The sequence below is a fragment of the Cervus canadensis genome, chromosome 8 (genome assembly GCF_019320065.1).
Source record: "Cervus canadensis isolate Bull #8, Minnesota chromosome 8, ASM1932006v1, whole genome shotgun sequence".
Lineage (NCBI taxonomy): Eukaryota > Metazoa > Chordata > Mammalia > Artiodactyla > Cervidae > Cervus > Cervus canadensis.
Genome location: NC_057393.1, coordinates 6,845,342 through 6,917,430, shown reverse-complemented (window position 1 = coordinate 6,917,430; position 72,089 = coordinate 6,845,342). Strand labels below are relative to the sequence as shown.

The following is a 72,089-nucleotide window of genomic DNA, read 5'->3' as shown; positions in this document are numbered from 1 at the left end:
TGGCTAAAAATGAGAACTGCAATTTTAAAGTGGCCCACCGTTTCTTCCTTAGCCACAGGTGGGGTCTGACCTTGTCCCTGGGAAAACACTGGGTGTCTGGTCGTTTGGGGGTGGGAAGGACATGTCAGTCTCCCCGTGGTCACACATCATGGAGCCCCAAGCCTGCTCTGGGCTGGGGAGACTGATGCCCCAACATGATCAGACTCCATGAGCTATTGTGCCAGGACGTCTCTGCCAGGCAGGGAGCTGCATCTTGTCACGGAAATCAATCGGGGCATGGGTTTCTTTCCTTCTCTGGGTGGAGAGGAAGCACATAACCTTGAATCGAATGTCATTAGAGGAAGATGACGAAAGCCATCTCTCACTTCTGGGAGGAGCCGGCTGCCTCTGCCCAGCATGGCCATCAGCAAAGGACATGTAAGGGGAGAGAGAACCAAAGGGGGCCCCCGCCAAGGGCATGTCTGTAGAGTCTAGGAGATTATTAGTTCTGGGGCCTATTTAAAAGTTTCCTTCCTCTACACTGTGGCCCTGAGGTTACCTCCAGCCCTCCACGGCCACGTAGACACAAGGCAGGAGCCTGTACTGGGTGGAGAATGAGTGCTCCAGCAGACTGGGCAATGAGAATGACCAGGGGGTGGCTGTGGCCAGCCAAGACGGCAAACTAATTCAGTCAGATCTGTGGGAGGAGAGGGCTGGATGAAAACAGGACCTGCTAGCTGGGCACTGATGGAGAATTGGTTCTGTGGACTCTGGCTGGTGAGCTGTGTCCTTACTCAAGGTCATAAGCTCCTTGAGAGCAGGACGCATGCCTCATTCCTTCCTTGGGTCATCCTCATGGCCTAGTAGGGTGTTTGCACATGGTAGGACCTTCAAAGACATTCGTATTTGGATTCTCAAGCAATCTTCCATTACAGAGAGCATAGTGATGCTGCCCATCCAGGGTCCCAGAGCGAGTGAGTGGCAGAGCCTGAGCTGGAACTTGGATCTCCAGATCCCTGGGTCTGGGTTCTTTCCATCTGGCCATCCTTTATTGCTTGGGAACTATGAGTGCCCCGAGCAGAACTAGATTCAGCTTCAATCTCCTGGAAGAAAATAGTGGGTTCACCAGCACTAAGGATGCATGGCTGAGCACCCAAGGGCCAGCAGTCCCAGCCCATGACCTGTGATGGGCAGAATTCTGAGATAACCCTTCCTCTCAGGTTCCCTCCCTGTGTATATGAAGTGTAAATGATGAGCTACAGCACCTAAGATCATGGTATGTGATGTGGCAGAGGGATTTTGCAGTTGTAATTAAGGTTGCTGATCAGTTGATCTTACGATGGGAGAGTATCCATTTGCACCTAAATATAATCTGAGACTTTTCTCTGGCTGGTGGCAGATAGTGAAATCAGAGAGATTCAAAGCGCAAAAAAAAGATTCAGTGCATCATTGTTGACTTTGAAGGTGGAGAGGGCCACATGCAAGGACTGGAGAGTAGCCTGTATGAGCTAAAAGTAACCCCAGCCAACAGTCAGCAAGGGCATGAGGACCTCAGTCCTACAACCACAAGGAACGGAATTCTGTCAACAACCTGAATAACAGATTCTTCTTTAGAGAAGAGCCCAGCCAACCGACACCTCGGTTTCTGTCTTGTCAGACCCTACACCAAGTCCAGCTGAGCCCAGGGGACTTCTGCTTTGAAACCATGAGAGAGTGGGTGTTTTTCTAAGTCACTGCATTTGTTGGAGACTCTTTACAGAGCAACTGAAGACTGAGAGGGTCTTCTTTGAAAGCTCTTTGCAGTAGATTTTCAAGCATGATAGACTATGGATGAATTCCTGTTCTCAGCTGTACAACCTCTGAGCCTCGGGTTTCTCATCTAAGTGATGGAAATAACACTGGCCTTTCTGAGTGGCCCCATTAACTGGAGTCTGAGGTGGGTGGCTGCTCTTTGGAGAGCCCTTAACAATTCAGCATCTCAGCTGTCTCCTGGTAAAATAAAAAGTGAAGTCACTCAGTCGTGTCCGACTCTTTGCGACTCCATGGACTGTAGCCTACCAGGCTCCTCCGTCCATGGGATTTTCCAGGCAAGAGTAATGGAGTGGGTTGCCATTTCCTTCTCCAGGGGATCTTCCTGACCCAGGGATTAAAGCCAGGTCTCCCGCATTGCAGGCAGACGCTTTACCATCTGAGCCACCAGGGAAGTCAAATAGGCCCTGATAAAATAGGGCCCCACTAATGCTCATCTTACCATTGCTCTAAAGATCATATCTCATGAGACAATTGACAGAGGGCACAACACCTAGGTTCTCTATTTACACCACCAGCCTGAGCTCAAGCCAGACATCACCCACCCAGCAACAGGCCATAAAGGACCATTTCTCGCTAGCATATTATCAAACATCATCACTATTGTGTATTTTTTGTTGTTTAGTTGCTAAGTCCAGTCCAACTGTTGCAACCTGAGGGACTATAGCCTATCAGGCTCCTCTGTCCCTGGGATTTTCCAAGCAAGCATATTGGAGTGAGTTGCCATTTCCTTTTCCAGGAGATCTTCCTGACCCAGGGGTTGAACCTGTGTCTCTTGCATAAGCAGGAGAACTCTTTATTACTGAACCACCAGGGAAGCCCATTATGTAGCTTAGGACCCTCTAATTAAGAAACTTATTGAAAGTTCAAGAAAAATTTTCTAAATATCATATAATCCTCTTGAGTAGGAAAATACCTCAATGCAATGTAATACTTCATTTGCATAAAAAAATTAGACATCAAGAAAGTTCAGAGGAGGTCTTGGGCTTTGAGCCTCTCTCAGCAGTGAGCATAGCTTGTTCTTTTATCAGGAACGCATCTTCTCCAAAGAACCTCCACCACCAAAGAGTTTTTGCTGTAAGAACGTGTCAAATCAGAAACTATGCTGTCATTCATCTTTTCCTTCAGAATCCATCGTCCCACAGGGAAAGCTCCTAACTAAGACACGGGCAGGCAATAAATTAGGAGAAGCAGCTGACACGTCAGCATGAAGAAGCTACCCGACCGGCGGAATCGACTGCTCCGGGTGTAACTGTCTCCCACTCGATGCGCCATATCTGAGTGCCCGTGATTCATGGGTGCCCTGATCATGGGCCCCCTGTTAGCTAATAGATTTCTGAAGTTTTCCACCAAGCATTTTATTTTAAATGACAGTTATTTCTATTAATGGGTGGGCCCTGTCAGTTTCCTGACCCCGGTCGGGAAAGATGTCTTTCTGTTCAAATGGCAGTCATCATTTCTGTGAAGTGATGCATATAAAGGAGGCAGCCGGTGCAAGCACCTCGCACGGGGCTGTCACTCAAGCTGACATCTCCATGTCGGAGCGCTTTCTCCAAGTTTTCTCCATGTGACCTGCAAGTTAAAGATCAGGGGGCTCCCTTCATCCAAGCCATCCATGTGCCAATCATCCTTACCTAAAAATGAAAGTTACAAATAAGCCGGAGCTCCTATTTATACCCCTCTGCCTGGCCCATCTCTCCCCTGTCAATCTCCCGCCTTCATTATGGATCCGTGGCGGCTCTTCCCCCATGCCAGATCACAGATCAGCCGCTCCCCTTCTTCCACTATTTGTTTTCCTTCACCTTCTGTGATGTTTTATAAAATAGGCATGTCCTCCTGGCCTGAACAGGAGAGGAGGAAATTTTCCTCTCCGTCTCTTCCTTCTCTTCTTTCTCTCCTCCCTCCCATCTTTCTTCCCTCTCTCCTTTCTCTCTTCATTCCTTCCCTTCTCCCGTGTCCTCCTCTTCCTCTTTCCTCCCCATTCCTTCTCATTTCTCTTTCTTTTTCTTTGTTCCTCGTTCTTCATACCCTCCTTGTCCTGAAGCCTTCATACCAGGAAGTTCAGGGTCTTTTTTTAATTAATTAGTTTTTCGGTTGCGCTGCGTCTTCATTGCTGTGAACAGGCTTCCTCTAACTGTGGTGAGCAGGGGTTACTCTTCTTTGTGGTGTGTGGGCTTCTCACTGCAGTGGGCAGGCTCAGTCCTTGCAATGTGTGACTCTGGGGAGTGCAGGCTTCGGTCGTGGTGGTCCACCAGCTCAGTAGACGTGGCACAGGGGCTTAGGTGCTCTATGGCAGGTGGAATCTTCCCGAACCAGGGACTGAACCCGTGTCCTCACATTGGCAGATGGACTCTTAACCACTAAGCTACCAGGGAAGTCCCCACAAGTCCGAGTTTGATTCTGCCCAGCTCTGCTCTTTACACCTTCCCACTGCCTCCCCCATGCCCCTGACTCCGCTCCTTCTACCTGCCAGCCTGAACCCTGGCTCAGTTGACTTGGTCCTCTTGTTCCGACTGAACCACCCACTTGTGACTGATTCAGGTCTTCCATGAGGATCTGCCTCAAGCCTCGGACGAGCCTCACCTCTCACTCGGGGGCTTCTGCTTCCCTCCATGGCCACACTGAGGGTCTTTCTCAGCTCCCCCAGTAAAAATGGTCTTCTACTCATTTGTTCAACAAATTTTCATCAGTCACCTTCTATGTGCCAGGTCAACAGACACCAAGCCGATATCTGCCAACACATCTTCATCACTTGGTGACACGTGCCCCAGACGAAGGGTCTGCCTCGGTCCCACACATGGGGTGCCCACTGGGTCAGGACCACCATGGGTGCTGCTCCTGGAAAACCCTGTTCTACTTTTAAGACCCTCCTGCTCCGGAGGACAGAAGGGGGCCGATCCTCAAGGGTGGACATGACTTTCCACTCCTCTCTGCATACCTTCAGGATGCCAGAGACTGGAATGGGGAAAACCATCACCTTGGGGTCCTCCCCCCCGGAGGGAGCTCACCCCTGTCACTACCCTCCTCTAACTGCTCTGTGGACTCAACTGTGTTCTCAGGTGCTCTGTGAACACGTCTCAGTTCCCCAGCCTTCTCACTCCCTCCAGCCATTGCCTCCCAGCATTTCCCATTTGCCTTCACTGGAGCAAAGCTCGACCATGAACCTGAAGACACAAGCGTGAAATCTGAGCTGGGAGAGCCCCAGGTGCCTTGCTACTACAGAACTAAGGGAAAAAAGTGAGAGTCTTAAAAAGCCCCAAAAGAAGGAAGCATCTTAGGTCCCAGCTTCCCATATGTGATGGCGGGGACATGACAGAACAAGAGATATTTACAAAGCGTTGCACACATTGTTTGCCCCTGAAATGTCGACCTCCTTTCCCTGATACTTGCAATTTCAAATTCCCAGTTGAGAATCTGACCCCAATTTAGGAGGTGGAACGGTGGGTTCTGAAGGCGCCACTAGCTGGGAAATGTGCACAAAGATCGCTGGAGTAGGTGGGGTGCATGTGCATGCCTCACACCTCTTTCTATTCCTCCCTCCTCATGGGTGACCACGTGGGAGGAGGTAAACTGAGGGATGTGCCCTGGACCAGCGGTGAGAAATGAGGTGCTTGGTACACCAGCCTTGGGGTCTTCTATACAGATACTGGCAGCTGAGACACAAGACCACTTTATGAACTTTCCATGAGATGCACCTCCTTTCAATTCAGAAATTCACATACCTGAAAAAACTGCATGGAGGCCTGACTGACCAGGGAAATCCAGTGATTTACCTGGACAATAGACTTGAGGATATTCAGTTCAGTTCAGTTGCTCAGTTGTGTCCAACTCTTTGTGACCCCATGGACTGCAGCACGCCAGGCCTCCCTGGTCATCGCCAACTCCCAGAGTTCACTCAAACTCATGTCCATTGAGTCAGTGATGCCATACAATCATCTCATCCTCTGTTGTCCCCTTCTCCTCCTGCCTTCAATCTTTCCCAGTGTCAGGGTCTTTTCCAGTGAGTCGGCTCTTCACATCAGGTGGCCAAAGTATTGGAGCTTCAGCATCAGCCCTTCCGATGAATAGTCAGGGTTGATTTCCTGTAGGATTGACTGATTGGATCTCCTTGCAGTCCAAGGGACTCTCAAGTCTTCTCCAACACCACAGTTCAAAAGCATCAATTCTTTGGCACTCATCTTTCTTTACAGTCCAACTCTCACATCCATACAAAACAATTCTTAACTTTTAAACTAAAATAGCAACCCAAAGTCAGATAATTAAACGGGGAAACCATGCACAAATGTCATACACAGAGGCAGAGATCAAAGCAAATGGTGGACTGTAATAAAGATCAAGAGGGACAATTCAGATTTTTATGGCATATGTGACAAATGGCTGAAGTGGGAAAAAAAAGATACCCCATAACTTGATTTCTCAATATGCTGCAAAGATCAAAGGCTGGCCTCAGAAATGAAATACCACACCAAATGGCATACCCTTTGTTTTTATTATTATTTGGGGGGACAATTTGTATTTCAGACTCATAACTCAAGGGCTAGAAATTCATGAGCCAGTGTCAAGAGAGGTCCGTCAGCTATCGAAACAGGGAGGACTATTGCACTTAGAAATGCTTTCCATGCCTCTCATCCTACCCTCGCCCCAGTGAAGAAGTTGATAAGGGACCAATGTAAATTATATGGATTCAAATTAAATCCTCCACATCCCAGAATCCTGCTTTTTCTAAGTTCACACTATGTGACTGTGTGTGTACATGTCAAATGAAAGTGAAAGTCACTCAGTTGTGTCCGACTCTTTGTGACCACATGGACTATATAGTCCCTGGAATTCTCCAGACCAGAATACTGGAGTGGGTAGCTGTTCCCTTCTCCAGAAGATCTTCCCAACCCAGGGATTGAACTGGGGTCTCCTGCATTACAGGCAGATTCTTTACCAACTGAGCTACCAGGAAAGCCTATACATGTCAAAAATCTCTTCACTATTACTTTCTGGCATTTTATCCTCTCATAATATATTCTTATTTCCTAAACTTGTTTCCCTGTGACTTTCTCTTCAACATCACCTTTATTATCTCCTGAGTCAAGTCTTCTTTCAATTGCCCATGGTTACATCTGTGTCCACATCACCCAAAATAATCCATCTCTCTGTGATCTGTCCAAATGTGTAGACATTTGGCAGCAGGTTAAAAAAAAAAAAATCCAGTTGTGCAATCACTTCCGTTTTCTTCTGGAACTTTGGTATAATGTAGAGATACCCCAGATAAAAGCTCACCTATCCTCTCAATCTTCCATATTTAGTTAGCATTATATTGTTATTTATTGTTCTTCTTATAGAATTCACCAGCTCACCAAGGTAGCATCAACAGGCATAATAACGTGGTTAATATATTACACAAACAATTATCCTTCAAATGTAAGTTACTAAATGGATTACAAATGAATCCAAGAATATTCTGGCAAATATCCCCGGAAGCTGCACTGGGACTAAAGCCATGGTAACAAAGCAACGTATTCAGGCTGGGGGATCAATGGCATGTTTGAAAAGCTTAATAAAACATCAAGACTGTTGATATTGCTGGTTCCAGGCAGGGAGGCAGAGACATTTAATCAGGTAGCAGGTAACATAGAGAATGTAAATAAAATAGATCAGAAATACATGTCCTAGGATCAGTATATTTACATCTCTCTCGCAGAGAATTACAGAGTTAGGGTGATGTGCAGATTATTGTTGTGTGTTAGAGGAACCTGAGAAGTAAAAATGAGCTGCCTGTTGCTGACTAGGTTCCTAACAGTTTGGTCCAGGGTCTGATGGGCAGAGCTGAACTCCCTTCTGTCTCTGTGTGGCTGAAAGTGACCCATGTGCAAACCAGTGTTTCAGTCCAGGCTCACATATTCTCAAACCTCTTGGGTGTTTCAGAAATCCAGATCTCTCAATTATCTTTTTTTTTTTTTTTTACAGAGAATTCAAGCACTCTAAAATTGAGAGAGTGCATATTGAACTTCCATGTACCTAATCACTAAGCTTCACCAATAAGCAACCTTTTACAACCTTAGAGATGATTTCTTTTATTTGGTAAAAAGCTCATACAATTTACCATCTTCACCATTTTAAAGTGTACAGCTCAGGGGGGAGGAGCCAAGATGGCGGAGGAGTAGGAAGGGGAGACCACTTTCTCTCCTACAAATTCATCGAAAGAATAACTAAACGCAGAGCAAACTTCACAGAACAACTTCTGATCGCTAGCTGAGGTCATCAGGCGCCCAGAAAAGCAGCCCATTGTCTTCGAAAGGAGGTAGGACAAAATATAAAAGATAAAAAGTGAGACAAAAGAGCTGAGGACGGAGATTCGTCCCGGGAAGGGAGTCTTGGGCGGCATTGCTTGGGGTAGGGTCCGGGCCTGAGTGCCCTGAGGACAATCGGGGGGAGCTTCTGTGAGGTGCCAACTTGAACTGTGGGAGACCAAAAGAGAGAGAGTACATTAACCGGCGGAACACACTGCCGGCCATTCGCAGAACAAAGAGACCGAGAAAGTCCAGAGAAGAGCTCGCAGGCTGCGGACCGGCCCAGCCCCGCCGGAGGCAGGAGGCAGGGGGGAGGGGAAGGCCGCGGCGAGACACAGGGCGCAGGCACCCAACCGGCGCGGGCGGGGACTGGGGCTGGGGACGGGAGGGCAGAAGGCGCGCGCACCCGACTGGTGCCAGCGGAAACTGAGACTGGGTCCGCGGAAGGGAGTGGGCGCGCCACACCTGGGTAGAGTGCGCCAACCAAGCCCCTGGCTGCCTGGACCGCTCTGACGGGGAAGGCACAGAGAGCAGGCGCAGCTTTTCGCTCCGCGCTTCTGTGGAACACCCGAGGGCTGGAGCCTCGCGCAGCGCGGGCCGCGCTCCATATAGAGCAGCCGGGAGCCTGAGCAGCGCAGACAGAGAAAGCGGCACCAGCCCCTCCCGGCAGCGCCAGCCCATCCCCGCAGCGTCAGCCCCTCCCCGCAGAGCGACGGAACTAGCTATCTGAATAAGAGTCCACCTCCGCCCGCCTGTGTCAGGGCGGAAATGAGGCTCTGAAGAGACCGGCAAACAGAAGCCAAATAAACAAAGGGAACCGCTTCAGAAGGGACTGGTGCAACAGATTAAAATCCCTCGAGAAAACACCGACTACACCGTAAGGGGCCTGTAGATACCGAGAAGTGTAAGCTGGAACGAGGAGCTATCTGAAACTGAGCCGAACCCACACTGACCGCAACAGCTCTAGAGAAACTCCTAGATATAATTTTACTTTTTTCTCTTTTTTTTTCCTTTTTTTTATTTTTTATTTTTTCTCTTTTATCTTCCTTTAAAATCCCCTATTACTCCCCCATTACTCCTTAACTTTCATTTTCATAGATTTTTACGATTTTTTTAATTAGGGGAAAAAAAATTTTTTTTTCTTTTTTTTTCTTTTTCTTTCTTTTTCTTTCCTTTTTCTCTTCTATTTTCTATTTTTCTTTTCCTCTTATTTCTTTTAAAGTCCTCTAGTACTCCTCTACTACTCCTTAATTTTCATTTTCAACACACTATAACCTTACAAAAAAAAAAGAAGAGAAGCCCTATTTTTAAACCGAAGATTATTCTCTCCCAATCTTGACTCTCTGTTTTCTACCTCAGAACACCTCTATTTCCTCCTTTCCCCTTCTCTTCCCAATCCAATTCTGTGAATCTTTGTAGGTGACTGGGCTACGGAGAACACTCTGGGAACAGACAGCTGCATAGATCTGTCTCTCTCCTCTTGAGTCCCCCTTTTTCTCCTCCTGCTCATCTCTATCTCCCTCCTCCCTCTCCTCTTCTTCATGTAACTCTGTGAACCTCTCTGGGTATGCCTAACAGGGGAGAATCTTTTCGCCATTAACCTAGAAGTTTTCTTATCAGTGCTGTATAGCTGGAGAAGTCCTGAGACTACAAGAAGAATAAAACTGAAATCCAGAGGCAGCAGACTTAAGCCCAAAACCTGAGAACACCAGAAAACTCCTGACTACATGGAACTTTAAGTAATAAGTGACCGTCCAAAAGCCTCCATACCTACACTGAAACCAACCACCACCCAAGAGCCAATAAGTTATAGAGCAAGACATACCACGCAAATTCTCCAGCAACGCAGGAACATAGCCCTGAACATCAACATACAGGCTGCCCAAGGTCACACCTAACACATAGACCCATCTCAAAACTCATTACTGGGCACTCCATTGCTCTCCAAAGAGAAGAAATCAAGTTCCACGCACCAGAACACTGACGCAAGCTTCCCTAACCAGGAAACCTTGACAAGCCAATCGTCTAACCCCACCCACTGGGTAAATCTTCCACAATAAAAAGGAACCACAGACCTCCAGAATACAGAAAGCCCACTCCAGACACAGCAATCTAAACAAGATGAAAAGGCAGAGAAATACCCAACAGGTAAAGGAACATGAAAAATGCCCACCAAGTCAAACAAAAGAGGAGGAGATAGGGAATCTACCTGAAAAAGAATTTAGAACAATGATAATAAAAATGATCCAAAATCTTGAAAACAAAATGGAGTTACAGATAAATAGCCTGGAAACAAAAATTGAAAAGATACAAGAAATGTTTAATAAAGACCTAGAAGAAATAAAAAAGACTCAATTAAAAATGAATAATGCAATGAATGAGATCAAAAACACTTTGGAGGGAACCAAGAGTAGAATAACGGAGGCAGAAGATAGGATAAGTGAGGTAGAAGATAAAATGGTGGAAATAAATGAAGCAGAGAGGAAAAAAGAAAAAAGGATCAAAAGAAATGAGGACAACCTCAGGGACCTCTGGGACAATGTGAAACGCCCCAACATTCGAATCACAGGAGTCCCAGAAGAAGAAGACAAAAAGAAAGGCCATGAGAAAATACTCGAGGAGATAATAGCTGAAAATTTCCCTAAAATCGGGAAGGAAATAGCCACCCAAGTCCAAGAAACCCAGAGAGTCCCAAACAGGATAAACCCAAGGCGAAACACCCCAAGACACATATTAATCAAATTAACAAAGATCAAACACAAAGAACAAATATTAAAAGCAGCAAGGGAGAAACAACAAATAACACACAAAGGGATTCCCATAAGGATAACCAGCTGATCTATCAATAGAAACCCTCCAGGCCAGAAGGGAATGGCAGGACGTACTGAAAGTAATGAAAGAGAATAACCTACAACCTAGATTACTGTATCCAGCAAGGATCTCATTCAGATATGAAGGAGAATTCAAAAGCTTTACAGATAAGCAAAAGCTGAGAGAATTCAGCACCACCAAACCAGCTCTTCAACAAATGCTAAAGGATCTTCTCTAGACAGGAAATGCAGAAAGGTTGTATAAACGTGAACCCAAAACAACAAAGTAAATGGCAATGGGACCACACCTATCAATAATTACCCTAAATGTAAATGGGTTGAATGCCCCAACCAAAAGACAAAGATTGGCTGAATGGATACAAAAACAACACCCCTATATATGCTGTCTACAAGAGACCCACCTCAAAACAAGAGACACATACAGACTAAAAGTGAAGGGCTGGAAAAAAATATTTCATGCAAACGGAGACCAAAAGAAAGCAGGAGTCGCAATACTCATATCAGATAAAATAGACTTTCAAATAAAGGATGTGAAAAGAGACAAAGAAGGACACTACATAATGATCAAAGGATCAATCCAAGAAGAAGATATAACAATTATAAATATATATGCACCCAACATAGGAGCACCGCAATATGTACGGCAAACACTAATGAGTATGAAAGAGGAAATTAATAGTAACACAATAATAGTGGGAGACTTTAATACCCCACTCACAACTATGGATAGATCAACTAAACAGAAAATTAACAAGGAAACACAAACCTTAAATGACACAATGGACCAGCTAGACCTAATTGATATCTATAGGACATTTCACCCCAAAACAATCAACTTCACCTTTTTCTCAAGTGCACACGGAACCTTCTCCAGAATAGATCACATCCTGGGCCATAAATCTGGTCTTGGAAAATTCAAAAAAATTGAAATCATTCCAGTCATCTTTTCTGACCACAGTGCAGTAAGATTAGATCTCAATTACAGGAAAAAAATTGTTAAAAATTCAAACATATGGAGGCTAAATAACACGCTTCTGAATAACCAACAAATCATAGAAGAAATCAAAAAAGAAATCAAAATATGTATAGAAATGAATGAAAATGAAAACACAACAACCCAAAACCTATGGGACACTGTAAAAGCAGTGCTTAGGGGAAGGTTCATAGCATTACAGGCTTATATCAAGAAACAAGAAAAAAACCAAATAAATAACCTAACTCTACACCTAAAGCAATTAGAGAAGGAAGAAATGAAGAACCCCAGAGTTAGCAGAAGGAAAGAAATCTTAAAAATCAGGGCAGAAATAAATGCAAAAGAAACTAAAGAGACCATAGCAAAAATCAACAAAGCTAAAAGCTGGTTTTTTGAAAAAATAAACAAAATTGACAAACCATTAGCAAGACTCATTAAGAAACAAAGAGAGAAGAACCAAATTAACAAAATTAGAAATGAAAATGGAGAGATAAACAGACAACACTGAAATACAAAGGATCATAAGAGACTACTACCAGCAGCTCTATGCCAATAAAATGGACAACTTGGATGAAATGGACAAATTCTTAGAAAAGTATAACCTTCCAAAACTGAACCAGGAAGAAATAGAAGATCTTAACAGACCCATCACAAGCAAGGAAATCGAAACTGTCATCAAAAATCTTCCAGCAAACAAAAGCCCAGGACCAGATGGCTTCACAGCTGAATTCTACCAAAAATTTAGAGAAGAGCTAACACCTATCTTACTCAAACTCTTCCAGAAAATTGCAGATGAAGGTAAGCTTCCAAACTCATTCTATGAGGCCACCATCACCCTAATTCCAAAACCAGACAAAGATGCCACAAAAAAAGAAAACTACAGGCCAATATCACTGATGAACATAGATGCAAAAATCCTTAACAAAATTCTAGCAAACAGAATCCAACAACATATTAAAAAATCATACACCACGACCAAGTGGGCTTTATCCCAGGAATGCAAGGATTCTTTAATATCCGCAAATCAATCAATGTAATACACCACATTAACAAATTGAAAGATAAAAACCATATGATTATCTCAATAGATGCAGAGAAAGCCTTTGACAAAATTCAACACTCATTTATGATTAAAACTCTCCAAAAAGCAGGAATAGAAGGAACATACCTCAACATAATAAAAGCTATATATGACAAACCCACAGCAAGCATCACCCTCAATGGTGAAAAATTGAAAGCATTTCCCCTGAAATCAGGAACAAGACAAGGGTGCCCACTCTCACCACTACTATTCAACATAGTGTTGGAAGTTTTGGCCACAGCAATCAGAGCAGAAAAAGAAGTAAAAGGAATCCAGATAGGAAAAGAAGAAGTGAAACTCTCACTGTTTGCAGATGACATGATCCTCTACATAGAAAACCCTAAAGACTCTACCAGAAAATTACTAGAGCTAATCAATGAATATAGTAAAGTTGCAGGATATAAAATTAACACACAGAAATCCCTTGCATTCCTATATACTAACAATGAAAAAACAGAAAGAGAAATTAAGGAAACAATACCATTCACCATTGCAACAAAAAGAATAAAATACTTAGGAGTATATCTACCTAAAGAAACAAAAGACCTATACATAGAAAACTATAAAACACTGATGAAAGAAATCAAAGAGGACACAAACAGATGGAGAAACATACCGTGTTCATGGATTGGAAGAATCAATATTGTCAAAATGGCTATTCTACCCAAAGCAATCTATAGATTCAATGCAATCCCTATCAAGCTACCAACGGTATTTTTCACAGAACTAGAACAAATAATTTCACAATTTGTATGGAAATACAAAAAACCTCGAATAGCCAAAGTAATCTTGAGAAAGAAGAATGGAACTGGAGGAATCAACCTGCCTGACTTCAGACTCTACTACAAAGCCACAGTCATCAAGACAGTATGGTACTGGCACAAAGACAGAAATATAGATCAATGGAACAGAATAGAAAGCCCAGAGATAAATCCACGAACCTATGGACACCTTATCTTTGACAAAGGAGGCAAGGATATACAATGGAAAAAAGACAACCTCTTTAACAAGTGGTGCTGGGAAAACTGGTCAACCACTTGTAAAAGAATGAAACTAGAACACTTTCTAACACCATACACAAAAATAAACTCAAAATGGATTAAAGATCTAAATGTAAGACCAGAAACTATAAAACTCCTAGAGGAGAACATAGGCAAAACACTCTCCGACATAAATCACAGCAAGATCCTCTATGACCCACCTCCCAGAATATTGGAAATAAAAGCAAAACTAAACAAATGGGACCTAATGAAACTTAAAAGCTTTTGCACTACAAAGGAAACTATAAGTAAGGTGAAAAGACAGCCCTCAGATTGGGAGAAAATAATAGCAAATGAAGAAACAGACAAAGGATTAATCTCAAAAATATACAAGCAACTCCTGAAGCTCAATTTCAGAAAAATAAATGACCCAATTCAAAAATGGGCCAAAGAACTAAACAGACATTTCTCTAAAGAAGACATACAGATGGCTAACAAACACATGAAAAGATGCTCAACATCACTCATTATTAGAGAAATGCAAATCAAAACCACAATGAGGTACCGTTACACGCCAGTCAGGATGGCTGCTATCCAAAAGTCTACAAGCAATAAATGCTGGAGAGGGTGTGGAGAAAAGGGAACCCTCTTACACTGTTGGTGGGAATGCAAACTAGTACAGCCGCTATGGAGAACAGTGTGGAGATTTCTTAAAAAACTGGAAATAGAACTGCCATATGACCCAGCAATCCCACTTCTGGGCATACACACTGAGGAAACCAGATCTGAAAGAGACACGTGCACCCCAATGTTCATCGCAGCACTGTTTATAATAGCCAGGACATGGAAGCAACCTAGATGCCCATCAGCAGATGAATGGATAAGGAAGCTGTGGTACATATACACCATGGAATATTACTCAGCCGTTAAAAAGAATTCATTTGAACCAGTCCTAATGAGATGGATGAAACTGGAGCCCCTTATACAGAGTGAAGTAAGCCAGAAAGATAAAGAACATTACAGCATACTAACACATATATATGGAATTTAGAAAGATGGTAACGATAACCCTATATGCAAAACAGAAAAAGAGACACAGAAATACAGAACAGACTATTGAACTCTGTGGGAGAATGTGAGGGTGGGATATTTCAAAAGAACAGCATGTATACTATCTATGGTGAAACAGATCTCCAGCCCAGGTGGGATGCATGAGACAAGTGCTCGGGCCTGGTGCACTGGGAAGACACAGAGGAATCGGGTGGAGAGGGAGGTGGGAGGGGGAATCGGGATGGGGAATACGTGTAAATCTATGGCTGATTCATATCAATGTATGACGAAACCCACTGAAATGTTGTGAAGTAATTAGCCTCCAACTAATAAAAAATTTAAAAAAAAATAAAATAAAGTGTACAGCTCAGTAGTGTTAAGTATTTTCACATTGCTGTAAAAGAGACCTCCAGAATGTTTTCATCTAATGAATCTCTATATCCAGTAAACAACTTCCCTTTTCTCCTGTCCTAGTCCTTGGAAACCACCATTCTGCTTTCTGTTTCTATGAATTTTACCAGTTTAGATATCTCATATAAAGGGAATCATGCATTTTAGATATCTCATATAAATGGAATCATACAGCATTTGTCTTTTCATGACCAGCTTATTTCACCTGGCAGAATGTCCTCAAGGATTATTCCACACTGTAGTATGTGATAGGTTTTCCCTCCTTTTCAAGGTTGAATAATATTCCATTGTATGAATACATCCCATTTTGTTTATCCATTCATCTGTAAATGGACACTTGGGCTGCTTTCATCTTTTCACTACTGTGAATAGTGCTGCTCTGAACATGGGTACCAAAATATCTCTTCAGACTCTGCTTTCAATTCTTTTGGGTAAATACCCAGAAGTGAGATTGCTAGATCATTTGGTAGTTTGTTTTTTTTTTTTTTTTGAGGAGCCGCCATACTATTTTCCATAGTGGTTGCACTATTTTACAATCACACCAATAGAGTACAAGGGTTCTAGTATCTTTACATCCTTGCCAATACTTGTTATTTTCTGAGTTTTTGATAGTAACCATCATGATGGATGAGAGGTGATATCTCATTGTGGATTTGATTTGCATTTTCCTGATGATTAGTGATGTTGAGCATCTTTTTATATGTTTATTAATCATTTGTATATCGTCTTCGGAAAAATGTCTAGTAAAGCCCTTTGTCCATTTTTAAGTTAGGTTACTTGATTTTTTTTTACTGTTAAGTTATGATTTCTTCATAAGTAGAGACATAAAATGGTTTCTATTTTGTTTTTAACCAAAAAAATTGTAAGAGGAAAAAAAACTAGATTCCTGAAATGAAGATCCAGATAATCATACAGAGGTGGTTTCCAATATAAGCCAGAGACAATTAGTAGTTGAATTTGAACTATCCACATGGCTAATGTGAATCATTAATGTGACTAGACAGACAAACGTCCGTCTGGTCAAAGCTATGGTTTTTCTAGTAGTCATGTATGGACATGAGAGTGGGACCATAAAGAAAGCTGAGTACTTTAGAATTGATGCTTTTTTTGAACTGTGGTGTTGCAGAAGACTCTTGAGAGTTCCTTAGACTGCAAGGAGACCAAACCAGTCAATCCTAAAGGAAATCAGTCCTGAATATTCATTGGAAGGACTGATGCTGAAGCTGTAACTCCAATACTTTGGCACCTGATGCGAAGAACTAACTCATTGGAAAAGACGCTGATGCTGGGAAAGATTGAAGGCAGGAGGAGAAGGGGACGACAGAGGGTGAGATGGTTGGATGGCATCACCAACTCAATGGACATGAGTTTGAGCAAGCTCCGGGAGATGGTGATGGACAGGGAAGCCTGACGTGCTGCAGTCTATGGGGTCGCAAAGAGTTGGACACGACTGAGTGACTGAACTGAACTGAACTGAATGTGAATCATCATTCAGTCACCAAACATGTACACTGCTAAGTCAACTGTCCTAAATGCACTGGTGCACAAGTGTGTTCAAAGAGCTTACAATTGAGAAGAAAAGCAGGTGTTTCTGATTTTTTTTAACCAGCTTTACTGAGATACACTTCCCATAACCATATAATTTAAAGGATACAATTAAATGGGTTTCTGTATATTAAAATTTGAGATTATTATATATACAACAAAAAAGTTTTCATTTAAGCCATTTTGAGTGGACGTCACGACACCAGATTTGGGGGTATGCAGTCCATAGGCTGGCTAGCAACATTCTGTGTGATTGGAGTTCTTCCTGCTACCTCGGGCTTGATGGTCAGGTTTTCTTCTTGAGTTACTTGGGAGAAAAGGCAAATGCATTAACCCTTGTTTCTGCCTTCATTGTTCCCTTTGGGCAAAGGACAAGTACTAGAGTACCTAAAGATGACACTCCTTTGTTTAGTCACTAGTCACCAATTACTTTGTATGAAGGTCTTTAAATTAAAAAATTATTTGTTTTTTGCCAAATTATTCATTCATATACTTCAAATGTTAAGGGAAAAAATTCCTAAAAGATGCCAGTTCCTCATTGCTCCCAAAAAAGGATAAGCATTATTAGATTTGCGATCTACTTTTGTTTCTTTTAATTAACTAATTACTTCACTTGGCTGCACCAGGTCTTAGTTGTAGCATGTGGGATCCTTAGTTGCAGCACGAGAACTCTGAGTTGGCATGCAGGATCTAGTTCTCCTGACCAGGGACCGAACCCGGGCCCCCTACATTGGGAGCAGAGAGTCTTAACTGCTGGACCACCAGGAAGTCCCTGTTTCTGTTTCTTTTTCTTTGCACAGGTTTTAAAGCATTTACAATCCAGTGCAAACATATATTATTTTCCTCCTACTTTTATCATAAAAGGTAGCATATTATGTACATTGTTCTGCAACTTGCATCTTTCACTTAGCAATATACTTTGGGTGCTTTCATGATGAGTTTTTGATCATCATCATAAATAGTAAGAAATCAAGACTTCTGGTAGGAATAATTTTTTTCAAAGTATTTAGTTATCACTGGATGAGTCATCTATTAATTGGTCATTTAGTAATGTATGAGTCATTTATAATCAGTGTCTATCACAGCACACCAAAGTTCACAGCCTAAATTACCTGGATCATTCAGTTGGAAAGAGACCCCATTTCTACCTGAATTAACCAGGTAGTTGTGGTTGATTAGAGTGGATCTAAAAATACATGGCCCTTTTCCCCCTTCCCTATAGGGACATGCTCCTTCATATTTTGATCCCAATTTATTTATAAAATCAGCATCTCTGTGGCTTGAATGGCTTCACAAATGCTTCCAAAGTGAAGCAATAGCTCAGAAAGATGAGAAATGGGCGAACGGGGAGCATTTTGTATTCTCAAACACCAACAGGACTCTGAAGAGTAAATAAAGAGCACCCGAAAGGTGAAAACCGTTCACTACAATGTGAGCTCCTGAATTCCTGATCCTGAATCAGTAGATCAGCTCCTCCAAGCAAAATGGCATCATTAATCAAAAGGGAAAGAAATCCCCTCACAAGAGTGATAGGCACTGTGGGAAACAGAACTGAACTTGAAAATTCACTTCACTGCTGGTGGGCTGTTCCTGGGGAAAGTTTCTGATGAGTATAGCTGGGGAGCTCAGGACGAACCAGGAAGGTGAGTGGGATTAATTGCATCAAAAGAAACAATGGGGTGCAGAGAAGGGCGACTGAATATGAAAAGGGACGAGATTTGATGGATTTCAACTGATGAAACTTGCCTCTTGACCTTACATGGGGAAATAAAATAAGAAACTTGAAAGCTCCATTTTTGGTTAAAATATTCCATCTATTGGGCTTCCCTGGTAGCTTGGATGGTATAGCGTCTGCCTACAATGCGTGAGGCCTGGGTTCAATCCCCGGGTTGGGAAGATCCCCTGGAGAAGGAAATGGCAACCCACTCCAGTATTCATACCTGGAAAATCCCATGGACGGAGGAGCCTGGTGGGCTACAGTCCTTGGGGTCACAAAGAGTCAGACACGACTGAGCAACTTCTTCTATGGACCTCCATGATAATACTCCCCATCACCCAATAAATTATTGTCTTATTGTTCAATTATCATATGAGCCAGATCACTAGCTCTCATCCCACCCCCTTTCATTCATTCATTGCACCTCAGGTCCCAGTTGTTTTGAGACAGATACTTCCAAAATGATCCGTGTCCCTTTAGTTCTAATGAAATGAACAGGCTTCCTAGGTGTGCTTGTCCTAACCCAGCATGAACCTCAGTCCCAAGGTTCTGTTTCCATCTTGGGTTAATGGAGTCTGCTGCCTTGTTCTACAGTCTACTTGCCACTCCTTCCAGTCTTCCTCTGGCATACTCAGGAATTTGCAGAATTTTAATATTAATAGCTTCCCCCAGATGTCCCACAGTTGTGCCAATCAATGCTTTAAAAATAATCTACATTTTATTTCTTTAATTCCATTAACAGATTTATGATTTAACCTTTCATCAATAGCAGAAACTTGTGAGTTTTTAACCACAGAAAGGAAGTTTAATCACTCCCCAATTAGAAATTGTTGCAACATATTCCTGAACCTCTAGTGAGAGTTGCTGGCTGGAGGCACCCGCCTGGGGATGAATCCATTTGCGCACCTGCCCTGGAGCCATGGCACTGCTTGAGCGAAGAGAACACAGGGGTTTGCGAGTGCATTGTTTTGGAGAAAGATAACGTGGCAGGAGGTTGTTATTTAATAACCAGTTGCCTTCTGAGCTGGAGAGTTAATCACTACCATTAAGTAGTGATCGCTCCAGGTGAGATGATGAGAGTTGTTTCACGTTCGAGAAAGTTTGGAGGATGAACAGCTAATGGGCTGATGCCGTGGAAGCTTGACAAGAATGCTGTTTTCAGTTCCAATTGTGTTGGAGCTTCAGCGCCTTCCTTTTGGGTTGAGTTCTTTTATTTAAACGGAAATTAAAATAAAACAGCTTGATACTGGGGACTGCCCCTTTCTGGGTTTTACCTGTCCATCATGTCTGAAAGTTTTTACCATCAGCCTGTATAATTTTTGTAATCAGAAAAGCAACTGACATTCTTTAACACAAAGGAAAACAATTTGTTTTTTTCCATGCTTGCTTTTTGTCTAGCTCAGTCTTCTGTGGACAGCAGTAGCAGCTCAGGGTTCAGGGATGTTTACCCAATCGTGGTCAACAACAGAAGATGTTTGCTTCTGCTTTCTCACTCCGTGAGACAGTGAAATCACAAACAACAAAAAGATGGGGATAAAATAGTCATAATTTCTATCCTGTTGCAGTTTGTCTTCAACTCGTCTTTCAGTTCCCCAAAGCCATTCCAAGCATGCTGCCAGGAGTCAGCTCTGACATTAAGAGCCAGAGAGTTTAATGTACAGGGATGGGAATGGTGTGGCTTATGGAAGGGTAATCTGCTGATTCTGGCTTAGAGACAAGGCCATTCAACCTTGCCTGCAGTTTTAACCACCTGGGGAGCTTTATAAGACACTGATACCTAGCCCCACACATAAAGGTTTGGCTGTGACTGCTTGGGATACTGGCCAGATGAGTCTATTGTGTGGCTGAAGGCAAGAATCTTTTCTGTTCCCATCCCCACCTCCTGCTCTGATGAAAGCCCTTCTGTGTAGAGTAGTCTGCGGACCACTGGCATCAGCAACAACTGGGAGCACGACAGAAATGCAGACAGACCCTCAGGCCCCACCCCAGACCTTCTGAATCGGGACCTGCGTTACAAGATCACCAGATGTGTCATGTGCACGTTGCACTTTAAGAATCACTGATCGAGGCCTCAAAATCTGTTTCCTGAATGCATCGCAGTCTCTGCGGGGGTCTTCTAGGTTTCTCTGTTCTCTGCCATTTCAAGGCAGTCTCCATACTGATGAAGGGGTTCACAATAAACTACTATCAATTTATTTTGAGCTGAGGCATCTGAGTTCCTGAAATCCCTTGTCTGCCTAAAAGCAGAGCCTCCCCAAAGAACTCAGTGGTCATAAATCCCCTCTCCTACCGCAGCTCTAATCTTCCTTTCTCTGACCCAAACAGACACTGTCACAAGACTATCACGTCTCCCATCTATTCTCCTAAGGGCCCATGTATCTTTCCAAAGAGTCATTTGCTTTTCTGAAAATGCCCTTCCCACCACTTCTAAGAAGTCATTTGTTCTCCCAGAAGGGCTCCCCGCCCCATCCCATCCCCTGTGGGCTGAGAACTAACTTGCCTCAGTCGTGTCTGACTCTTTGTGTTCCTATAGACCATAGCCCACCAGGCTCCTCTGTCCATGGGGTTCTCCAGGCAAGAATACTCCTCCGGGGGATCTTCCCAACCCAGCAATCAAACCCATGTCACATTTCCTGCATTGGCAGGCGGGTTCTTTACCACTAGCACCACTGGGAAACTGAGTAAGATGGTGTATAAGCCACGAAATCTAACCACCCCCATGAGTCACATTTCTTTGTGAACTCTCCTGTATGTATCTAGTTAAATCTGTTTTTTCTTTTGCTAATCTGGATTTTGTGACTTTCACTTGCAGGATCCAGGCAAATGGGATTCTTAACATAAGAGGGTAGAGGAAAAGCCTTTCCTCCCCAACACCATGACGATGTATTGCTGATGTCGACAGGATAAAGTACAGACGTCTTCACCTGGCAACAAGGCCACTCAAAAAAGCCTCCAGCTGTACACCTCTCCAGATGTACTGTGTGTTCCTGGCTTCCTGGAGCCCCGCCACCAAGCCATGCTGAAACTGAGACATCAGAGCACTTTCATGAATCTGTACATCTGCACAGACTGGTAACTCTGAACAGGTATTTTTTTCTCCCTCTTCTCTCCCTGGAGATCTCCCACTCTCAAGAACATCTCCAAGTTACCCATCCACTCAGCCTTCCCCATTTTCTTCCCCCAAAAGGGTTCTCAGTGCCCCCAGTCTGAGACTCCAGCACCCAGCACAATACCTGACTCTTCACAGCCTATGGACCATAGCCCTCCAGGCTCCTCTGTCCATGGGATTCTCCAGGCAAGAAGACCGGAGTGGGTTGCTGTGCCCTCCTCCAGGAGATCCTCCCCACCCAGGGATCAAACCTGCGTCTCTTTTGTCTCCTGCACTGGCAGGCAGATTCTTTACCACAAGCACCCTGCACCTGGTACACAGGAGGTTTCAAAGAGCAGTTTCTGTGGTTTTGGTTTTTGTTTTGAGTAAACGAATGGAAGAAAAGATGGATGGATTGATTATGGAGAGACTAAAAACCTTGTTTCCCACATCTCTCCATCCATGAAAGTATTTAAGGGTCAGTGCCACCCTTACGTTCAGGCGAGAGTGGCCTCTGTTCTGGGGCCTCTGAAATTCTGAAAGTGAAAATGTTAAGTCACTCAGTTGTGTCCAACTCTTTGTGACTCCACAGACTGTAACATTCCAGGCTCCTCTATCCATGGACTTCTCCAAGCAAGAATACTGACGTGGATTGCCATTCCCTTCTCCAGGGGATCTTCCCAACCCAGGGATCGAACCCAGGTCTCCCACATTGCAGACAGATTCTTCACCTTCTGAGCTATCAGGAAAGCCACGATTCTGAGAGCTGAGTGCATCACACACACACACACGTTGTAAAGAACACGCAGTGCCTCTGTCACTGGAGCTTCGACAGTTGATGCTGGAATAGTGCCGGCAGCAACTCAAAGCATCCACTTAAGTGAATAACACAGCTCAGGCCCTAGAGAAACACATCTATACATTTCTTGCTCTATGTCCGTGAAACAAAAAGTACCAGATCTCAGATGCCATGAGGTTTGGGGTTCTACCTGTAGATGTCAGAAATAGACACAGCTTCAGAAGAGGGGAGGATCTGAGCAGCAGAAATGCTTAGGTAAGATAAACAACTAATTAATTACCTTGTCAAATGCTTTCTCCTGGACAGGACAAACACAAGAGGTTCTGGAATAATGAAGCATTCTTTGTGAGGCTGAGAGTCCATTTTCCTGTTTCTCTTCCAATTTGTGAACCAGATGTACTGAAAAACATTTTGCAATAGTGAAATAATTCATAGTACTCTTAAATTTGCATATATATGGATCTAGATATAACAAGAATGAAGCATGGTATCAACTCCTGTGCTTGTGACTGGATAGTGAACGCTAGAATTGAAAGCAATCCTGTATTTGTAAACTATCTAATATGATTAGCTAAATTTGCAAAGTTAAATAAAAGTTCAACTTTAGAAATAGTTTCACTTTTTATAGTCATTAATGATATTTTCCATTTCTCCCTTGGATTTTAATAGAGATTTTTACTATTTTAAAAGAAAGTAACTTAGTAACGTGGAAAATGTTGATTTTTGTCACATTTGCTTTCATTTCTGTTTTGATATAAATATATGTAAATTGCTTTTACTTTAAGTACAACTACATTTTATTTTTAATCTTTGAAACATTGAGAATAAATATAAGGCAAGATCATGATAGGAACAAAAAAAAAGGAAAGTAGAGCTCAGAAAAAAACTGAAAAGAAAAAATAAATAAAATACCTTTGAATAAATGGTCCATCTAAATTTTTTAACCTAAAAATAATAATAATAAAATGAGAAGTCCATGTGCCTGCTTAGTCACTCCGTTGTGTCCAACTCTTTGCGATCCCATGGACTGTAGTTCATCAGGCTCCTCTGTCCATGGGGATTCTCCAAGCAAGGATACTGGAGTGGGTAGCCTATCCCTTCTCCAGGGGATCTTCCCAACCCAGGAGTCAAACCAGGGTCTCCTATATAGCAGGCAGATTCTTTATCAGCTGAGCTACCAGGGAAGCCTGTGACAGGTATAACCCATCCAAAATTTACTAGTTAGATATTATAAATTCTACATCTAATAAAGTTTTAATTACTGATCAAACAATGAAAATGAGCCAGAGAATTATTCAAATAAAATTCACAACTTCAAGAGCTTAGATGAAATCCCTGAAACCTCATTTCTTTACTACATGAAGACTCAATCACTGATCAAAGCAATAAGAATGAAAAAGAGGATTGTTCATAATGAATTCACAACTCAGAAGCAGCAGGTGCAACTCTGGTCTGTCCATTGCAGGATGCAGAAAAATCCATTCATGACATCAGCAAATTGGATGAGAAAGATGAACTCTCTGGAGTATCACTTATTTATTGTAGGATGATCCTAAAATTGGCATCAAACCCTCTTTGACTACAAAGGAATATTTCTAGCAAAACACAATCCAATTCAAATCAGCTAATCCAATTTTTCATTGGATGAGTATGGCAGCAAATTCAGTGTTTAATTTTATACCAACGTTCTTTCCAACGGAAAAAGAACCTCTAAAAGCAGCTTTTCATAGTCCAAGGAGAAAGACAAAGTGTGCTGTTACATAAAGTGTTACATAATTTACAACCGATTTTCAAGATCACCTTTGGCCAAAGAAGTTATTTGTGACCAAAAGCATTTGGACTTTTAAAAACCATATAAAATGTCACTCATACACGTATGAGAAAAAGTACACATGCAAGCACCAAAACTTTAAAAGTGGGCTGAAAAAATAGCAAATGACCAATCATGGTCAACAATGACAAGTAACCGCCAGTTTAGAAGTCTGTTGCGATGTTCTGAGAAGAATATTCTTTTGGGTCCAAGAGTTATGGTACTTTTTACAGCAATAATAGTGCAATATTTACAGAACACAATACAATTTTTCTAGGTTTAAAAGAAATAATTCCAATTTCTATGTTAGAATGGCCAAAAATGGAAGACAGTTAAAAGTAATAAAACAAGCAATCACTATCTAGGATGGATAATTTTAAATTAAATTATTAATGTATCAGAAAACAAAGTGAGAGAATCATTCATATGTACCATAAAAACATAAGTAAACATTACTCAATGCAACTAGCTGTCAGTGTAACCACTGACAAAAGTCATATTGATCAACAAACTTTTGCTATGTGTGCTGTTGAAGAAGAAAACAAGAACATATTGCATTGTTTTCATACCTAGAAGTACAGTTTTTTTTTAATTTAAGAAACTAGAAAAAGAACTTTCAATCTTAGGCATTGATTTGAAAGACTGTTGAGAGTAAGTCTATGAAATTGGCACAAACATAGTTGGTAACGAAAAGGGTGTGTGGGCCAGAATTTTGTAAAAAATTCAGAAGCATTCCACATGTAACTCACAGTAGGGATTTGTTACTAGGACACATGATCTCAAGTTGGTCCCTAGTGATGTGTCCTTCAGAATAACTAAGCAAGTATAAAAAGTATTTTCTGGATCTTCCCAAAATGGAAACAGTTTCATCAAACATATACCAAATTTGACTTTATAAGGTCCCTCATACATACAACAGGAATGCCAACTAATTGCTGTTCGAGCAACTAGATTTAATTTAAACAAAATATGAGAAGAGTTAAGCAAAACAACAGAAGCTCTACCAAAAGCAGCAAATGGGTGGAAAATGAAATAATCTTGAATTTGCATTATCCACTGTTGCTTGGTATATATTATTGCTTGCTCTCAATAATATTATCAAAAGTTTCAAAAATAATAGTGTGTGTAAAAAAAAAGAATAGTGTGTGTAGCTACTTAATTTTTTAATTATTAATTAAAAAAAATACTTGTGAAATATGTGGCATTCCATTAATTATAACAAAATTAGTACCCAAAAAATAATGGGATAACTATGAATATCTACATAAAAATAATTCCCAAGTTATTTTCTGTAGAGAATATTTTCTGGTCATTATGGAATAAGAAATAGTCTCAGTTGAGTAGCGATCTGAAAAGGTTGAGTCATTTAGTGATATTTCAGTTTTCTTTAGACTATCCCACACTGAAAAAGTTGAAAAAAGGAATTAAGAAATATTAAATAAATCTAGACATTGCTTTAAGAGATAACTAAAATCGCTAACTGTGCTTAGTCGTTCAGTAGTGTTCGATTCTTTGCGACCCCATGGACCATAGCTCTCCAGGCTTCTCTGCCCATGGAATTCTCCAGACAAGAATACTGGAGTGGGTTGTCATTTCCTCCTCCAGGGGATCTTCTGGACCCAGGGATCAGGCCAGTGTCTCCTGCATCTCCTGCATTGGCGGACAGATTCTTTCACCACTGAACCACCTTTTTATCATATTTGATTCCATCATCATATGTGAACGTGATATGTACAATTCACAGTTCATTTTGGACTCAAACTATTGCTTGAAGTTTATTGACGACTCCAGGAGTTACTATTAAATAGATCACAAAGTTTCTCCAATTTGAAAATAATAAAAAACTAAGAAATATGATTACTCAAGAGAGGACTGATGTGGCATTATTCGATATAATATGTAAGTTAGGTGAAAATATTTACTATGACAATAGAATTAATAATTTTGCTAAAATAAAAACAAGAAATGTAAACTTCATGCCATCAGTGTATAATTTATGAATTACGCATCTCTGCTCTGTTACTTAGCACCCATGAATGACCCATCAGCTGCATGTGTACATATACACAAGAATAACATTTGGTCATCTCCGATGTTTTGCCAACTTCCTGTCATGTAAAAAGTACAATCAAACAAATTTTAACATATGATATTTATTTTAATGTGTTTATGTTTAACATACATCTAAAATTTTAGCAAATATTTAAATTGTTCTTATGAAGGTGCAGCTCTCAAGTGAGCAAGATGGGACATGTTCTGCTTAATAGCTTGTTTGATGGTATTTTCAACCATCATCACCGACAGTGTGGTGTGAGGGCTTCCACTTGAGCTCTTGTTCCAGAAATAGACCTTCTCTGATGTAATGACAGAGACATTTACCCCCTGTTCATTCAGTGACGTTCCTGGAACTCTGACAACCCTTTCCTTTCTCCTCTCCTTGACTGGTTTTTAACTCAGTGTCTGTGAGGTGGAAGTGGAGGTTGGGGGAGCAGCCAATAGTGTCCTGTCCGCCAACCCCTGGGACTCAAGGTGCCCAGACAGAGTACTCAGCACCCACCCCTGGACCCTTCAGCTGACCTGTCTGCTGACCGCTCCCATACAGCAGGGCCTCTCCACCCCAAGTGCCCTATTTCTGTAGGACATGGTGGGGAAGATGGCCTGCTTGTGGTGTTGCAGAGTGACTGACCCTCTCTCATTAATCCTAGGGCCCAGCATATACCCCTAGAACTAAAGCTTGGAGCTCCATCACTGACAGCTGCCCCTGAATATCATGGCTGCAGCGGGGAAGGAGGGGTTCCCCCAAGTGGGGTCTGCAGCCAGCTGGCTGTGCCTTGGTTCCTGACCAAAACCAGATTCCCACATCCAGAGCCATGCTCTCCCTTCTGTGGATGAGTTTCCTGATGCTGCTGCAACAGGCGACCACAAACTTACTGGCTTAACACCATGCAAATTTAGGGACTTCCCTGGTGGTCCTGTGGTTAAGAATATCCCTTGCCTTACAATGCATGGAATGCAGGTTCAATCCCTAGTCAGGGAACTAGGACCCCACAGGTCACAGGGCAGCTAAGCCCACACCGCAACTAGAGAGAAGCAGGTGTGCCACAAAGAAGGTTCAGCATGACACAACCAAGACTCGACTCAAATAAATAAATTTGGCTTATTTATTTCATAAGTAAAATGCTTTTTAAAAACCTATGCACTCTGTATAATAGGCTCTAGATTCGTCCACCTCATTAGAACTGACTCAAATATGTTCCTTTTCATAGCTGAGTAATATTCCATTGTATATGTACCACATCTTCTTTATCCATTCATCTGTTGGTGGACATCTAGGTTGCGTCCATGTTCTAGCTATTGTAAATAGTGCTGCAATGAACACCGGGGTACATGTGTCCTTTTCAATTATGGTTTCCTCAGGGTATATGCCCAGTAATGGGACTGTTGGATTATTATACAGAGTGAAGTAAGTCCGAAAGAGAAAAAAAATCATATTAATATATGATAATAAATATCATATATTAACATGTATATATGGAATCTAGAAAGATGGTACTGATGATTCTATTTGCAGGGCAGCAAAGCAGACACAGACATAAAGGACAGACTTTGGGCCACAGGAGGGGAGGACGAGGGAGGAACAGCTGAGAGAGTAACACTGAAGCACATACTTTACCATATGTGTTAATAAAATAGGGAGCCAGCGGGAATTTGGTGCATGACACAGGGAACCCAATCCAGCGCTCTATGACAACCTAGAGATGTGGGGTGGGGTGGGAGGTGGGAGGGAGGCTCCAGACAGAGGGGACATATATATACATACAACCAATTCATCTTGATGTGTGGCAGAAATCATTACATTCATTAATATTGTAAAGTAATTACCCTCCAATTAAAAATAGAATTTTTAAAAAAACCCACATAAATTTATGAACTGAACTGAACTGATAAAAATTTATTTGGAAGTCAGGAGTCTACAACGGTTCTCACGAGGCTGAAGTCAAGGTATCGACAGGGCTTCTTCTAGAGGCTTGAGGCTGAGCCCATTCTTTCACCTTTTTGGGCTTTTGGAAGCTTCCAGCACTCCTTGTTCTGTGACCCCTTCCATCTTGAAAGCCAAAAACGGCATCTTTCTTACCCTGCATCATCTGACCCTCTTTCCCGCCCTCCTCTTCTACTAACTAGGACCAGAGGAAGGATTTGGTGTGGCCTGGCTTGATTCCTATGCAAGTCCCCAAACTGGGGTTAGGGAATGGGGTGGCATTACTGCTCAATTTGAGTCATATATGTGTCCATTCCTCCAAACAGAGAGGTGGGATGTAGTAATGGGCAGCCCTCAGCGGGAGCACAGGATTGAAACAGGGAAGACGTTTTCTGAAAGGTCTCAAATGCTCTTTCTGATTTAACAAAACAAGACGTATCTACTACAAATATTCATTACTTAAAGTCATGGGAAAATATTAAGAATTCAAAGCAAAAATAATCCTGTCGTCCCCAAACAACTGTGGTTAACATTATGGAATATTTCCTGCAAGTCTTTTTTTTTTTCCCCCAGGCACATGGGCATGTTGAATATAGTCTTACCAGATTGTATAGGCAATTTTGCATCCTGCTCTTTTTACTTGAAATTATAACAGAAGGATTTTCTCATGTTATTTCCTTTGACTCTGTGCCCTGCACAATCACTTCCTTTCCCACTCAGCTCTTTGGCAGCACAATTTGTAGACTGCACAAATAACGGGAAGGAGTAGGGGTTTTTTTGATCTGGGGGAATTTGAGCTAAGAGAGGAGAAAGAGGGATTAAAAGGACAAGGCTCTGTGACCTCACAGCGCTGCTAAGATGAACAAGTGACATATTATATGTGAGAGTGCCTTGGAAATGGCTTATTTGTCAGAGTTATAGTCATTAATCACCAAATACTCTTTTCTCCATTTGAAAAATAATTGTGGGGCTTCTATGGTGGCTCAGTGGTAAAGAATTTGCCTGCCAATGCAGGAGACATGGGTTCAATCCCTGGTCCAGAAAGATTGTACATGCCACAGAGAGACAAAGCCTGTGCGCCCCAACTACTGAGCCAGTGCTCTAGAGTCTAGGAGCCGAAACTACTGAGCTCATGAGCCACAAGTACTGAGGCCCGCCTGCCCAAGAGCCTATGCTCTACAAGAAGAGCAGACACCACAGTGAGAAGCCCAAGCACTGCAATGAAGAGTAGTCCCCACTCGCCACGAGAGAAAGCCTGCACAGCAACGAAGACTAAAATTAATTACTTAATTTAAAAAATAATTGCGTCCATCACAGAGCCTTGAAGTGCAAACGGAAAGTTCTGCCCATCCACCATAGGGTCCTGCAGGGAAAGGAAAGACTTCCCAGAAAAATCCATGGACTTGATATGGCAGAGGCTGGGGGGAAGGGGGTGGTGATGGGGTTTCCCCAAATCACTTGCAGCTTCAGGTGAGGAGAGGATGCTATTCTGAGAGCTGCCGATAGCACGGGCATCCAAACCCAGAGGCTTTGAAGCTGTTTAACAGAAATTCACATCAAAACCTAACTCTGGCGTAGCTCAACTTGACTACTGTGAATGATGAAAATAAATCCTTGGGTCACACAAGGATCGTGATTGAGTAGAACTTGTTTGCTGGCACAGAAACAACATTTCAACTGGCATTAGATTGTCTTCCTTGAACAAAGCGAAGTTTTCTGTCATTCTCTGACTTGGATTTCCTTTTCTCCCAAGATAACACAGACAGGACCCAGGTACTGCCAGTGACAGAGAAGACAGTTTGTATGTGCATCCAGCTGTGGATGTGAGCTGACCCGGTATCCAGTGGTCTCTGCTTTCCTTAAAGAACAGAGCCAAGGGAAGGTGGGGTGCCCATCCTCCGACCTCCCCACTCCTCACCCTGTTCATCCCACTCATCCACAGGATCTGCCGGTTCCACCTCTAGTTTCTCCTCTGCTACCGCTTGAAGCTCATTCTGCCTGCACTTCTGCAGGTTGGCCTCATGAGAGCAAGAATGACCTTTCAAAACCCAAGACCCCATGCACTGTTCCCCAGCTCACAGCCCTCCAAAGGCTTCCTGTTGCACTGAGATCAAAATCCCCACTCTTTACCACGGTCCTGGCCTGCCGATGGAATCCCTTTCTGAGCTCCCTCTCGCCTCCCTCCCCCCACACGCTGCACTCCAGACACTCATGCTTCCTTTTTCATTTCTGAACAATCCAAACTAGTTCCTTCTTCTGGCCATGGCACTTGCTCAAGCCGTGCCTGAAATGCTTCTCCCCCAACTCATCATACCAAGGACTCAGACTATTTAACTCTTGACTCAAGGTCCAGGTCTCATCCTTAGTCAGACTTCCTTGACACTGTCTATTTTATTGTATTTCTAGTACATTCATTCTTATTTTTTCATTCATCCATGCTTATCTTCTGTCTCCCCACTCAAAGTTAGCTCCTTGAAAGCAGGAATGCTGTTAGTCTCTACCAACACAATTTATTAAGAACCTACTGGATATTCACTAAATATTAGTTGAAGGAGAGAATGAATGAACATCCAATTCTGAGAAGACATTTCTTCTGGTCAGACATGGAAAATGATATTTTGGAGAATCGGTTTCAGTTTCACACTAGCCAATGTCCCTTGGTTTTACCAGTAGTTTTCTGCATATTGCACTTGTCTTTAAGCTATGAAAGGATCCCCTTAACATTCACTAAGGTCAGGCAAGTGAGTATTATTTCCAGTAAGGGAGAGCAAAAGCATGAATCTTACTAAAATGTCAATTGCCCTAAGGTGTGAAAAATATTTTAAAATTCTCCATTCACTCTTTTGTGGTAATATTCTTTGTGAAAACCTTTTCTCTGAATTTTGTTCATCCTTGATAAATGGAAGGAGAGATTTTCTCCAGAAACCATAAAACAGACCCAGGTAGATGGGGTTTATGAGTTTTAAGCACCTTCCTAATTTGCAGTCCTTGGCCAGTTGGAAGTAAAAGTGGAGCAGAGGGAGAAAAGGGCTAATTTCGTGTCCAGAAACCTTCTGAAAGGGGAGGGATCAAGGCCCCAAACTCTCCTTGTGCATTCTCAGTCGCTCAGTTGTGTCTGACTCTGTGACCCCATGGACTGTAGCCTGCCAAGCTCCTCGTACATGGGATTCTCTAAGCAAGAATACTAGAGTGGGTTGTCATTTCCTCCTCCAAGGGATCTTCCCAACCCAGGGATCAAGCCTGCGTCTCCTGCATTGCAGGCAGATTCTTTACCACTGCACCAGCTGGGAAGCACCCAAAATCAGAGTTCAGAGTGCCTGAAGCCTGCCAGATGGGCTGCCTGGTAATGGCCAACATGCAATGGGGAAAGTGCCCCAAAGCTGCTTCTGGCCTCACAATTCCACTTCTGGGAACAGACTCCACCCCTCTGATGGTAAATGACCCATCCTGGATCAATTATAAACCCCCATCACCTGGACTGCCAAGGGATGGTCACATGATTCTACGAGATCCATCAGAGTCCTTCCCTGGGACTTTGCTGGAGCTGGAAGGGAAGAGTCCTCCCTGATGGGTTATCAGCCCAGAGGGGATTGAGATAAAGTTCCCTGAAGAAAGCCCCTTTGCTGTCAGAAGGAGCACAACAATCAGAGGCAGACAGACAGACAAGACACAGAGAGTCCCTCAGGCATCTGGGCCCACAGCAGGAGTTGTGCCCACTTGAAAGCCCTGGCCCACTCGGACTCTTCAGCAGCAGCAGCCTGGGACCAGCTTCCCACCTCGAATCCTGCAGCTTTCTTCTTCTCTACCAGGGCTTTCTCCAGCAGGCACAACCCTAAAGTACAGGAAAGTTCAGGTTCCCAGGGGCAGCCCTCAGTTAGCAAGGGAAGAGAGTTGGTGGATAAGTGCTCGGCCTCCCTAGCCTGCACTGAGAGATTCTGCCTTCTCCAGGGTCCCTGCCAAGAGCCCAGTTGCCCAAGGGAATAAGTTATCACTCACATGTGTCTTGATGGCTATTCTTGCTTCCTTGTTTTACTTTCCCCTACATCCTCACAATTCTGGTGCTGGAGAAAGACTCTGGAGAGTTCCTTGGACAGCAAGGAGATCAAACCAGTCAACCCTAAAGGAAATCAGCCCTGAATATTCATTGGAAGGACTGATGCTGAAGCTGAAACTCCAATACTCTGGTCACCTGATGCAAAGAGCTGACTCATTGGAAAAGACCCTGATCCTGGGAAAGATTGAAGGCAGGAGAAGTGGGCAACAGAGGATGAAACGGTGGGATGGCATCACAGACCCAACAGACATGAGTTTGGGCAAACTCTGGGAGATAGTGAAGGAGAGGGAAGTCTGGCGTGCTGCAGTCCATGGGGTTATAAAGAGTGGTACCTGCCAGGTCACCGCTGGGTCTGCAGCTTCCATCCTACATGCTAGGCATCCATAGGAGGAGCCATGGCTTTCACCTCTGGGATGTCTAGCAATAAAGCACTTTCACCCCCATTATCACTCTCTCTTCTCAACCTAGAGTCTAGAACAGAGACCTCAGGCACATTTCACATGGGAGGGCGCCAAGGCTCTGGGAGGTGAGGTGGCTGCCAGCACCCCATGGCCAGGTGCTTCCCTAAAAAGAGAAAAGAGAAGGACTAGAGCTTTAGCAAGTCCTTGAAGTGCAGACGAGTAACCTCCTGGCTGGTTTCCCCACGCTGCTGAGTGCGTAGTTACAGACTGGAACTGGTGACCAAATGTACTACATTTTACTGTTTATTTGTGTGAACTTGATTATTTAATTAGCTGCTTAAAAATTGAGAGCATGACTCAGCTGCAAATACACCTACAGGCACAAGTCTACCATTTGTTCATTCAAACCATCCACAAATAAACCCTAAGGAATTTACTTGGATTAAGAGCCCCAAGTCTTCTCGAGATGTCATTTTTCAGTGCTTATTTCACTTTGGGTTGCTAGGAGATAAATTGGTTTTTAAAAAAGCAATTTGCATAAAGACCAGGAAAGCATTTTAATAATGTCAATATATAGCCAAATGGACTAAAGTGCTAAAGTGACTATTTTTCACTGGATAATTAAGCCTCCAAATTTAAATGTTATAAAAAGAGATATACTTGTATTCCGTGGAGGTCTACCCACTTAGGTAGCTAATTATTTCTCAAGAACAACACTGAGTCATGTCAGACATCTTCTTGCTAATCTAATAATATTAAGCTACTGGGAGATGGTGCCTATCCCATCACATCATCGGGAATGGAAAGCGGGTAGGGTTTTAATTGCAGAACTGTGAGAAATTCATTTTTCTAGTCACTAGCACAAATCTGACAATCTGTCTGGCAGCCAGGAACTAAATTAAAGAAGTTTTCTTTCCCTGATACATATGCTGTAAATCTCACTAATTCAAACTGATGGAGAGGAACAGCCAATCTATTTTGGTGAAAAATATTCACCACAGGACTTATTTAATACTTTTAAAAAATTTCTTCTTTCAAGTCCAAACAGAATCTTGAGTCTGGTACAGAATGGTCAATACGAAAGTGTTAGCCATTGTTATGGTCTTCATATGGGTTTACAGGACTTCCCTGATGGCTCAGTGGTAAAAGAATTCGACTGCCAAGCAGGAGATGCTGGTGTGATCCCTGGGTTGGGAAGATCCCCTGGAGAGGCAAATGGCAACCCACTCCAGTATTCTGGCCTGGAGAATCCCAAGGACAGAGGAGCCTGTCAGTCTGCAGTCCATGGGGTCACAAGGAGTGGGACACGACTGAAGTGACTGAGCATGCATGCGTGCCAGTGCCGTCTGAATGCTCATGTAAGAGGGTTATGAGAGCACATCAGAAACGAACGCTCTGTACTGGCGTTCAGCTCAGTTCAGTTGTTCCATCCTGTCCAACTCTATGGACTGCAGCACGCCAGGCCTCCCTGTCCATCACCAACTCCCGGAGTTTACTCAAACTCGTGTCCGTCAAGTCAGTGATGCCATCCAACCATCTCATCCTCTGTCATCCCCTTCTCCTCCCGCCTTCAATCTTTCCCAGCATCAGGGTCTTTTCAAATGAGTCACTTCTTCACATCAGGTGGCCAAAGTATTGGAGTTTCAGCTTCAGCATCAGTCCGTCCAATGGATATTCAGGACTGATGTTAGCTACTATCAGCGATATTGTCTGGTGAAGAAGTACGATCCACATTATGCTGATCTTTTGAATCCTGTGATTTACAGGAACACACTGTGACACCACTTAGAGATTAATATATATGAATATTAAGCAATCAGGTAGTACAAAAGTGCCAAATTGTCCCACTGCACACTCTCAGCGTGTCTCTGCAGCTTTGTCCCATTAACAACCTTAATGGAATATGTTTTTCCCCTAAACATGACCCGGAGGTAAGGAGCCTCAACAACAGAACTGGCCTCAGCCTCACTGCACTCGAAAGACAGTGCAGCCCAGCGATTAGGAGCTCAGGTTCTAGGGCTGAGGTTGGGTGTGCGGCTGAGTCTTATGTCTATCTGTAAACTGGGAATGATGACGCTAGAAGTCGCCTCGTTTGGAACTGTGAGAACCGAACACTTTACTGAAGGTAATGAGTTTGTAATAGTTCCTGGCCAATGGGATGTGCTCCGTGAGAGTCTGGTGTCACCCATATTCTTCCCATCACTGCACCCCACGTTCAATTATCAACAGGAAGAAAGATATAGGGGTTTGGGGGTGGGTGGTGGACATTTGGGAAACTGTATATAACTGGTTTCCATCAGGGATCTTAAATCCCCAAATCCCCAACAAGCTGGTCATTGAGTTCTACCTGGAGTAAATGGGAGGTGGCAGGGCCCAGGTGAGAGGTGAGGGATGCCAGGCTACATGGGTTTAGTGGTGAGATCCCTCCCAAAGGGGCAGTTGTTGGCTGGCTGAGTGCCTTCACTCTGCGCAGGAGCACGCTGGGAACCTCACAGACAGAACCCATGTCCCCACAGTTCTCCCTGCACTCTGACTTAAGACCATATATTAGATCCCCGAACCAAAGCAAATCTTAGTTGTTGCATTGACAGAGTATGTAGGACTTCCCTAGTGGTCCAGTGGTGAAGAACCCGCCTGCCAATGCAGGGGACATGGGTTCAATCCCTGGTCTGGGAAGATACCACATTCCACGAGGCAACTAAGCCCCCATGCTTCACAACTGCTGACGTCTGCATGCCTAGAGCCTGTGCTCTGCAACAAGAAAAGTCACCACAATGAGAAGTCTGCGCACCGCAATGAAGACTAGTCCCCACTCACCACAACTAGAGAAAGCCTGTGCACAGCAATGAAGACCAGTGCAGCCAAAAAGAAAAACAAAAAAGAAAGAAAGTGCATGTACAAGGAACTGCCACCTGAAAGCGATAAACCCTTCAAATTCAGAGGATGGACCAGCAGATGCATTCACGGCGGCCTTGATTACTCTGCTGTTGTCAACTTTTCTTTGTTTAATCCGACCTCCCCCACCTTCATGAGAATCTTTAGTGCTTGATGAGGAAAGACGGACCTTTGCATTTCACACGTCAGCTAGCTTTCATTTCTGAGCAGGGTTTTCACAGAGTGACAGCTATAATCAAGTCCTAACAAATGACCGTCTTACACAATGGAACTACAAATAAAACTCGAGATGATGAATACGTTTATTGTTCCTTCTTGTTTGCAAACATGTACCCAGTGAGATCTTGATTAGTTCAGAGTTTGGAAAAACAAAATTGTCTTCCAGCCTGTTTGTGCACTGGCTGCTTTTTCTGGCACCTGGAGAAATGCCCAGCTCTTTTGGAAGAGCACCTCCTGTGTGTCCTAAGCCTTTGCCCCGGGAGAAAACCCTGGTAAAGACGGTGGGCCTGAGGGACACCATCGCCACGAGGACAGACATGCACGCGGCACTCCAGCCCACGTCGGGCCCTCCACCAGAGGGTTCTGACCCACACAATGAGTGCCCCTGACCACACGCTCATAAATTCAGCATGACTCCTCCTTTGCTTGTACGAAATGGAGTTATTTGAAATTTATATTTAGATTCCAAAGGAAATAAATCATCCCCAACTTCTGAGAAGTTGCCAAATGCTAAATAAGATAATAACATCTGAAGATGCAGTCTTCTCATCCTGATTCGGTCACTTACTGTGTGACTTTAGACAACACAATTGGCTTCTCTGGACTTCGGGCTCATTAAAGCAAGAAGGTCTCCTGTGCTTGCCTTAAACGGTTGCTATGTGACTCAAACAGACTAATACAGTAGAAAACTCTTAAAAGGTGCAAAGTATCATACAAATATAAGGTATTTTCTAATGACCTCATGTGAGGTTAGCTCCTATGGAATGCTTTGATGATGAAACATAAAATTGAGAAAATGAGCAGATGCACAGAGGACAAGTATTGTGTGATCCCACTTGTATGAGGTGCCTGGGATAGGCCAATGCACAGAGCAGACGTGGAACACAGGCTACCTGGGTGGGGGCAGGGGGATGGAGAATTATAGTTTAATGGGGACAGAGTTTCTGTTTGGGATGATGAAAAAGTTCCGAAATGGATGGTGGTGGTTTTTACACAACATTGTGAATGTATTTAATGTCACTGAATGACATTTAAAAATGTTAATTTTTATGTTACATGTATTATCCTACAATGTAAATAAACAAACAGATGGCTGAGGAGACATCTGTAAACAGGATTATTTACAACAAGGAATTTAACTTACATGTAATCAGAAATGGTTGTATCCATGTTTGGCACGTACTCTTTCTGTGGTCAAAGTCTATAAGAAGCCAAATCATCCTCAGAAGACATTTATTTTTTTTGCCTTTTAACCAGTACTACTCATGTTCATTGGGCTTCTTGCAGAATCTGCCTGCAGTGCAGAAGATCCAAGTTTGATCCCCGGGTCAGGAAGATCCCCTGGAGAAGGAAATGGCAACCTGTTCCAGTATTCTTGCCTGGGAAATTCCATGGACAGAGGAGCCTGGAGGGCTACAGTCCACGGGATTGCAAGAGTCAGACACGACTTAATGACTAAGCCACCAACCACTACCACCAGGAGGGGAGAGAGGGAGTGACTGGTTAATGGTATGGGTTTTATTTGGGGTGATGAAAATATTTTGTAACTAGAAAGAGGTGGTTGTTGCACAATGCTGTGAATGTTATTAAATGCCACTGAATTGTTTGCTTTAAAATGATTAATTTCATGTTATTTGAATTTCACTGGAATTTTTTTTTTTTTTTTTACAAAAGACATGATTTGCCCAGCAGAGCAGGTGCAGAAGGAGGTATTGGCAGAGGAGCACAGGGGACAGGCAAGCGGGGCTGAACCAAGAGCTGAGGGTCCCCCACAACCAGACTTTCAAGAAGCAGAAGGCCCAGCTGCCATCTGGGTTCTGCTTCAGGGAGAGGGGCTCACCTCACTTTAGCCCACAAGAACTTACATGTTAAGCTTCTGGTTTCCAGAATGTAGTAGCCAACTGTCTTCTCAAATAACTAGAGCAATAGACTATTTGCTGGATACACATTTAAACAAGAAAAGGCTGAATGCAAAGGTATGAAAAAATGATGTCCCTGCTAAGTGAGCACAAAAAGAAAGCAGATGCAATAAATTAATTCCAGACAAAATTGAAAATCATTAAAGGAGGCAACAGGGATATTTTATATTGATGAAAAGTTTAAGCCTGAGCTTTTATACACAACATAGTTTCCAAATCTGTGAAGCACTTAGAAAGATCAGAAGAGATTGATAAGCCTGCCTTGTAGTTTAACACACTTCCCTCAGAAATTGATCATGTAAACTGAAAGTTTTCCCCCCAAAAGAACACACAAACCCACATTCTAGAAATTTAACAACACAGGTCAGTATTGCACATCAAAATCTGTGTGCTTTGCTAATGTTTTACATAGAGGGACAGTCAGAATTTTAAGTATATACGTTAGAAAAAAGAAAGATTAAAAATGGATAAACTGGCTGAACAAGTGAGAACAAAACATCAGCATAATTACAAAGAAAGCAGAAGGAAATTATAAAGCCACCGAGCAATACACAGAATAAAATAACAGAGTCCACAAAACACAATACCTGTTTTTTAATAGGTTAATTTAAATAGACAAATATATGGCAAGTTTGGATGAAGAAGAGATAGAAGAAGGTAAAGAGAAGGTACAATACAAACAGGAGAAAAGGATGACAGAGGACGAGAAGGTTGGATGGCATCACCGACTCAATGGACATGAGCTTAAGCAAACTCCAGGAGACAGTGGCGGACAGGGAACGCTGGCAAGCTGCAGTACGTGGGGTAGCAAAGAGTTGGACAAGGCATGACTGAACAACAGCAATACAGACAGTTAGGCATGAAGAGGGGAATATAATTACAGTCACAATTAAGATTTTAAAAATCAGAAGAATACTGTGATGTAATATAATATTCTTTATACCACAGTTTGAAAACTTAAGGAAAAATGAGTGATTCTGTAAATACATAACAAATAGTAAATTAAGAAAAGATAGAAATCAGAAGAGATTTATCAAATAGACTCAATCAGAGGCCAAACTCTTCTCACACAAAAGGCCTCTGATCCAGCATGTTGACAAGAGTTTTACCAAATCTTCAAATAGTGAGTAGATTATCTCTCATTTATATAAACTGTTCTCCCAACAGTAACTGGAGGAAGAGGTGGCAACCCACTCCAGTATTCTTGCCTGGAAAATCCCATAGACAAAGGAGCCTGGAGGGCTACAGTCCATGGGGTCACAAAGAGTCGGACACGACTGAGTGATTAACACATACTTCCCAACAGTAAATAAAGGAAAAGTTCCCCTAACTCATTTTATGAAGCAAGCATCATGTTAATATCAAAACCCAGACAAGAACATTCAGAAAAGGGAGAGTATTGGTCAGTTTTACCCAGAAGTTTCCAGCATAAAACTCCTGCTATTCTTGTCCCCTTGGAGTGTATTCCACTTGCAGCCCAGCAAGATCTAAAGTATATCACCTGTGCACTCTGGTCTACGGTCCCCTCTCGGCCCTGTCCTCTGCCTTGCTAAGGGTGCTCCTGCTCCAGGGCCTTTGCACTGGAAGTCCTTCTGCCAGGACCACTCTTCTCCCCACATTCACACAGCTCCCTCTCCACCTTCATTCAGCCTCTGCTCCAATGTCCTCTGACCACTTCGTCTAAGATGGCAGTCACTCCCACCTCCCTCACCCAGGTGACTTTCTACAGCGTCAACAGCATGCTGAGTGCTGTGGACACTGAACTGTGTCTCCTCCCATTCCCCTCACAAATTCATACTGAAGCCCTAACTCCCCTGAGTGGTATTTGGCATCACAAATACCTTTGGAAGGTGATGAGATTCAGATGAAGTCATAAGGATAGGCCCCCCATTGAAGGCATTAGTGCCCCTTATAAGAAGGACCTTAGAGATCATAAGAGCATCTTGACCAGATAGGGTTTATCTCAGGAATGTAAGAGTAATTCAGCCTGAGAAAATCTGCTGATGTAAGTGCGGTGGGCGGAGTAACGCCCACCATCACCACCACGTATGTCCCTGTCTTCACCCCTGGACCCTGTTACTATGTGTGTCAAAAGAAACGTTGCGGGTGTGATTAAGTTAAAATGTGGAGCTTGGAATCTTGCGCTGGGGGGGCGGGGGGGGTGGGGTGGGGAGGCTGATAGAATCACAAGGATCCTTATGAGAAAAAACAGGAGGGTCAAAGTAGGAGATATGAGAACAGAAACAAAGATGAGAGAAAGAGGAAGAGTGGGGAGAGGGGTTGAGGTTTGAAGATGCTAAACTGTTGGCTTTGGAGGTGGAGGAAGGGGCCACGAGCCAAGGAATGCATGCAGCCAGTAGAAGATGGAAAAGGAAAGAAAACGGCTTCTCCTGTGGAGCCCCCAGAAGGAATGGAGCTGGGCTGATACCTGAATTTTAAGGCTTTGACCTTCAGAATTGTAAGATTAAAAATGTGTTGTTTTAAGCTACTAAACTTGTAGTAATTAGTCTGAACAATAGGGACCAAATATAATAACTTACATTAGCAAATTAAAACGAAGAAAACCATCTCCATAGATTCTGAGCGTGCAATCCACACCTGCCTATGATGTGGGCAGGACTGGCCTTAGGCGCTAGTGGCAAGACCACTAGCACGGCCATTTGTTACGGAGCCCAGTTCCCTGTGCAACTGAGTGCAACGGGCAGCCAGGGACTCTTGATTCCGACATTTCCAGGCGGGAATCTTGGCTCACGATGCAGTGTGTAAATTTGGACAAGAGACACCATTTCCTGCATTACTTTTCTCACGTGTAAAGAATAAATCTACATCAAAAGACAGCCTGGGGTTACATGAGGTGGCCCGAGCAGCACTCCTGGAAGGGAGCCTGTACTCAGTAAGTGCTCAGAGCAGCTTAGCTCCTGCGGACTGCGTGTCCTGGAATGGTGCCCTGAGGGTTTAGGGCAGCGACCACATCACACTGTTGGCTTCACCGTCCATCGCCCAGAACCACCAAAGGCCACACTGCCCAGCTTCCTGTTTCATCCAGGGCGGGAGGGGTCTGGACCTCAGGTTTGGGCTGAACCTACCTCCCTCTGCGTGTGAAGTCAGTTCTCTGTCCACTGGATGAGGTCCCTCCAGAACCCAACCACCTCCTCAGGCTTCATTGCAGGATTTTCCAGCAAGTTGTTTAAAGCACTGAGAATGAATGAATGAATGAATCACCTGCAAATGTGATTCCAGCCTCTTGTCCAGCATCAGCAAGACACATGGCTTTCCCCACCTCTCCCCTGTATGACTGTTTCCACATTCTCCAGCCTGCCTTTGAAGAGCCTAATGCCAAAAACAATCTAACAACGGCAATAATAACATGCACGGGTTGGGGTCACAGCCCAGGGCAGGCCCTGCCCATCTGTTATTCATTAGCTCATGGCAACCCTGCAGTGGAGCCGCAGTGGAGGAAACCAGATCACATGGGCTGAGTCAGCCCCCGGGTCACCTGGGTGACCCCCAGGCCAGAGCTCTTTCTGCATTCACTGCCCGCCCCCCTCCCCCAGCCCCCCACTCCACCTTGGTCTGGGTTTGCACAGCTCAGCAGCAAGTTCACTTTGACCAGCAACACGTGGGACCTTAGGAAAGTCTATACTTGGGGCCTCCTGACAAGGCCAACTGCCCCCAAATGCCCAGGGCCCAGCTGATGAATATCCACTCTTCAATGGGCCTAATTTTTGTGCTCAGAAAAATAAACCCAGAAAGTGCCTTCCTGCCATTCTCAACACCTCTTTTAACTCTACTCTTCACTAATCAGTCGATTTATACTGATTTTTCACTTGGAGGTTTTTAGAAACCCAGAAGATTGATTATAGGAAATCAAATCCACTCAGAGGAGCCGAGCCCTGTTTCATCACTGGCCAGGCTTATAATTGTTTCAACAATAACTGATTTTACCTGAATTAATTTGTACTTTTTCTGTAGAAAAGAAAAAAAAGGAGAGAGAGAGAGAGACTAATACCAAGTAGTCTTGAAATTTACCTACCATTGTTGGAACCTTTAATCCAAATTATTTCTTTGGTCCCAATGACCAGCCCATTATCAGTAATGTGGTGCTAAAGGTGAAGCTGACCGTGTCAACCACGTGCTTCCGAAAGTGGAAACTCCTGTGGAGTCTTGACTCTCTAAACCATCACCTTGCTCCCCTTTCCCACGTACTCTCTGTCATCTGGAAAGTCACTCACTTTATGGGTGCGAGAATGTACTCATCTTGGATTTTTCTTCTTTAAAAAAAAAAAACACAGGGAAAAAAACACTGTTTCATTATAAAAGGTAACCACAGTAGAGAAAATCTGGAAATTGGGAAAAAGAAAACAAAAAACACCCATAATCTGAACCAGGTAACGGTTAATGTGAACGTCCATACGGCAGTCTCTGCAGATGTTCAGCTGAGGGCCACCCGCGTGGTGACAGGCCACACCACTTCCAAGCAGGGAAGGCTTCCTATCTGGGGTGTGCACGTGTGTGTGTGTTTTTCCTCCTCTCTTCTTTCTCGCTGTTGATGCTTCCTGCTATTCATTTTTCATTTTTTGGTCTTGTTCTTCTGTGCTTCCTTCCGGGCAAAGTTCTTTAAGAGATGTATCTGTCATTAAACAAGCTCTCAGATTCCACATATGCAGGAGGAAAAGACTAAAGAGCAAGTGGAAACTGCCCCTCTCCTTGAGGGAAGCTGGCCCACATGTGCACAGGGTTCACCCACAGGGATCACACGCCTCCCTGAAAAGTCTCAGTGCTTTGAATAACTTGCTGAAAAATCCTGCAATGAAACCTCCCCTGAGTTTGTGCAAATACAGCATTGTAGCCCAATATTTCAGGGTGAGCACTGGTCAGAGGCCCTCAAACGTGAATCAGAACCCTGACTGCGATCTTTCACAGGTGACTCACTGCTCAGAGCCACGTGTAAATGTGAGCCTCGGTGTCCCCATCTGTAAGTGTGTGAGAAGTCTCTAAGGACCCCAGGGAGCTCCCAGCCACTGCAGTCGTCTCGTGGGGGCTGTGACAGAGACACCCACCCCAGCTGGGCCCCGCCTTGGACCCCAGGACCTGTGCTCCCCCAAGAACAATGAAGCTTCAGCCCCTCATTCTGGGATCTGCCGCGTGCCCAGTCCTGACATCCCTACCCCACTTTAGGAAACGGGGCTGGGTCCGATCTACTTAGGCAGTGATCCCAGATGAGCTTCTGCTCAGAGCTGGGCAGTATCAGGATGTGCCGAGCAGTGGTCCTCGTCCTCCCCAGAGCAGCCGGGGGAGGCAGACAGGACCGCACCGTCCTCATGCCTGCCTCTTACCTGGGCCCTGTGCCTAGCCCACGAGCGGATCTGCCTGCTTCCCTGGACCCGGCCTGCACCTGTGACCTCCTAGTAGCCAACCTACACTTCACTCCCACCTTTGACGGTGCCCTATTTCCTTTGAGACAGACTTCTGCCCTGAGCCTGGGTCTGGGAGCCTGAGGCCAAGATTTCCAGGAACTCACTCCTCCCAGCCTCCCTGAGTCTGAGCTGCTCTCTCCTGCTGAGACCCCAGCACTCAAGACTAGGCCTCCCGAGCACCCCACAGCCTGGGAGCATCCCCCACCACGAGGCATCTGCTTGGACCCTCTCTTTCTGAACTGTTCCTTCCACCACAGGAGCACTGCTCCCAACAGCTGCCATAGCCTGCCCCTCTGGCCATAACTGAGCAGCCTAAGGGGCAACATGTGTCCTAGGTTAGGATTGACAGAAAAACACTGGATGCCCAGCTAATTTGAATTTCAGATAAACAATGAGTCATTTCTTGTATAAGTATGCTGCCATGCATTATTTGGGCTTCCCAGGTGGTGCTAGTGGTAAAGAGCTCATCTGTCAATGCAGGAGATATAAGAGACTTGGGTTCGATCCCTGGGGAAGATCCCCTGGGGGAGGGCATGGCAACCCACTCCAGTATTCTTGCCTGGAGAATCCCATGGACAGAGGAGCCTGGTGGGCCACGGTCACGGGGTCACAAGAGTCGGACATGACTGAGGCAAGTTAGCACCCACGCACACATGCAATATTTAGGTATCCTTTATCTTTATTGGCTAAATCTGGCCACTGCACCCAAGCTAAACCAATCAAATTGTCTCTGGCAGGATTCTGAACCTAGGGTTCAGCAAGACTATAACATGATATCTTGGGCTGAGAGTGGGGCAGTTAGACCCCACCAGGTAGGAAGTAAAGAGAGGATTAGGTCTGCAAAGAGAGGCAAGGAAGCTGAAGGAGCTAAGAGGCATCCACTTTCTTCCCTGTCCTGATGGAGACCTCTCCTGAGAATTGTCCCATTCCTGGCGTCAGTGCCCTAGGATGCCCTGGTATCCTTATAATTAATACCTCTTCAGTGAAGGGTCTCAGGCAGCATGTTTTAGGTATAACCTGTCCCCTGGAACCCAGGCAGACTAGCTGGTGTGAAAGATGCTTTCTCTGCTGCTTTCCACCCCAAATGCCAAGACGGTCCCCTCCATGTTCCAGGCATCACTCTAGACTGCTCCCTCCCCTCCCTACACCCCTGCATCCAAGTCCGGTCTACTTCATCTCCCAAGTCTATGTCAGCTCTGTCTCCTCTCCATCCCAGTGCATGCCAGCACCCTGCTTCTGGCCACCAGCACCTCTTGCCTGGATTAATACAATGGCTTCCTATTTTTCTTTCCTCTGGCATTCTCTACCCTCCAGCCAAAGCAATTGTCCTAAGACATAAATCTGACTCACTCTGCAAAAGCTCCATGTGAAACTCTTCAGTGGTTTGCCCTCCAAAGGCGCAGAAGTTCCTCGGTGACCTAACTTCTAATGAGTCATCCAGGGTCACCTCTTACCTTGTTGACTCCATACCCTTTAATGGGCTCTGGCCACCCTGACCAGCTCTCACGTCCTCCTCCAGACTCTCTCTCACCTCAGGGCCTTTACACCTGCTGCCCTTCCTACCTGTCTTCACCTGGCTTCCTCCCACCTTTGGGGGACCGGCTCGTCATTTGCCTTGCCTCCCTCTGCCCACCTCCTGTGCGTGCATGCTAAGTCACTTGAGTTGTGTCTATTGACTCTTGGCAACCCCACGGACTGTGGTCCACCAGGCTCTTCTGTCCATGGGATTCTCTAGGCAAGAATACTGGGATGGGTTGCCATGCCCTCCTCCAGGGGACCTTCCCGACCCAGGGAAGGAACTCGCATCTCCTGCATTGGCAGGTGGGTTCTTCACCACCAGCACCACCTGGGAAGCCCTCACCCACCCCCAGCAGGTGTGACAAGTGCTTCCCCGGCCTTGCGCGTACTGCCTCCTATGGTCCCTGGACCACCAGCAGCAGGGGAGCAGCACCTGGGAGGATGTTAGAAATGCCAGTTCCCAAGAGTCCCCCTGCCTCCGACTTCCTGAAAAAGAAACTCTGGGCGGGACCCAGCGATCAGTGTTTCAACTAGTTCTCCAGTGGGTCTGATGCTCACCAATGTTTGAGAACCACTGCTCCACTGTGACTGAACACTTATGTGTTGGAATTAGTTTGAAAGCCTTGAGGGGATCAGAAAAGCCATAGCGTTTTCACCAGCAGATACAGTAGCTGGCACATGATAGTCTTGGTAAATGTGTGTGGATGGGAGGAAAGGGAAGAAAGGGGGAAGTTAGAAGGAGGGACGGGAGGAAAGCAGGCAGGCAGCCATGATCGGCCAATAGCACATTCAGTCTTCCTGCCCCTCCAAGTGTTTCTAGACACAGCCGCCTCCATTTTCACACTTCCCTGGCTCTCCCCCAACGTGCTCTAAGTCTGGCCATAGAGATCGTGCAGGACTTGAGCTCTGGGCACCTGTCACCACGAGTACAGAAGACGCCGCAGGACTCACTCAGCTACCAGTGGGCTCCACAGTTCTTGCACACAGTTGGGTGCTTGCGAAGGCCCAAGGAGCTCTGAGTTTGCACAGATGGCCAGAGATGCTGCTGCTTGTCAGCAGGAAGGGGCGATGGCTCTGTTGCTCCCACCCCTAAGGGAGCATCAGACCATATCTTTTGGCCACACCTTCCATCTGAGGCAGAATGAGGGGCTCTGAGGCGAGTCCCCTTTCGTCCTCAGTGGCACGCGCTGACCACGGTCCCTGACCGGTTGGTCCATGGAATCCCTGATGTCCTGTCTCTGGTCTCCACTCCCCAGGCCTGCTTCTGAGTCAACGAATCTCTAGCTGCCAGGCCTGAGCCATCACCAGAGGGAGTGGGCAGAGGTCAGCAGGAAAACCCAAGAAGTGAGTCATTCATGGGAGGCAGTGGGGGGATGTCCTCTGATGCAGGAGCTTCTGGAATGGATCTCTGACTGCCTGCTACCGGCACCCCTCCCTCCCATCATGAGAAGGCAGTGAGGGGACAGGCTCAGGCCTGTGTTCCCAAAGAGAGGAGCTGGGAGGATGTGGGGAACATTGTCTGCTACCGAGTGTCAGCCAATGGGCCCTTCTGCAGAGGAAACTGCAGCCATCTTCAGACTGGCAGATAAGACAGCCTGGTCCAGCCGCAGCCACAGCCCTCCTCACTGGAAAAGTGAGACCCTCACTGCAGAACTCCAGCTTGTGGGGGGGGGGGGGGAGGGGAAGGGGTCCTTCAAAAGGAAGAGCCTCCCTCCCACTTTCCCCTGCATTGTTCACAATAATCTCACACTTGAAAAGCTCTCCACCGATTCCAAAGCCTTTATCTCACCTAATCCTCGCCAATATCCCAGGAAGATAGAAGCTTTCAATACATCCTGTAGTAGATGAGAAAACCTGGGCTCAGAGATGAGGGCACTGGATGAGGAAGGCAAGGAGCAGAGAAGGGAACGTCTCTTCAGACGCACAGGCCAAGTCTCATCACCCTGCCCAAGTCCTTCACTCCATCAGACCAGGGCAAGACTAACTAAACAAAGAAACAGTCAGAAAAGCCTGTATAGAGAAGGCACTGATGGAGCTGGCCCAAGTAGAGAGAAGGCTCCAGAGGCTTTCTTAAGCATCAACAACCTTCTCAGCTTGTGGGAAAGAGGTAGGAAGGGTCTGGATGCAGGACTGGCCTCTGGGCATTTTCTGGGTGGTTTCATGCTGCTCGCCCACCCAAAGGTTCATGGAGGGAAATGCATTCTCCTCTCTCTTCCCCCTGTCCACCTCTTCCCCAAACCCAGGCAGGCCACTGATCTCAGGGGAGCCCCTCTACAGGCTGGTCAGTAACTCAGGAGCTGTATCCTTCATTTGATAAGATGAGATGGGCAAAAGCAATTCCTTTCTCAAAAAGTCAGCATGAGAAAACTAAGAGATGGGGGCAGTTGGCTGTGGACATTAATTATGAGCTTGTGTAGAGGGGGCTGGGGAAGTTGTGATGGGTCATGTGTGGCTGATGATGGAGTGGAGACTGGGAACCCAGGGGAGGGGAGAGACAGATCTGGGTAGAAGCAAAAAGAGATGGAGGGGTGTCTTGGGAAAGGCCACATGACTGTCCCACCACTGTCCTCACTCTGGGGAGAACCACGCTACCTGGAAACCCAGATTTCTCAGCATTCCATGCTGCACTCCAACAGAATTTCCTTTACTAAGGCTACTGTGGGTGAGTCCAATTCCTATTTGAATTATTTATAATCAAGAAAAGGAACCACTCACTTCTAAACCACCACTTTCAACATCTGTGAAAATCAAGAATCACAAATAATCAAGAACTTGAACCCAGGCTGCCCAGAGACACCCCAGGATCCCAGTTACAATCCTCACGGTGATGGCCTTTGATTTGAAGAGCTCAAGAGGACAAGACACACACTTCCATCTTTAAACACAAATCAGTCTGTTTCTAAATACAACCCCATGGAAAAACCTGGAAATCTCTTGGCATCTCATTAGCATTTCAAGGAAGGGTTACATGAAGCATTGTCTATGAAAAAGTAAAAAGGCTTGATTTTATAAATGTGAGATGCTGAATATCCCCCCCACCCCTGGCCATTTCTATTTGGGTCTTTCTTGAAATGTGCAAATAACAAAAGCCTAGCTTATGACCTGAGCCCCTGGGAACAACTGCTGAAGAACACAATATATTCGCCAAATCCAAAAGCAATTTTGTTTTAGCTTTCTTGCTTGGCCAGAGGAGTTGGCATGTGTAACTGTTGATTCAATTTGGCTCTCTTGTTAAAACATAAAACTTGGAAAAATTAAACATATTTGTGAAATCTAAGCATACTTTTATCTATTAATATCCATATCCTAATTTTTAAAATTTAATTTTCAGTTAAAAATAACAGCTAACGTTTATTATGTGCTTATATGTGCAAGGAACTTTTAGCAAATAATCATCTTTAATCTTCACAGTAACCCTCTGGGACAAGTATATTATTACAGATATGAGAATAATTATTACACGGGGACCTTGCAGGAGCTTGCCCAGGACGCACAGCCAGGAAGTGGTGACGCCAGGCCTGCACCTCGGAGGCCCAGGCTCTCTCAACCTTGCAGCCATCTCACCCCAGGGGAGGTTAGCTAAGGAAACAGATGATTGCTTGTTTGTTTGAGGTACAGACAGGGAAGATAATTCAGGAATTTGTAATTGCTCATCCCTGCTGGGGGATATTAGCGAGACATTAGCCATGACATGTGAATCATGACACTTGTTTCCGGCTGAGTTATTACCTATGCACAATGGCGCTCACCAGCTTGCCCGCTTGATTTAGAAAATACTGGAAAAAGACGGTCCTCGCTGCTTCCAGCTGCTCCCCACTGCCGATGACTCAATGAGAAATCCAGGGATCCCCCTCCCCATCCTGCACTGTTAGTGGGTGATCCCTGGCTTCAGTCCTACATCTGTAGGGTGAGTTGCAGCCCTGACACATTTTTTAGGGAGGTTGATGTATCACAGGCAACTATTCAGACACCTTCTGGGAAATCCTGACTGTGCCTCCTTGGGGCAACAGCAGATGCTCAGCAACCCTCGACAGAATGCATCCTGAGGGTCCTCGGAGTCCCCGCGCCTTTGCTCTGGACAGGGGCCCAGGGCAGGAACTGGCCTCTGGGAGCCTTCTTTGTCCCCACTCTGGATGCTCTATGGGATGCCCAGGCCACGCATGCAGGGACTGCCTGGCCACTCCACTCCCAAGAGGGAACTGGACAGATTCCTAGTGATGTCGAGCAGAAAAGACCTGCCCACGTGCTGCCCCTCCTGCTGGGCCAGTCACTGCCCGTCTTCCATGCTTCAGCTTCCTCATCTGTCCAAAGGGGCGCCAGTGGCCTCAGGGAGGAGGGGAGGGTTCAGCTGTGACTCAGAGACACTTACTCTCGGGAAGGGATCCAGGGGAAACCCAGGGCCCACCTCCTGACAGAACCTCCACCAATATTCCCATCTCACTTCTGGGGATATACAAAGGCTTCACTCTCATCAGACTCCCCCGACTGCTCAGCAGGTAAAGAATCTGCCTGCAATGCAGGAGACGCGGGTTCAATTCCTGGGTCGGGAAGATCCCCTGGAGGAGAAACGGCAACACACTCCAGTATTCCTGTTTGCAATTTGTAGTGAAAATTATCATTCTTGTGCTTTAAAATATAGGAGAGAAACCACTTTGCAACTACTCAAAAAAAAAAAAAGTCTCAACTACCAATACCTCCCTCCCCACTCTGTGTGCTGCTCTGGACAGATTTCCTTACTCCCCAGACACCGCCTGGCACTTCCCTGCCCTTTCTCATTCTGCCCTTGAGGAGTCAGCCTGAAACCCTTGTGAAGCCCCCGCCTCTGGAAGCCTCTCTAAAATCCATGCACCCTCCTGTGTACTCCCCACAGGGCACTGCATTACTCTGACTTGTATTGATGTGTGGCCCACTCAGTGATTCATCAGACACACCCGGAGGGCTGACTCTTTGCCCACGAGATGCTCAATGGAGGACCAGAGAAGACATATGGCATCTAAGGTGGGTAGAGGGCACAGGTGAAAACATAACTGAAAAAGCTACCTGTATCCCCAAACTCTCTCCTTCCAGTTTATATTCTTACTTATATTTCTAAGTTATCGATGTAGAGAATTTTATTCCTTTTAAAAGAAACTAATGCTGTTGCTCTTTGCATGGAATTCCTATCAAAATACACCACACGAATGTGGTATGAGTGAGACTTTCGAGTGAAGTGTGATTGTTAAAGGGCACGTGGAGGATTCCTTCTCTCTGCATCTGTGTTTCCTGGGCCCATGCTCTCAACTGGCGCTCCAATGCAAGAGAAAGGTACGAAGGGTTCCCTTGAGCAGAAAGGGGACAGAAAGAGGTTGGGATGACTTCTCACATGTGAATGCTGCCTGGGGTAAGGCAGTAAAATAATTTAAATAAAAGTACCACCATTCCCTGGGCTTTCCAATTTGCTCTGGTGGAAAAGAACCCTCCTGCCAATGCAGGAGTCATGAGAGACAGCGGTTCAGTCCCTGGGTTGAGAAGATCCTCTGTAGGAGGGCATGGCAACCCACTCCAGTATTCTGCCTGCAGAATCCCATGGACAGTCCATGGGGTCACAAAGAGTCAGACACGACTGAGTGACCAAGTGCGCACGCACACACACACACACACATTGTGTGGGTTAAAAAATAAAAAGATGGATTTAATTCATTTATCTGGCTTTGCTGGTGGCCCGGTCAGTAAAAAATCCACCTGCAAGGCAGGAGACCGCCTATACAGGAGACCCAGGTTCAAAAACTGAGTTAGGAAGATGCCCTGGAGAAGGAAATGACAACCTACTCCAGTATTCTTGCTATGAAATCCCATGGACAGAGGAGGTCATAAGATTCGGACACAACTTAGAGACTAAACCGCCACCAATTCATTCATCTACCAATGAATCGCCTACTGTATGAGATCTGTATTTGGGAGTTTATTGGCCCTGAGGGGGCTTTGTGTCTGAGGACATTCTTAGACTCTCCTGGTGCTCTGAAACTCAACTCCTAGAATCCCAACAGACACCTAACTAGGAGTAGGAAAAAGACAGTCCTTCTAACTGAGCACCTTTGTAGAATTTTTCCCCATTATAATGAAATATATTCAAGAATGACAAGACGTCAATAGATTCCTGTTTTCAGACATCTCTCCGAAAATCCAAACCCTGGGCCACATCTCCGTGTCTATCTAAACAGGTAATTATACTTTGTGTATTAAAGTCTTCTATCTCTGACCTACCCAGTGCACAAAAAACAGTTTAACCTTTAAACCAAGTCATGTACACCATTTTACTCCTCGAAAGATGAATTTATGTTATTCCGTCAAATCAGTATCAACCTGACCTTTAAACACATCAGTGTTTCTTGGAAAAATATTATGGCTGGGATGCCGACCGAGGTAAACAATATTAGCTGCTCCTACCCAGCACCAAGCCATGCTGCGCAGAGGCCTATCAGAATAAGGGGGCGGAAGGCAGCAGGGCCCAGAGCTCTTCTGACAAACTCCACAGGATATGAAGAACAATGCAAATGCACCAGAGCTGGCAGATATATTTCTGTATTACTGTTCCAGAGACAGCAGCTAAGGTGAATCATTTCCCACCACCTACCACTCCAAATTATTTCAAATTCTGAAGGGACCCTATTTATTTCATTGGTAGCTAGCAATTTACTTAGCTGAAGATCATTATATTTATGTGTCTGTGAAATTCTCACAATAATTACACATTTGAGCTGTCTCCAATGTGCTATACGTAGTCTCATTAGTCATATCCTTGGAAGGATATTATCACATTTTGTAGCAACCTTCGCAATGTACATCTAAAGCGCCCAACTGGATGTGAACTTTGATTCTCGTGGTTTTCTTACATATCTGATTTATCAAACAGCAGGACAGCCTGCATTCACAAGCAAACGCTTACAGAACGCAAGGAAATTGTCTTAATTTCTCTTTTCTCTAGATCGCTTCAGCACGGCAGCCCTGGAAGATATTGTATTGGGCAGCAGGGAGAACAAAACTAGCTGAGATCTAAAATTACTTGAGGAGCTTACCAGAAAGTTCCATAATGGGAAATATTTATAAGCCAGTAAGCTTCTTTCCCAACCATAAAGTCATTGAAGGTTAAGGGGGAAGCAGTGGAAATTTCTGGCATTCTCAGGCAAGTGTCCCCAGGTTGAATTCTCCGGACAACTTTTGTGAGGCTGCTCAGTTTATCTAAAAGGTCTATTTTGTTGTTTTAAAGCCACAGATTATTAGAGAGAGCCGACCGCCTGGTGGTTTTGCCCATTTCTACCTTCTGAGCGTTTATTTCAGAAGAATCCACTATTACTATAAACAGAATGATTCTCAGAACATCTCTAACCTTGATAGCAAATAACCATGATAGAAGAGCAATTCCCCTCTTGAGCAATGATTCTAAGAGAAGCTGGCAATTCATGCCCCAGAGAACACTGTTCCAGAGAACACGGTAGGACCATTGATGGGATGAGGCGGGGGGTGGGTTCTAGGACATGTGCCATGATTTACCAGGGCACATATGTGTGTGATCATCACATTTACCATCTCACCACCCCCCAGGAGATGGTAAACCCCATGGGCATACAGATCGTATCTACATATGCTCCCCTTCACATCCTCAACACCTAGGACAGTGCCTAGCACACAGTAGGGGCTTGATAAATATTTATTAGAAATTAAGACATAACTGAGGGCATTAATCTGGATCAGCTATATGCCTTTTACCTTCCGACGGGTAGTATGACTATTCAAATGGAATGAGGCTGAGAAGTCATGTGACTTTCTCACGTGTCTGAAGCCAGAGTCTCCAGACCATTATGCTCCATCACATTCCATTTATTAAACAGTGATTTAATGAGCACCTACTACATGGTAGGAACTACGCTAGGAACAAGTCACACAGAGCTTCTGGTCTAATGGGAAAACAGACCTTAGCCAGAGCTCCCAAGAAAGGAGATTCCCAGAGTAGGAAAAATACAGCCAATGAGTACACAGTAAAGCCAACAGAATGTGCTGCCTCCTACTCCTGCTGTGTGACGGTGTAGCCGGAGCTTGGCGGCCTAGGAGGTGACTTTGAGGGACAACTGAAATGCTTTATTTCTCGGTTGTGATGCTGGTTTCATGACTATACATTTTCATGACTCTAAGTACACATCACCAAAGTGTACACTTAAAAGGAGTGAATTTTACTTAATGTAAGTTGTTGCTGTTGTTCAGTCACTAAGTCGTGTCCGACTCTTTGAGACCCCACGGGCTGCAGCACGCCAGGCTTCCCCATCCTCCACTATCTCCTAGAGTTAGCTCAAACTCATGTCCATTGAGTCAGTGACGCCATCCAACAATCCCATCCTCTGTCATCCCCTTCTCCTCCTGCCTTCAATCTTTCTCAGCATCAGGGTCTTTTCCAGTGAGTCGGCTCTTTGCATCAGGTGGCCAAAATATTTGGAGCTTCAGCTTCAGCACTGGTCCTCCCAATGAATATTCAGGATTGATTTCCTTAGGATTGACTGGTTTGATCTCCTTGCAGCCCAAGGGACTTTCAAGAGTCTTCTCCAGTACCACAGTTCGAAAGCACCAGTTCTTCAGCGCTCAGCCTCCTTTATTGGTCCAGCTCTCACATCCATACATGACTCCTGGAAAAACCACAGTTTTGACTATATGGACCTTTGCCAGCAAAATGATGTCTCTTCTTTTAATACACTGTCTATGTTTGTCATAGCTCTTCTTCCAAGGAGCAAGTATCTTTTAATTTCATGGGTGCAGTCACTGTTCATGGTGATTTTGGAGTTCAAGAAAATAAAATCTTCCACTGTTTCCATTTTTTCCCCCATCTATTTGCCATGAAATGATGGGACTGGATGCCATGATCTCAGTTTTTTGAATGTTGAGTTTCAAGCCAGTCTTTTTACTCTCCTCTTTCACTTTTACCAAGAGACTCTTTAGTTCCTCTTTTCTTTCTGCCAATACAGTGATATCATCTGCATATCTGAGGTTGTTGATATTTCTCCCAGCAATCTTGATTCTAGCTGGTGATTCATCCATCCCAGCATTTCTCATGATGTATTCTGCATATAAGTTAAGGAAGCAGGGTGACAATATACAGCCTTGATATACTCCTTCCACAAATTTGAACCAATCCATTGTTCCATGTCTGGTTCTAAGTGTTGCTTCTTGATCTGCATATATGTTTCTCAAAAGGCAGGTAAGGTGGTCTGGTATTCCCACCTCTTTAAGAATTTTCCACAGTTTTTTGTAATAATGTAAGTTATACCTGAATAACTAACTTTAAAAACTAATGCAACTTTGGAGGCTGAAAAAAACAGTCATTGGTTATCCTCTTGGATACTTTGGACTGGGAATCTGAGCTGGCATAGCAGGAGTGCTTATCCTGGGGCCTTGGCTGGGGAGAGCCATAGGGTGGATGTGTCCAAACAGTTGAGGGCTGAGCACCAGGAGCCCCTGCTCTCGCGTGTCAGGTGGCTGGGCTCTGTGCTGGGGTGACTGGAGGAATGTCACCTGAAGCACCTCCATTCAGGCAATGCTGTGGACACTAAGAATATAGCAGTTAACATAATAGACAAATATCTTCGTCCTTTTGGAGCTGACAGATGGAAGGCAAACCGTAAATAATGAACATTATAAAGTAAACTGATGGTATGTTGGAGCTAATATGTGCATGGAATGAAGAGATGGAGAAGAGACTATCCAGTGTGAAAGCACCTCCTCCAGTCCTGATATCTTGCTCTAACAGTGCTGTACAATGATACCAACTTGCAGCTTTATTTGCATTTCCCTGCTTACTAGAGCACTGAGCATCTCCAGATGTGTGGCAGACTGCTAGCTGGTCACCAAACGCAGCTCCTCTTTTCCTGGGTCCACTTGGATTATACTTCCCAGCCTCCCACGCAGCTGGCTGCAACCTCAGAGTTCCAACCAAAGGGGAGCAGTAGTGTCCTCACCAGGTGGCTCAGTGGTCGCCGGCCAAGCAGGAGACACGGGTTCCATCCCTGGGTCAGGAAGATCCCCTGGAGGAAGAAACAGCAAGCCTCTCCAGTATTCTTGCCTGAGAATTCCCATGGACAAAGGAGCCTGGCGGGGCTACAGTCCTCGAGGTCACAAAGAGGCAGACAAGACTGAGCGAATAAACAACTGTCCTCACCATTTCCAAGACCGACCCATAAAAACCTCTTTTCTTCTTCCAGCAGCCCAGTTCCAAGGTCAGCTTTGCCAGTTCCACCGTGAAAACGGCAGGGCTTCCAGCAACTGGGCTCCAAGCTGCTGTTGAGGAGAGCGCCCCACCCTGCCCCCACCTACGTAAATGCGCCTCATTGACAAGAGCAAGAAAGAAACCTCTGTCGTGGGGCCTCGGCGTGACAGCACAAGCCCATCCCAACTAAGACGCTTAAATGCTCCTAGGGTTTGTCTTCTGAGCATCGGCTGTTCGGACCGTCTGCCAGACTTAGGGTGGGCTTATTTCTCCTTTCTTATTTATCTGTAGTGAAAGAAAGTGAAAGTGAAGTCGCTCAGTCGTGTCCGACTCTTTGTGACCCCGTGGACTGTAGCCTACCAGGCTCCTCCGTCCATGGGATTCTCCAGGCAAGAATACTGGAGTGGGTTACCATTTCCTTCTCCAGGGGATCTTCCCGACAGAGGGATCGAACCCAGGTCTGCCTCATTGGAGGCAGACGCTTTAACCTCTGAGCCACCAGGGAAGCCCGTTTATTTATCTGTAGGAGTCCTTAATAGCCTTGCTACTCCAAGGGTGGTCTGTGGACCAGCACCATATGCTTCACCTGGGACCTTGTTAAAAATGCGGGCTCTCTAGCCCCCCCTGCACCTGCTCAAACAAGCCGCCTTTTCAAAAGATCCGGTGATTCCCGTGCACAGTCAACCTTCGTCACCAGCAAAGCCCCATTAACAATTCCCGGGAAGTAAAAACAGAATGTGGATAATAAATCTAACCTTTGTTTTTTTCCTTTGTGCTCAGTCTGCTGTTATTTGTTCACAGGGGGTCGTAGGCAGATGCCTCACTCACCAGGTCAGACCACAGTTCCTGGTGCAAAATGGCCGCACAGACACCTCAGCCTGTGGGCTATACCAGAAGACTACACTCAAGATTCAAGATGGCGGCAGCAGGCCGTGTGCAGAGAGGCTGAGCCTGGCGCGGGATCTGGAGCATGAGCAGTGCATTTGCCCCGCCCCCTTGATGACCCCACCCCCTCCTCTTCCCCCAATTAGATCCCTGCACAGCAGCCACGCCCACTGGCTGGTGTGGGCGTGGCTGAAGAGCACGTGAAGAACATGTGCTCACTTCTCCCCATCCTGTGATCAAAGAATGAGGCTTTCCTTTGTTTCTGAGGCAAACTCACTCTCAGTCTATTGGCTCAGATGATACAGAGCAGAAGGACCTTAGCTGGGGATTGACCCAGAGTGTTGGTAACAAGCTAAGCAGCACTACTTCACATATTCTGCAGTAACTGTTGTTGTGTGGTTGCTAAGTCATGTCCAACTCTTTGTGACCCCGTAGAGTGTAGCACACCAGGTTCCTCTGTCCATGAGATTTTCCAGGCAAGAATACTAGAGTGGGTTTCCATTTCCTTCTCCAGGGGATCATCCCTAACCAAGAATTGAACCCACATATCCTGCATTAGCAGGTGAATTCTTCACTACTGAGCCACCTGGGAAACCTCTGCAGTAATTCTTCCATTTTTTATATGCATTGGATTCATTTTCTTCCAGCCTGCTGCTATCTTTCCATTTTTTGGCTCTATCCTCTCATATACTTTTTTTTTTTTTTTATGTTTAACATTGTAGTATTTACCAAAATTTTAGTTTATGGCTTGTATGACCTCTTTGTCTTTTAAGAAATTCTCTGAGATTACACAGACATTATGCTATATTTTCTTCTAGAAGTTTTAAAGTTTCTTTTCACATGTTGTCCTTCCGCCTGAAATTTGTTGGTCTGTGGTGTGCCGTTAGGCTCTCCTTTTATTTTTTCATATGGATAATAATTATCCCAGAGCCATTCACTGACTCATCCATCTAGTCCGTACTGGATTGTAATGCTACCCAACCATAGGTCACATATCAAGTTTCCATACATGTGGGGTTCATGCCTCTGGTCTCCCTACTCAAATTCTTCTGTTGTATAACCTGTTGTTTTCTTAGGTAACCATATATTGCAACATATTTTTTCCCCATAATGAGGTTTTTCAGTAACTGTCGAATAGTCTGCCATCCTTCATTTCATTAGGCTGTGAGATTTTTTTTCAGTTTGCTCTGTTGTAAATAACACTGGAGTGAATATCCTTCACACCATCTTTGATCAAACACATATTGATTTAAGGTAAATTCTTTGAGTGGAATTAGCAAGTAGGCATACTTTTAAAGCACTGGATAGATTTTGCCAAGTTGCCCTCCAGAAAAATTTACCTATTTATATTTCCACCTGTTTCCTGCCACCTTCCTAACATTTTAATTCATCAGCATTTAAATCTCTGCCAATTTCTTGGGAAAAAATGAAGACATACCACTGTAATTCATGTGCCTTTATGACAGATTGATGATGAACATTTTTATGTTTATTGGCCTTTGTATTTGTTTATTTTAACATATATGTGTGAAACCATCCTGTTCTGAGCCTATCTATGTGTAAGTGCATGTGTCTTTTTCTTATTTACGGATAAAGCTCTTTATATATGAAAAATGACAACTCGTGCTTATGTAGATTGCAAATTCCTTTGTAATTTACACTTTACTTTTGCTTGTGGTAGTTTCCTAATGTGCAGAAGCTTTAAATGTTAACGTGATCAAGTCTAGCAATGTTTTCCTTTAATATTATACTGAGAGGAAAAAGAAACATTCTATCCCAAACCATTCCTTGATGTATTCTTTCAGTTCTTTTAGATTTTGTTTTTCACATTTGATTGTTTCATTCACTTGCTAGTTACGTTCAGTCTGCATGTGGCAACTGTGTCTTTCCTGCCGTCTTTAGCCTGGGGAAGCCTCCCTGTGTGCTGTGCTGTGCTTAGTCTCTCGGTCGTGGCTGACTCTTTGCGACCCCACGGACTACAGCCCGCCAGGCTCCTCTGTCCATGGGATTCTCCAGGCAAGAATACTGGAGCAGGTTGCCATTTCCTTCTCGGGGATCTTCCTTACCCAGGGATCAAACCCGTGTCTCCTGAATCTCCTGCATTGCAGGTGGATTCTTTACCCACTGAGCCCTAGGTACCTTCCCTCCTACCAGTTTCATGATGGTGATGTTTCATGGTATGTTATTCTTCCATGAATGCCATCTCCTACTGTAGCAGCAAGCCTGGTGCGGGCAGCATCCCTGTCTCTCCTCCACCTTTGTGTCCCCAGCATCATCAGAATGTCAGGCTCCTGCTTCCACTCATGTGCTATCCCTCTAGCTTTGTTTAGGCCATATGATAATTTCCACTTATTCCTATCAGCCCTTATATCTATTCAGCTTAACTAATGTACATATGTGTGTATATAGTGTTATACTTATAGAGTTGTATCCTCTCCAGCCTTTTTATGAGTCTGCAGCTAGTTGAGGATCTGCCTTGGCTCATTTGACTATGTAATTCTCTCCTCAGCTTAAAACTCACCATTCAGAAAACTAAGATCATGGCATCCAGTCCAATCACTTTATGGCAAATAGATGGGGAAACAATGGAAACAGTGAGAGACTTTATTTTCTTGGGCTCCAAAATCACTGCAGATGGTGACTGCAGCCATGAAATTAAAAGACACTTGCTCCTTGGAAGAAAAGCTATGACCAACCTAGATAGCACATTAAAAAGCAGAGACATTACCTTGTCAACAAAGGTCCATATAGTCAAAGCTATGGTTTTTTCAGTAGTCATGTATGGATGTGAGAGTTGGACTATAAAGAAAGTTGAGCACCAAAGAACTGATGCTTTTGAACTGTGGTGTTGGAGAAGACTTCTGAGAGTCCCTTGGACTGCAAGGAGATCAAACCAGTCAATCCTAAAGGAAATCAGTCCTGAATATTCATTGGAAACACTGATACTGAAGCTGAAACTCCAATTCTTTGGCCACCTGATGCGAAGAACTGACTCATTTGAAAAGATCCTCGTGCTGGGAAAGATTGAAGGTGGCAGGAGAAGGGGACGACAGAGGATGAGATGATTGGATGGCATCACCAACTCAATGGACATGAGTTTGAGGAGTTGGTGAAGGACAGGGAAGCCTGGTGTGCTGCAGTCCATGGGGTCACAAAGAGTTGGACACAATTGAGCAACTAAACTGAACTGTTCTCTTCTCAGCGATAGTTCTCTAGGTAGGGCCCCTGGGCTTTATAAGCAAGCAAACACAATATCTAAAAATAATTTAGTTAGTCTTATGTCTACTAGTCATAATTCACATTTTTATTTGTTTATTACATTGGCTAAAACTTCCAGAACATGTAGTTCTTTAATAAACAAGTAAGAAACTATACAAAACCAAAATAGAAGATGGTTATATTGTATTTAGATTGCAATTTCTTTCTATTATAAATTTCAAAAGATATCCAGATGGTCTCCTGATGTGCACACAAAGATAATTTTCATCACTCTCATATTCTCATACTAAAAGTAGCCTCCATCCACCCCCGCATCCCCAGCAGCCCGCCCCAGGCTCCTTTTGCACCACTGCAGTGAGGGCAGTGTTCTGGTGGGAAGAGAGGGTCACGCCACTCCTCCAGCAGCAGGGGGCAGTGGACAGGCACACCGCCCAGGTGCCAGGAGAGCTAGGGCCCAATCCCAGCTCTGGCCCTGAGATGGCATCCTGTCTGGGACAAGCCACTGCCCCTCTACGGGTCTCATTTCCCCACCTTCGAGTCAAGGCATCCACCTCCTAGCTCTGCAGCCTGGGACTCCAGGCTTGTGTTGGAATGGCCCTTCAAAGAGTGTGGGTCTTGCCACCTTCTAGCCCCGATCTCTGAGCAACGTGATCCTTGCCAGTGCAAATGCAAGCCAAGTGATGCCTTAAATAAGCACTGACTTGAAAGCCTGCTGCAGCAAGGGTATTAAGGAGATAAACCTTGGAGAATATCCTGTGTTGGTTGAGTTGAGCCTACGCAGATCACAGAGAGAATAAACCCTAAAGCACTGTCAACCCACCGTAGGGGCAGTGTGCCCAAGACGAGTGATATCAGGGAAGGAGAGGCAGAGGAAGCACTACCAAGTCCAGTGGAAACAGAGACAAAGGTTCAAATCCTTCACCGCTACCGAAGCACCGCCCCTCTGCAGAGTCTTCCCAATCCTGGCTAGTCACCCGCACGCCAAGACTCCTAGCACCATGGCAGAGCTCTCCCAACCGCATCACCACTGCTTGAGGACAGGGAACAGCCTTGCCACTTTTGCCTTCACTGAGTCCTTTCAGATATTCAGATGGTAACATGATATTTTCCTTTTTTCAAATCATATTTTTTAATTAGAAAAATATCATCAAATGCTTATTTTAGAATATGAGAGCTTCCCTGATAGCTCAGTTGGTAAAGAACCCGCCTGCAATGCAGGAGACCCCAGTTCGATTCCTGGGTCAGGAAGATCCCCTGGAGAAGGGATAGGCTACCCACTCCAGTATTCTTGGGCTTCCCTGGTGGCTCAGCTGGTAAAGAATCCACCTGCAATGCAGGAGACCTGGGTTCGATCCCTGGGTTGGGAAGATCCCCTGGAGAAGGTAAATGAGACCCACTCCAGTATTCTGGCCTGGAGAATTCCATGGACTGTATAGTTCATGGGGTCGCAGAGAGTTGGACATGACTGAGTGACTTTCACTTTCAGGAGCTAGAGAAAGGTATAGGAAAATCGATCAGTCATCTCATCCAGAAATTAAACACTACATTTTCAACATTTTTAATTGGAAGATAATTGCTTTTGAATATTGTGTTGGTTTCTGCCATACATCAGCATGAATCAGCCATGGATATACGTCCCCTCCTTCTTGAAACTCCCTCCCAGTCCCCACCCTCTAGGCTGTCACAGAGCACCAGGTTTGAGCTCCCTGTGTCATATAGAAAATTCTCCCTGGTGATCTGTTTTACCGGCGGTAAGGTATACGTTCCAGTGTCACTGCTTCAACCTGTCCCTCCTCCATCCCCACTGTGTCCATGCGTCTCTTCTCTGTGTCTACGTCTCTATTTCCTCTCTGTTTTCAATTTTTTAAATAAAACTAATCTTATTACATGCGTAATCTATATGTACATATAATTGTAAAAATTTCTTACATTATTATTTTTCTAAGATACGATTTTTAGTAGCTACATAATTTTTCATCTCATACCTAAGCATCTTTCCATTTGCCAGATGTTTAGCTCTGGTCTTTGAACTGCTATAAATGACTCTGTAATAAGCATCTTTTCCCCTAAATCTTTGTCTAAGTGTCTTATTGATTCCTGAGGATGTGTTCTTAGATAGAGGATTATTGGGTCAAAAGATATGAATTTTTATTAGAGCTGTTCATATATACCACTATGTTTCTTACAGAAATGTACCAATTCTGTCTGAAGTTATCCATCTCAACAAATCCTTGCCAGCTTTAGGTATTTAAATTATAATAATAAAAATCTTTGCTCATTTTATACTGAGAAATGGAAACTCATTGTTGCTTTAATGGGCTTTTCTTTGATTACTAGTGAAGCTGAAAATTTTCTCATTTGGTTACTGTCCATTTGTAATTTATCTTTTGTGGGTTTTCTATTCACTCTTTTTTCCCTTACTCTTTCCCTCTCGACTTCTTTTCCTCATACGTTCAGTAAAACTGTGCTGAGCTTGTATTTGCCGGACCCTGTCCAGAGACCATGGTGGACATGGGGGAGCAAGATACAGCCAAGGACTCAACACACCTGGGTGACACACACTCCTTCAGGACCTTACTGGACAGTCACTTACTGTGAGGAGGCAACCTTGTGTAACTTTTTAAAATTATGGTAAAATACACAGGATGCAATACACACCATCTTAACCATTTTAAGTGCGCAGTTAAGATGCTAAGTGCATCCACACTGTTGTGCAACCAGTCTATACAACTTTCATCTTGCAAAACTGATAGTCTGTCCCCATTAACCAACAACTCCTCATCTTCCCAGTCTCTGACGACAACACTTCTGCTCTCTGTCTCTGGGATTCTGACTCCTCTAGGGACCTCATATGAGTGGACTCATACAATATTTGTTCTTTTGAAACTGGCTTATTTCACTTAGTGTCATGTCCTTAAGGCTCATGCATGATGTAGTATGCAGTATACAGGACATCAAGGCTGTCAGTCTTAAAGGAAATCAACCCTGAACATTCTTTGGAAGGACTGATGCTGAAGCTGAAGCTCCAATACTTTGGCCACCTGATGCAAGGAGATGACCAGTTGGAAAAGACCCTGATGCTGGGAAAGATTGAGGACAGGAGAAGGGGGTGACAGATGGCATCATCAACTCAATGGACATGAGTTTGAGCAAGTACTGGGAGATAGTGGAGCACAGGGGAGCCTGGCATGTGGCAGTCCATGGGTCTCAAAGAGTCGGACACGACTTAGTGACTGAACAACAACAGCAACGATGTAGCATGTGGGAAGATTTTCATCCTTTTTAAGGCTGATTAATAATCCACTGTATATACAAAACATACAATGTATATATACATATTTCATATTTTCTTTGTTCATTCATCCATTGATGGACACTTTGGTTGCTTCCACCTTTTGACTATTGTGAATAGGACTGCTATGAACTTAAGTGTACAAATGTCTCTTCAAGACTCTGTCTTCAGTTCTTCAGGATGTGTATCCAGAAGTGAGATTGCTGGCTCATAAGGTTATTCTATTTTTAACACTTTGAGGAATCCCCACACTATTTTGCAATGCACCATTTTGCATTCCCCTTAACAGTGCACAAGCCTTTCTATTTCTCCACATCCTCACCAACACATTTTCCATTTTTTTTTATAGTAGTCATCTTGATGGATACGAGGTGATGTGGTGGTTTTGATTTGCATTTCCCTGGGTGATTAGAGATGTTGAATGCCTTTTTTGGTGCTTGTTGGTGCTTATGATATCTTCACAACAGGTGATTTTTGGCATCACATTTGCCATCATTATATGAAGCATAACCAGAGATGTTGGGAGGAATTGTCTTTTTGTGTTAGCTCCTTCTATTTTGGTAATGTCTTTAACATGACGCTGACTTGAAATCGCCTCTATGATTGGCCAATTTCAAAATGAGAAAGAAAGCTTGTTTCAGTTCCTCCACAGGCTCTGAAACCTCAAGGTGTGAGGCTCTGAGAGCTGGTATGTAGGTTTGAAGTGACTCTGTAGGTGTGAGAAAAGCATTTTAAGTACATTCCAGCTCTTCACAGACTCACGATGAATGTTACGTCAGCAAATATGTACCCAGAGATTTAATGACACATTAAAGAGAAGATTGGAGGTCAATTACTTTGAATGGCAGTCCACACAGTTTGAATTTACAAATAATAGTCCCTCTTTGCTTTGGCTCTGGAGATGGGGTGCAGAGACACATTAATACCAAATGTCTCATCCACGCCTCAGAGTGGATACATACGTGAGAATCGGCTGGAGCGAACCTATGTGGACAGGCTGGAAGGCTTTCTAAGGCAATGATTATTTTCCCTCTTGGTATCATCAATCCTCAGTTCTCAGATTTCAGAATTATCTGCAGTGACTTTTTTATTCTAAGGTGGACAGACGCCATAGTCCTACATCTCCTCTCCCAGCCGTTAACTGTGGCAGGCTCAAGAAGAGCCAATTAATTCCAGGATTTATGGAAACAAAACACACTCTGGCTGCTAAATCCCCTCATCTCGCAAGATGCCCTGTGGCCCAGTGGGAGTCGGAGAACTTCCCAAATCATAAGGAAAGGATACAGGACAATGCCTGATGCCCAGAGAGACTACTGGCAGGATGCTCCTTCCCCTGGAGCTGGGGGCAGTGCTGGGGGCAAGACAGGAGCCGGCAGCGACCAAACAAAGCAGCTTTAAGCAGCCTTAAAGCAGTTTGCCAAGTGTGTGTGTCCTGCGGTCTGGAGGTTGCCTGTGGTCTGAACCCAACCAAAAGATCTGGTTCTTAAAACTGCCCTGAGAAATAGCATCAGTGGCTGGTAAAGAATCCACCTGCCAATGCAGGAGGCGCAGGAGACTTAGGTTCAATCCCTGGGTTGGGATGATCTTCTGAAGGAGGGAATGGCTACCCACTCCAGTATTCTTGCCAGGGTAATTCCATGGACAGAGGAGCCTGGCAGTCTACAGTCCATAGAGTTGCAAAGAAACATGACTAAGTGGCTGAGTGCAACCCTGAAGGAAGAGGTTGGTGGGTCTCTGCTGGTCAGGCTCAGTCTGAGGGTGTCCCTCAGGCCCTGAGGTCCCCCAGGCTCCCCTTCCCACCTTGGTATTGTGGGCTGATCTGTTTTTAGTATTTATATATATATATATATATTTTGACTGCACTGGGTCTTAGTTGCAGTACACATGATCTTCACTTGCAGCATATGGGCTCTAGTTCCCTGACCAGGGATTGAACCCGGGCCCTCTGCATTGGGGATGTGGAGTCTTAGCCACGGGCCCACCAGAGAAGTCCCTTGTGAGCTAATCTTAAGTAGAAGTTTAAGAGGAGTGAGATGGGGAAGGAACGTTCTGCAAGGTGAGAGGTACAGTTCTGCAGTTATAAAAAAAAAAAAAAAAAAAGAGGCCAGAGAGCAGTAGCTGACTCCATATGCATTTAATGGAGCGGTCACCAGGGAACCCGGGGACACTGCAGAGAGGGTTTTGTGAGAGGAGGCTGGGTGCAAAGGAAGCCACTGACCCTCCAACAGCAAGCACAGGGATCTGAGAGCAAGCCAACTTTTTGCACAGAAAAGATAAGAAAGGGCGGGCATACAAAGGAAGAGTACAGACGCACAAAGGCTACGTAGGCGCCATCGCTGTGGGGAGGCCAGGGCGACCTGGAGTTTGGAGAACAAACACAGCAAGATGAGGTTTCCAGGAGACAAGCCAGACCATTTAGATCGCAATCTCTCCAAACTGGCAAGAGAGCACTTATCCCAGAAAGTCTATGCGGATTCTTGTCCCCCTGCCCTCAACTCCAGCTCCGCGCACTCAGCTCGGCTAACACGTAGCTGGCCTGTGTGCAGGGACATTTCCATCTGACCGTGGGCCCCTCATGGGCAGGCATCAGGCCTCATGCTCCGCTCTCTCCAAGCCCAAAGACAGAGCAGTGGCTGGCACAGAGGAGAGTTACAATGAAAGTTTGAGAGGAAAAAAATAAAAATAAAAATAGTTGCAATCCCAGCCCTCTCCAAAAAAAAAAAAAGTTTTTAAAGTTTCTTTTGAGCAAAATGGGAGGCAATTAAAGGGTCTGAGTAGAGAATGGAGAGGTGTCCAAAGACAAAGTGAAATTCAGGTTTGATCCAAAGATTAGTTTGATGTCCTGGCTCAGTTCATAATTTAAAGTGTTTGTTTCTATCTAGGGGTTGGCAGGATTGTGTGTCGTAAAACCCCAGTTATGTTTTTCTCTTTTAAAAGGAGAAACAGGAGGCAGACTGGAAGGTTGAACACGATAGACTTTTTAAATAATTTGAAGAGCATCACTGTGATGCGGGTTGCATGATGCATATAGGAAAGTCGATAATGTACGTGCATGGCTCCATGTGACCCCACACCCAGAGCAAGAGATAGAATGTTCCAGCACTGCAGAGGCCCAGCCTTGGACTTTGGAGGGTCTTGGCCCCTGGCCGAGTACACAGCCACTGTGGCAGCAAAGACCACCGCCCGTCCCATGTATACACAGGGCTGTGTGTTTCCAAAGGCTGCCTCCCCTGGGGGTGGAGGATTCCCCACGCCCAGCTTCTTCAGCTCCCAGCGTGCTCCCGGGTCCTGGGTTCTGTGAGAAGCTGTTGTGGTGGACTCTGGTGGGCTGCCGGGCACCCTCAGGCCTGCCCAGCACACACCTTTAGAGACTGAAGGTCTGCCTGGCCCAAGCTCACGTCCCTTCCTCAGTGATCCACATCCAATGTCTGATCAGTGCAGGGGACAAAAGTCAGGCCATCCTGGCCCCAGTCAGGACAACACCAAAGGGCCATCCTAGCTCGGGGCTCCCTGGGGGACAGCCAAGGCTGTCACGGGGCCACCAGCATCACAGTCCCCCTTCCCTCTTGGCTGGTCCCACTTCCTGCCCCGCCCGCCCCAGGGTCTGTTCGCACGGGCGCTCCCGAGTGAACATCTCACACGAATGCCACCTGAGCCTCTGCTTCCTGGGGGCCCAGGCCGCCACCGCGGGCTCCCTTCTGCCTTCCTGGGGGCCCAGGCCGCCACCGCGGGCTCCCATCTGCCTTCCTGGGGGCCCAAGCCGCCACCGCGGGCTCCCGTCTGCCTTCCAGCCTCTGTTTCCAAAGGCGCGGCGGAGCTCCTGCTCTGTCCCGGGCAAGGCCCCCGGCCCGGCAGGTGTGGAGACAATAATGGCCGGTGCGCATGTGCGTCACACCGCGCTGTTTACCAAGCACTTGCACGCACACTGTCCCGTTTGACCGCTGCTCATTCATTCGTTCACTTCTCCAGCCAGGGCAGTGCCGGCTCTGGCACCAGGAGTCAAGATGTGAAGAAGAAAGCGACCCTTCCCTCATGCCAAGAGTCCACAGCCTAGAGCAGAAGGCTGATCCCCTAACCAAGAGCTCTCCCCGCTCTGGAGGGGCGCTAGGAGAGGCCATGATGAGGGCAGAAGGGCAGGGACCAGACGCTGCCGGGCGGCGTCACCGAGACCAAACCCAACACCAAGACGCACAGTCAGGGTGGGCGGTCAGTCAGGAGCTGCGCGCAGAACGGGCCACCCTGCGGTCTCCTCCGGCTTCACCCAGGATGGCCGAGTCCGTGAGTCCAGAGGTCTCTCCCTTCCCCCCGTGCGGCCTCCCATGGGTCTCCTTCTCCCCGCTCGGCACAGCTGGTTGGGGCCCCGGGCAGCTGGATGGGACGAAAGGAGAGAGGAAGAGGAGAAGGAAGGAGGGAGCTTCCGGCAGTGGTGGGGGGCGGCATGGGGTGTAGGATTCCAAGCAAAAGAATAACATGATCTTGGCAAGCTGCCCTGGGTCCCACTTCAAGCACCGGATTCACTTAAATCCGTCTTTGCTACTTTCCAGAGTCAACAGGATTTGTTGACTCCCCAGTAGGGGAACAATCTTGAGGGAACAAGATTTTTAAAGTGCCTGTAAGTGAGATGTTTTCCCTAATCTGAATTTGGGGCATATTGATGCTTGGGGATATTTCAATTTTGATTGAGGGCTATGACACTTCTTTAGAACATCTCTGTAAAGAAGGACAATGAATGTCAGATTATGCTTTTAGATGTTGCAGAGATGAAAATACATCTTGGCTATTTATCAAATTAATCACCTTATAATCTAAAGACAAATGGGATTCCTAGGGCAGTATTCAGCCAGTAATTTAATACTTAAGTTTTTCTGATCAATAAACCATTGGCCTGTTAGAATATTTAAGTCATGCTTAGAGTCATTCCGGAAAAAAAAAAAAAAATCTATTAAGTTCTTTGAAGGGATGTCTTTAATTTAAAATGTCATTTTCTATTTAAGCATTACATTTTACATTATTATAAAACAACACCAAACTTAATTTGAATAAAGATATTTTTTAAAAATTTTAAGCAGAAATATGTTATAATTTATTAAATGTTTTATTCAACAAGTGCTCAAGTGCTAATAGAGCATGTGTGTGTGTGTGCGTGTACACACACACACACACACACACACACACACACACACACTATGGACCACCACATTGTACACCTCCAGGGGGCACCATTCATCTTTTGGATCTCGGGAAATGGTCCAGGACTGTGAGAGGCTCTTGGGATACTGTTGTGGATGTTTGTGACCCCGAAATTCATGTGTGAAACCTTAACTCCCCATGTGATGGTATTTGGAGGTGAGGCCCTTGGAAGGTCATGAGGTAGAACCCACATGATGGGGTTGTGTCTGTTAGTAGCTCAGTTGTGTCCGACTCTTTGTGACCCCATGGACTCTGGCCTGCCAGGCTCCTCTGTCCTTGTGATTCTCCAGGCAAGCATACTGGAGTGCATAGCCAGTTCCTTCTCCAGGGGATCTTCCTGACCCAGGGATCGAACCTGGGCCTCACACATTGTAGGCAGATTCTTTACCATCTGAGCCAGCAGGGAAACCCGTGTCTAAACCGCACTTGATGGAGTTAGTGCCCTTATAATGAGGCTAAGAGACCAGAGTGCTCTCTGTCCCTCTTTCTCTCCCTCTCTCTGTGCTACATGAGGATACGGCAGGAAGACAGCTGTCTGCAAACCTGGAGGAGAGCTTTCCCTAGAACCCAACTGTGCTGATGTCCCAGCCTCCGAAACTCTGAGAAATAAGTGTTTGCTGTTTAAAACACACCAGTCCAGTACACTTGTTACAGCTTCCTGAACTACGATGGATGCCACAGTGATAAGTCACAGTCCCCGTGCTCAAGGAACATGAAGTGGAGTGTGAGACCATCTGGGGAGGGGAACCTCAGGATACTGAGGAACAGGACCGGAAAGAAATGAGCCCAGGGCACCCTGGACCCCAGAGAGGGCACCAACCCCGCCCACCGTGGGATCTGGGAAGTGCCAAGAGTGACTCCAGGAATGTTAAAGCCACAAAAGTCTCTCTAAAGACTCTCTAGCTGAGAAGTTAAAAGATTTATCCAGGCTAACCCAAGGAGCTTTAAAAGTAGAGTCACAATTTACTGCCTGTCCAAATGTAGCGTGTTTACACTCGCGGGTTAAAGGTTATGCGAGTTATTGGTGCTTTAAAAAAAACTTCATAGTAAAATATATTTGAGACCATGTAATGATAAGAAACATTTGGCATGTTGAAGGGGGAAAAAATGCAGCTGTTGTAGAATTCTCCCCTATAAAAACTTCTGACTCTGTGAACTGGGCTGGGAGGAAGTGAAGTTTCAAAGAAGTCCATTTGGAGTCACGCATAAACTGGGTCTGCTTAATGCAAAGAGTGCATGTTCTGTCGTAAATGATTTCCACCTTGGCACCTTGGACATGGAAACACAGCCAGCGTCTCTCTACAGCTAATTTGTTATCGTGGCCTCTGATGTGGGTTTGGGGCAGTTGTGCGAAATCTTCCTAGAATTCCATTGCAGCAAACCTTCAGAGGGAGAAACAGCAGTGGTGGCTTTGGAAATCACTGCCGTTTGTAATAGGTCATTGTGTCCGTCCTCACCACTGCTGACCAGGAAAATGAGCTGCAAGCCTTCAGTGATCTGGAGTTTTTCCCAGTGGTAATGTTGGATCTTCAGATGCAGCATGGAAGTGTGGAAAGAAACACCCATTCTGGAAGCATCTTCTAGGAGAGAACGTTGAGAGCGTGCATGTGTACGCAGCTGGTAATGGAGATGCAATAGTTACTTAGCATCTTTGTTTTTAAAATCATTTTCTAAGATGTTTATAGGACTAAAGGCAGGGCAGTAATCCTAGCTGGTGTCTGCCGAGTGCTCCTGTGTCCCAGGTAATGTAGTAGCCAACCTACACGTTTGGTCACAGGAGAGGCATAGCTGCTGGGAGGTGGGTAGAATAGCCCGCTATATGCCAGGCACAAGCTCCGGTGCTTTACATCTGTTATTTCAGCCGATCCTTACAACATCCTTTTGAGAAAAACACAAATACGAGCTCCATTTTACAGATGTGAAAGCTGAGGTTCAGAGAGGCTCCTGAGTTGTTCAGGATGACTTCTACAGGCCAGTTCTCTACTGCCGAGCTCCATAGCCTCTGCTTGGCAGCTCTGGGCCATGCCACATGCTCAGTGGCTCAGTCGTGTCCAGCTCTTTGCGACCCCTTGGACTGTAGCCCGCTAGGTTCCTCTGTCCATGGAATTTTCCAGGCAAGAATCCTGGAGTGGATTGCCACTTCCTGCTCTAAGGGATCTCCCTGACCCAGGGAAGAACCCCCGTCTCTTGGATCTCCTGCATTGGCCAGCAGGTTTTCTACCACTAGCGCCACCTGGGAAGTCCTAGCAAACTGCAAGTGTGTGCTCGGTAGCTCGGTCGTTTCTGACTGTGCGACCCCATGGACTGTAGTCTGCCAGGCTCCTCTGTTCATAGGATTTCCTAGGCAAGAATACTGGCGTGGCTTGTCATTTCCTTCTCCAGGGGATCTTCCCCACCCAGGAATCGAGCCCTGTCTCCTGTGTCTCCTGCGTGGGCACTTGGATTCTTTACCACTGCGCCACCGGGGAAGCCGCAAACTGCAAGGGAGCTGCCCACTAAAGCCTCGGAAGTCCCAGTGCTGTCAGACCCACAGATGTTGTTCAGTCTCTCAGCCATGTCCGACTCTTTGTGACCCCATGGACTGCAGCACGCCAGGCTTCCCTGTCCATCACCATCTCCCGGACATGTCACACCCGTAAGTGCAATTAAACCATGGGCACTGACCAGCCGCTGAAAAATACTGAATGTGTGGTATGTAAGAGGCACTCCAGGAACAAGACTGCCTGAAGTTTGCGAAAAACATTTTGAGTAAAACAATCTGTAAGCAGTAAAACCCCAGGGTCTGAGAAGCCTATTTCTTCATCTTTCTTGGAGAGATTGAGGCGACTTTAAATTACCCAACAAATTAGTTCATTTTAATGTCAGAATGTATTAGGGGGAGGGGGGTTCTGAGGTGAAAGAAAAATAAGTGTAATTGCTTCTTTTTTTCAAAATCACATATTACTTTGTTCATTATGAAATAATGAAGCATTATTTAATCCCATTATGAAATAAATGAGATTGAGTAAACAACACATCTGTATTCATGCCGTGATAGAAAGTCAGGAAATGTTTGTCCGACTGACACTTGAAAGTATCGGCTCCATTTTTCTCAATAATGAAACTGTAGGTGTTTTCATTACAAAAATATATTTTATAAGAAATACAAATATGGCTTTATTAAATGAACTGTTAGGGGACCTTTCCTAGATGGTCGCATTTTAAAATGTAGACTCACGTCTTCAAAATGAAGCCCATCTGTAGGCAGTGATCAATATCTAACAAAATCATCAGTGAAATGAAAAAAAAAAAAGTCAATAGAAAGACTAAGGTTAAGTCCATGAAAGCCCTATTTCCATATGTACACCTGCCCTCTTGTGGCATTCATCTGTATGGTCGCCTACCATGCATTTTGAAGACTTTGAACATGGATTATTTTAACCAATATCCTACATAGCTGTCTATCAACACACCTAACTACAGAGCCTCATCCTGGAATAGTTATTCTTTCCCACAGGCGTTTATCTGCCCGACCTTAGAGACTGCAGGGCATGCTCACATTTGGTGAACATAATACTTAGGAAAAATTCTAATTAATTGGCATTTTGCTCCTTGGTCCAGCTGCTAAGACTGCATAAAAATTCACCCCAAAATATAAACAAGCCATTCAGTGAGTCAGGAATTCAGGAAGGGGATGGTTTCTCTAGGGCCTCGTGTAGGAGACAAAGACTTAGAGCTGGGACCATCTGAAGGTGTCTCCACTCGGATCTGGGGGTGGAGGCTGGCTGTAGGCTGGAGTCTCAGGTTCTTCCACACTGGGCTCTTCACGAGGTCCAGTTTGGGCTTCTTCAGAGCATAGAAATCAATCCAATGTTCATTTATTGGAAGGACTGATGCTGAAGCTGGAGCTCCAGTACTTTGGCTATCAGATGCAAAGAGCTGACTCATTGGAAAAGAACTTGATGTTAGGAAAGATTGAAGGCAGAAGGAGAAGGGGACGACAGAGGATGAGACGGTTGGATGGCATCACTGACACAATGGACGTAGTTTGAGTGAACTCCGGGAGTTGGTGATGGACAGGGAGGCCTGGCGTGCTGTAGTCCATGGGGTCACAAAGAGTCAGACACGACTAAGCGAGTGAGCAATAACAATCGCAGAGCATCAGAGAGTGTCCTGAGGGAGGCAGAGAGAGAATGTCAGCAGAAGCTCATTCTTATGACCTAGCTTCAGAGGTCAGGTGTAGCCACGTCCTCTCATTCTATCTGTCACCAGGAGCCAGCCCTGATTCAATATGAGAAGGGACAGCATATTGTCCCCTGAATGGGCATGAAAATAGTGATGCATGGATCTTTGGGGACTATCTTGAAGACTGACTGCATATATTTCAACAACGAACCAGCATTGTATTTTAGCGGTATGTGGGATATGACTGCCTTCATCTGCTGCCCATGGTCCTAGCGTGCTCTCCAGCTAGCTGTGGGTCAGCATTTAAGACTGAAGGCCCCTGTTCCTCTAGGAGAAGGACCGAGGGAGAAGTCCC

General features: G+C 44.9%; 1 long non-coding RNA gene and 1 pseudogene across 1 annotated transcript; one reads left to right on the top strand and one right to left on the bottom strand.

Annotated features, from left to right (window-relative positions):
* Positions 1-17,137: 17,137 nt before the first annotated feature.
* On the bottom strand, positions 17,138-55,887 carry LOC122446843. The gene is made up of 3 exons (XR_006271007.1): positions 55,740-55,887; positions 22,825-22,943; positions 17,138-17,247 (listed from the first exon to the last, which is right to left on the bottom strand). It is a non-coding gene; the product is annotated as an uncharacterized LOC122446843 (long non-coding RNA).
* An 8,526-nt stretch (positions 55,888-64,413) lies between these two features.
* Positions 64,414-72,089, top strand: part of LOC122446761 — a 12,686-nt pseudogene continuing 5,010 nt past the window's right edge.